Source organism: Delphinus delphis, chromosome 19, assembly GCF_949987515.2.
Source record: "Delphinus delphis chromosome 19, mDelDel1.2, whole genome shotgun sequence".
NCBI classification, from domain to species: domain Eukaryota; kingdom Metazoa; phylum Chordata; class Mammalia; order Artiodactyla; family Delphinidae; genus Delphinus; species Delphinus delphis.
Window position 1 is genome coordinate 17,359,265 of NC_082701.1, and position 62,364 is coordinate 17,421,628.

General features: G+C 40.2%; 2 protein-coding genes and 1 pseudogene across 2 annotated transcripts; 2 read left to right on the forward strand and 1 right to left on the reverse strand.

Moving 5' to 3' along the window:
- The first annotated feature begins 1,325 nt into the window (after window positions 1-1,325).
- LOC132414565 (RAD52 motif-containing protein 1-like) lies at window positions 1,326-6,944 on the forward strand. The gene is made up of 6 exons (XM_059997216.1): window positions 1,326-1,421; window positions 1,562-1,563; window positions 1,802-1,979; window positions 5,003-5,125; window positions 5,501-5,672; window positions 6,627-6,944. Exons 1-6 carry the CDS (start codon window positions 1,326-1,328, stop codon window positions 6,764-6,766), a joined length of 711 nt encoding a protein of 236 aa, XP_059853199.1. The 3' UTR covers window positions 6,767-6,944.
- Window positions 6,945-10,441: 3,497 nt separating this feature from the next.
- Window positions 10,442-46,752, forward strand: LOC132414563 (leucine-rich repeat-containing protein 37A-like). The gene is made up of 11 exons (XM_059997213.1): window positions 10,442-12,208; window positions 14,588-14,659; window positions 18,920-19,038; window positions 21,044-22,854; window positions 23,274-23,378; window positions 28,011-28,060; window positions 29,486-29,528; window positions 29,610-29,752; window positions 29,862-29,960; window positions 45,528-45,680; window positions 46,566-46,752. The coding sequence occupies exons 1-10, from the start codon at window positions 10,833-10,835 to the stop codon at window positions 45,544-45,546; spliced, it is 3,837 nt and encodes a 1,278-aa protein (XP_059853196.1). The 5' UTR covers window positions 10,442-10,832; the 3' UTR covers window positions 45,547-45,680; window positions 46,566-46,752.
- A 12,512-nt stretch (window positions 46,753-59,264) lies between these two features.
- LOC132414564 (RAD52 motif-containing protein 1-like) overlaps window positions 59,265-62,364 on the reverse strand; it is an 8,736-nt pseudogene continuing 5,636 nt past the window's right edge.

Consider the following 62,364-nt stretch of genomic DNA (forward strand, 5'->3'; position numbering starts at 1 on the left):
TGCAGCACTGGAGAGAACATAGCTGCCATTCAAAAGGGCTGCCAGAGGAAAGATGTCCATAGGGAAATATCATTTCTCAAAATATGGTCTCTGGACCTCTGCACTCAAACATCTCTGGGATGCTTCTTTAAAAGGCTGATCCTGGGACTTCCCTGATGGTCCAGTGGTAAAGAATCTGCCTTCCAGACTTCCCTGGTGGTGCAGTAGTTAAGAATCCACCTGCCAATACAGGGGACATGGGTTCGAGCCCTGGTCCGGGAAGATCCCACCTGTCGCCGAACAACTAAGCCTGTGTGCCACAACTACTGAGCCTGTGCTCTAGAGTCTGTGAGCCACAGCTAATGAGCCCTCGTGCTGCAACTACTGAAGCCCGCTTGCCTAGAGCCAGTGCTCTGCAACGGATTAAGCCAAATATATTTGAGTACCTAATAGAGTATGAGTGTGCTAAGTACTAGAAAAAGGGTGATAAATCTGTAAATATTGTTCATGAGGTGTTCATAATCAATCTGGAGAAGACTATGGGGATCTTCTCCATACACAGATAATGGATACAATGAATAAATGGATACATACAATGAATGCAATGGATAATGATATAGATAATAAATCTATAGTTATTGGTTTGAAACAGTATCAAGATCCAAGTAATTCCTGCAAACTCAACAATTTTTGAAGTAAAAGAGCTCAGAAGTAGGTAATGGGTGGGGCTAAGTGTCTGCTATATTGAGGTGGAGAAAGTCGTGGTGGGGATGCAGAAATGTGCTCAGTGATTTGGGGGTACTTTAGGAAAATGGGCTAGAAACCAACTTTTTAAGAATTTCGTACTAGACTGTCGATGGCTTTAATGTTATACCTTGATTTGCATATTTAAGACTTATGAAAGCACTCAAGTCGAAGGATTGCATCTTTGGTGGTCATTTCTCACACAGAGTCAGGAAATCTAAATTTTTAAAGTTCAGTGGATAGTTAGCGCTAACTACTTAGTACTCTAGTCTTCTCTGGGAGTTTGAAGATGAAGCCAGCTGCTGTAAAGATGTCCGCACCATTCGATCCTGTAAACTCACACTTTGGACTCTACGCTAAAAATACACTTCAATAGAAACGCTAAACTCCAAAACTTCTGGGCGCGCGGGTTGCGGAAGGGGAACTAGAGGCAGAGGCAAGCCCGGAGTGGGAGGGGCGAGGGAGAGGTCCGAGCACCGCCCCCGTCCCACTCCCACCGAGCTGGCTCCGCCCCTCAGGCTCCATTTTTTAAAAAGCGCGGGCGCGCGTGCGCAGGCGCAGTCCGCTTGCGCCTCGAGCCGCGCACGCGCGGTAACGGCAGAATGGTGGAGTTGGTACGTTTTGCGGTTCCCGTCGCGGGTGACAAAACCTTGCTGGTGTGGGAGCTGAGCTCTGGACCCACGGCCGAGGCCTTGCAAGTGAGCCGAGCCGGGGCGGAGGGAGGGGTGGGGGAAGCCGCCCCGCGCCCCAGTAACTGGGCGCCCCGGGGTACTGCTTCAGCACCTCATCTGCCTGTGGTCTCCGCTGAGAGGAATCTTAGTTCTAGAGCCGACCTGAGCAGTCAGCTCGCCCCCAGAGATTTTTGAGAGATAGTTCCCAACAGACGGCATTGCCTCCTAATGCTTCTCGAAGCTTAGGATTTCAGAGGGAAACTTGTTCATAAAATGAGAAGTGTTTGGAGTTGCCGGCTCACCACAGTTGCCTGTGGCGAAGGGCTGGGGGAATATAAGGGAATGGGCGGTTTGTTTTCCTGGGCGTGAAATTTCCTGCACTTACTTAGCATGGGACCACCCTACAGCATTCTGTGTTCAGTCTTCTCCCAGTTTGGCCTTCTGTATTCGGTCCGAGTCTTCCCAAACGCAGCAGTGGCCGGTCCTGGGTTCTATGGCATCATCAAGTTTTATTCAGCAAGGGATGCCCACAGAGCCCAAAAGGCATGTGACCAGAAGCAGCTTTTCCAGACATCTCCAGTGAAGGTGGGTCCAAATGTGGAAATCCTCGCTCTACTGGGATGAAGTGCTGAATTTAAAAGTAATAGGCCATCGGGAATTCCCTGGCGGTCCAGTGTTAGGACTCTGCACTTTCACTGCTGAGGGCCCGGGTTCAACCCCTGGTCGGGGAGCTAAGATCCCAGCGGGGGGGGGGGGGGCGGGGGGGGAAAAGCCAGCGTTTGTACAGCACTGTGGTGTACAGAATGCTCTCAGATTCACTGCTCCAGTGATCCCCCAGTTCCCCAGATCTTTCTTTCTTTTTTTTAGATGAAGAAACTCGAACTGAGGATGGTTAAGTGACGTACTTAAGGTTCATGACAGTAAAGGTGGAAACTAGAGGCCAAACCCAAACTTAACTGATGTTAAACCCGATGTGATTTTATGCTGCCCCTTAATTTAAGAAATCATCACAAGAGTCTTCCTTCTATCTACTTTTATGTGGATTTCAAATGTGTGGGGTTGACAAACGTTTTTCATTAATTAATTTATTTATTTTTGGCTGCGTTGGGTCTTGTTGCTGCGCGCTGGCTTTCTCTAGTTGGGGCGAGCGGGGATTCCTCTTCCTTGTGGTGTGTGGGCTTCTCATCGCGATGGCTTCGCGGAGCACGGGTTCTAGGCACGCAGACTTTAGTAGTTGTGGCTTACGGGCTTAGTTGCTCTGCGGCATGTGGGATCTTCCCGGACGAGGGATCGAACCCGTGTCCCCTGCATTGGCAGGCGGACTCTTAACCACCGTGCCACCAGGGATGTCCGGGCTTGAGGAACTTTTGTCAGATGTAACATAAAGGAGACTTCATCACCACTCTCAAACTGCCTATTCAGAACTCCCTTCACATTCCAGAAAATGGTTAAAATATTCTTTCATGCATTGTAGAAACCTTATTCCATATTAACATGCCATCCAATCTTACTTGCCCAGAATTAACATTTCATTATGTGCCTCCATTCAGCCACCATTCCTTTTTCAAGGACCTTTTCAATTCCTCTGAATAAGTGAATGAGGCTTAGATTTCCAGACCTTTCCCTTTATAATTGTGTGTCTTCTCTGATTGGCTTCTCGCTCTGGTTACTTCCTACTGACCTTGCTGCCTATTCTCACCCATATTTCTTTACTCACTGATTTCACCTTTATTGAATCTGAGAACTCTCCTCAGATGTGACTCCAGGTACACTACTTCCCACTTCTGTACCCTGTTTAACACCCTCTTCAATCGTGTACTCCCTGGGATTGAAATGATTTTGTGTCAGGCATTCTTTTGTTTGCACACCCTGCGACCATTTCACATAACCACTCAGATATTACAGATGGTCCTGGAAAGATTATGAAACAGTTACTTGGTGTCAGTTATGAGTAATGAGTTCTTTTCTTATATTGGACATTAAGACTATTGCATAAGCTTAGGTTCTGAGGTTTTCACAGCATAAAGCTTGGCACTGATAGAATGTTCTACAAGTCACTATAGAGTTGAGAGGAAAGGGCATTCGTATTAGATTTCCTTATTTAATGCGGAGCTTTAGTTTACTGCCCACACGCCCGAAAATGTTACTACTTTAATTATGCGTTCTTTTTAAAATTTATTTATTTATTTACTTGGTTGCACCGGGTCTTAGTTGCAGCAGGCAGGCTCCTTAGTTGTGGCTCGCAGGCTCCTTAACTGTGGTGTGCGAACTCTTAGTTGCAGCATGCATCTGAGACATAGTTCACTGACCAGGGATTGAACCAAGGCCCCCTGCATTGGGAGCATGGAGTCTTAACCACTGCACCAGCAGGGAAGTTCCAGTTATGAGTTCTTTTATTCATTGGCAGGTATACATCTTATCTTTTTTCCCATGTAGTTTTTATAAATACTGAAAAGATAATAACATCTTAAAATAAAATGAAGGAAAGGCCTAATGTATCTGAGTTTTTCTCAGTAGCACGAAGGGATATGTTTGCCAACAAGAACTGTGGTAAGGTTATCCCAGATGTCAACTGTCTCTACTACCCAGGGCCTCAGAGCCCTTCGAAGCTTCCTAATTGTCCAGGACAGCTCCATTATGACTCACCGTACAGGGCCTAGCCTCCCATGCGACACTCAACATTTAAAAATTAGTCTTCATTTCTCCTTCCCAGCAGGCAGCTTCAGTTAGAGAAAATAATTTCATTTTCTTATGTACTCATTCATTCACTCAGTCAACAGACCATCACTCCCCTATTATATGCCAAGACCTATGCTTGTTTCTGGTAACAAGGAAAGAATAATATACGGTTCCTTCAAGCACTTAAGGAGCTCGTAAACTAGTGACGGGGAAGATGCACAAACAAATCAAAGAATTAACAATGCTTTGACTTTCTTTGTATTATTTGAATTTTTATGACTGTATTTATATACTACACGCTGTTCAAAATGGAAATAGACATTTAAGAAAGAACTAGTGATGTAAAAACTCCACAGTAATATGTAAGTTATTGAGAGAGTTAAGACTGGAAATACTTGCACTCTCAAAGAAGCTTGTTAATGCAGATGAACCTCTAATTCTTTTGGTTGCTTTATTTACATTTAGAGAGGTATACGTATTCCCTCTTCTAACAGGGGTTAGTAACTTGGGGAGGGGGTGCTACAGATTAAGGTCCTAATTCAGTGGCAGGTCCATCTTATCTCCTCTTCAGGTCATATTCTCAAGCAGCAGCTACAGGATGAGACGACTGAAACAGTTCACTTCCTTTGCTTACCTCCAGCCCCATAATAGGCTTCTGCTGGGCTTCATTGGTTGCTTTCGTCATCACTTTCACCACCAGAGGTCAGGGAACCTTCCGGTTAATCAGGGGCCCTGGAAATGATGCAGAAAAGTACTGACCTAAAAATAATAAATAACATTTATTTAGGGCTCACTGTGAACTCATTGCTTAAAATGTGCTACTTAATCTGCACAGCCCCTCTATGAAATTGGTATTGATAAATCTCAGGTATATCCAAAATAAGCCTCTATGTAGGGTTGTGATATTTTTAGGTCTTTTATGTCTTTAGGTTCGTCTCGGCACCAGTCATAAGGCGGTTCAACATAATACGCCTGCCCTAAACTGCTCCAGATACCAAGAATTGGCAAATTACTACTTTGGTTTCCATGGGTGGTCAAAAAGGATCATCAAGGTAAACTCTGTAGACTTTCTTTGACTAACCAGACTCCTTTCAACATTGAACTCCTAGACTTTAGAGGGAAGAATAGAACAGGGCTATGGGGAGGAGATGTGAGAGGCTTCCACATGGAAGTATCTGAGCATTGGCCTGCCACCTAGAATTAGTGATAATCTCAATGACTTGGATGGTGGTGTCCATAATTTTCTCCAGTATTTGCATGGTGTATAAGAAAAAATAGTTGACCATATCGAATCATTCATTTGCAAGTCTCACTTGATTTTGAAGCTATAGCATACCTAAACTATTACCTGGGGTTGCTGGAGTTTAGTTTTTATTTCTAACAACAGGATATTTTGAAGTCTAGCCTTTAATTCAAAATCCTAACAGCTTCAGGATCTTTCTAACCTTGAAGAAAGGGAAAAGGAAGATCTTGTGACACCACTTCAGAAGCAAAGCCTCAAGTTCTTTTGTGCTTTAGAGGTGGTGTTGCCCTCCCACGAGTGCAGGAGTCCCGGAGTTGGCATGGCTGAGGAACCTTTGGATAAGTTGGAGGAAGCTCTGTTTTCCAATATGTGTGTGTATGGGGAGGTGAGGGAGTGGGATTTCTCTTTTTTCCTTTCTTTCTGAAACTCAACTTTTCAGATACATCATCACCTTTTCTAAGCAACTAAAGCCCTGGGCAGAATTTTTCTGCCTGACAATATAGGTTTTTATCTTAGGTAATACCTGCCAGCACCTTAACTTTAGAATTTTAGAACTGACTGCCTGCCAAGAAGCTTAGGAGGAGGGAAAATTAGTTAGTTTTTGTGTTTTTTTTGGTTAATAATTTGTTATGTGCTAAAATAGTCCTTCAAATACAGATGTCTTCTGGCCTCCAGTTATCCCAACAAAACCATTGTCTAAAGATTGAAATAAACTCTTGTGTAAATGTTCAGTCCTTTGCTCCCATAGAAGGGCCTGTGCGGAAAACGTAAATATAGATCCCTAGAAAGGGGATTCCGATTGGTGCTGAGTTTTTTCCTAGAGTCCATGGCACTTGGGCTTAGGGTTTTAAGTCAGAGGCAGGGCTGTTAGCGAACAGAGTGGAGGAGGCTCCACCCTCCACCTGAGTGGGTGATGCTTGAGGAGAGGCCAGATCATCTGCACTACCACCAATCTATCTCACTGTATGAATCCAGCCCTTCACGCACAGGAGAGCAGCGTCTGTAGCAGTGTAGCCTCAGCTTGTCCACTTGAAATCTGTGTGTCATATGCGATTTGTGCCACGTTCTTGGTTTGCATTTCCCATCGAGTATTTTAGGAACTTCCAGAATAGATCTGAGCAGTAAAAATGTGCCAAGCCAGGGTATACCTACAGCAGAGTCATTCAACCGCACCCCACTGTAGTGCCTGCCCTTGATCACTAAGATAATGATCTAAGAATCACAGATGCATTTTTAGTTTTAAACATATAAGCTAGAAATCAGTTATTCAGACAGGCATTTTAAATTCATCTTTTGGTTAGATTTAGGGTCATTATCATTCCTTATGAAAAGGAAGGTAACCCAGAAGCTTGCTATTCAGAAGGCTATGACAGATGCATTCCAGAAACTGCTGATTGTGGTTTTAGGTAAGACCTTTCTGATTGTCCTTGAAGTACTTCAATTTCAGTGAGCAAATAAACTTATTTGAAAAGTTAGTTAGATGAGGCTTCCCCGGTGGCGCTGTGGTTGAGAGTCCGCCTGCCGATGTAGGGGACGCGGGTTCGTGCCCCGGTCCGGGAAGATCCCACATGCCGTGGAGCGGCTGGGCCCATGAGCCATGGCCGCTGAGCCTGTGCGACCGGAGCCTGTGCTCCGCAATGGGAGAGGCCAGAACAGTGAGAGGCCCGCATACTGCAAAAAAAAAAAAAAAAAAAGTGAATTGGATGAAAATAATGGTTCTCTAAAACATTACCTATTCTTTCATTCACCAGATGCTTTCACAGCAGCAGTCTTAAATTTGTTCTTTGTGGCATTTATGAGAAAAACGACAGTGAATATTATTGTCCCCAGTGTTTAGATGTAGAATGACTTGCCTCAGTTCATACAGAAAGTGTTTGATCCAGTTCTCCCTCAACTGCTTGCTTATCGTACAGGATAGTGTAGTGAGTATAAGCCTTGGACACCTGTGTTTGAGTCCTAACTTTGTCTCTTAGATTTATTTGTTGTTGTTGTTGCAATTTTAGGTTTTTCTAGCCAGAGACATTTGATGGTGATTAATATCTCTAAGCTGCAATTTCTTTATCTGCCAATAGGGTTAGTAATTCAGCTTACCACCTAATGGGGGATATTGTAAGAGTAAATGAGATGATGAATGTAAAAAGCTTAGAACTATGCCTGAAACATAGTAAGCAGACAAAATATATGGACTATTATCATTGTTGTTTTCTTGTTGAAGAGTTTATTAGATTATGTTTTTGGAATCAGTTTAATTTCAGTTTTCATTTCTGATATATTGGGTGAATATGATTCTTATATAATTATCGGATACGTTTGTGTGAGCCTTAAAAGTGGTCATGCTACTAAATACTGTTGATTGTGTTCCCTATCGAGTTATACAGCGTTGAGAATGTCACAGGCTGTGCCCAAAGGAAACTTTATGATTAGTAGATTCCCGGAACAGAATTGCTCCCCTGCTTCACAGCGCTGCAGGCTTAGGGACTGAGAAATCCTAGCTAAGTTTCAGAGACCTTATTTGCTTGTAAGAGTTGACCCTGCATTGGTCTTGGCCTTTCCACCTGGGCAGTCCTTCCAATGAAGTTTGACTTTCCTGGTCATCAGGCTGAATCTCCACCAGCTGTCAACTCTGGGTAACAACCTTTAAGAACCAAACTAAATGTCTGGGTTGTTTGTCCCTAATATGCCAAGGTATTCCTTATATGTACTCAAAACTCCTTAGACCAAAAAGCCTGGTGGCTCTAGCTTGCCTTGAGGAAAGCTGTATTGTCCAAAGGGTACATGGGCCAGTTTCTGCCAGTAGAGTGTTCAAATGCTCTCTGTCTCTGTCTCCAAAGCTTTGTTCATTGTATCTGGTAGAATTTTGGTCCCAAGGAGTAGGCACTTGCCTTGCTTCTAACATGAAGTATCTATTATAGTCCAGTGGTATCTACCCCAGGTTTGAACTCACTTTGACCCCCACCTAATGCCTTCCTATTTCATTGTATTGTGATTGAACATTTTTGTTTACACAGCTTTTAATTCCTATGTCATTATTCCTTAGTTCTTATTTCTAAGATCATAAATGTTTTTGAACCAAAGTTGATACTTGTTATATATTTTTTCACAAGTAATTAAGATAAAAACGGAAGTGTCAGATGAGGGAACTTCTAGGAAAATGCTCTTATTTTCTGCTTTTAGAAATCAAAAGAATGTCTAATTATTGGGTGCTACCATTGTATACAGGAAGTTTTAGAACAAGAAACCTTGTGAATTGATCCTTGTTAGCTTTATTTCAGAAAGTGGTAAAGTAGCTGTGGCATATAGACCCTGTGAAGAGGCCACAGATGCTAGAACCGAAGAGGAGCTACAGGATTTCATTCAAGTATGTGGAGATAAAAACTCAAGGGGTACACAGCCAGTGTAGCCGTAATTCAAAGCACCCAGCAGGATTTGGAAGACTTTGGCATGTCTACTCAGCTCTGTGATCCTCAGGAAAAGGTGAAACTCTGAAACTGCTTTTGAGGCAGGGAATTTCTAGGACTTTTCCAAGTCCCGAGCCTTGTCTCTGGCCCCTTATTTGAAGTTTGGAGAGCAGGATTGAGGGCCATCAGTGTACGTCTACAGTTGTGGACACAGGAGAAGACACAGGCCTTTTAGAACTCCCCTCAAATAGAATTGCAGGGATATGGGAACAAAGTAACTACGGCCTTAAGTGTGATTATGCTACAGTGTTTAAAAACTATTCATGCCTTTCAAGTAAGGTATATTACCCAGCTCTCAGCATCTCATATATATCTTGTGTTAAATATTTTGCCAAAGAACCTTTCTGTAAACCAATTATATGGATGCCTCGAATTAGGGATTAAGTTGTCAACGTAATTTCTAAAAGAAAACATTAATGTACTGCGTATAGGATTTTCATTAAAAAGGAGCAAAAAATGTGTTTCATGTCATTGAGAGCTGAATTTGGGGCTAGATTTCTGATGATTTAACTCACCCCAATGTTGCAAAGTTTGTTCTGAAGGGAAGAAAGTAGAGAAAGAAAAGGTGGGTATGTTCTGAAAAATGTAAAAATATTGAAAGTTTTTCCTGTACAATATAATTATTTTAATTCGATTTAAATCAGTCAAGGAAACTTCAGACGTATCCATGTTTGGGCTTTAAGAAGTCTAGCTTCCTGTGAAATGTGAGAGGAAAGGATTCCGTATTGATACTAAAGATTTCGGAAACCTGATTATAACAACAGATCCATTCCTAAATGAGGCCAATCTTGGAATGAGTTCCATTTAGAAACCATTATGTGCTAGGCACTGGAAATAAGATGAAGCTCCTTCTCTCTTGGAGTTTAGGTGTTAAAGGTGTACCAGGACTAAAGGACTAAAATCAAATAGATTATGAAAAGGACTGTGAAGAAAGTAAATAGGGTGCTAGTTACAGTAGTTCAAGAAAGTTACTTAACATGCTGACTTTAACATTCGAAGTGTCTTCTCCATGTGTGCACACAGGTTTGACCTCTGAAAAGTGACACTGTAGTTTTTTCTAGATTAATGGCTCTGTTGAGACAAGGTGGGGTGTGGGAAGTTTCCCCATGCTAATGTAAAGGGCCATTCACTTGGTTTTAGACTCTCTTTCCCACCTGCCCCAAACCCCTCCTACAGAAGTTCTGGAGTCATCACTGATTCAGTGGTAACCCCTAATAACAGAGAGGTGAATGAATAATGAGATGTGAATACTGAGAGTTTGGAGGAAATGGCAAACATTTTATTTTATTGTTTTTTATTTTTTAACATCTTTATTGGAATGTATTGCTTTACAATGGTGTGTTAGATCAGTTATACATATGTTCCCCTATCTCTTCCCTCTTGCGTCTCCCTCCCTCGCACCCTTCCTATCCCACCCCTCTAGGTGGTCACAAACCACCGAGCTGCTGTGACAAAGTGAGAGAATGGCATGGACATATATACGCAACATTTTCGAATAATTGTAAGGTGTGTTCCCCTCCCGCCACCCAACTGGTGCTCATTTTGCTGGTCAGCAACTCTTCTTGTCAGCCGTGTGGCCAAAGGGAGGAAGAATGTGTCTCAGACTTCAGCTCTGAGGAGGAAGAGTTCAGATTGCCAGAACTGGCTTAGCACTTTTGAATTTCCCAGAATGCTACGTCCTGTGGTTTCCTTGGGAAGCTCTGCATCCTTCCCAACCCCTCTCCACCCCTGGGCTGCTGGAGTTTGGGGCTACTCGGGTCAGCAGCCCAAATCCCGCCTCATTGTTTGGGGCCAGGGAGGGCAGGGAGGGGTTGGGAAGAGGGCCCGGCAGGAGGTAAGTGTCGCCTTTGCAAGGGGAAGGATGGCTTGGGCCCTGGGGACTCTGGGCAAAAGGCCCACTCTGGTGGCGCGGATTGGATCTCCGCACTAACCTAATAAAGGTGGCGTAACTAAAGATGTCATAAATAACGGGTGGAACGTTAGGCGGGGGAGGGGCGCGCGGTTGCTAACCTGAGCGCTCGCGTTGGCGCTGGCATAGCGGTTCAGCTCGGACACAGGATGTGGCTCCGGCTCCTCACTGGCCTGGGTCACTGTGCCTGCGAGCCGCCGCACGTTATGTCCCGGCTACGCCTTTGGTTGCCACGGCTCTTCCTCACGTGGCTACAACTGTGGCTTCAAGTCCAGGCAGTTCAGCCTCCGGAGTGGGCCCTGGGCCCCGTCCAGGTGACCCCCAACCCCCCGCGGCTGACAGAGGCTTGGTCTTCATACGCCTCAGACCCCCCTCCCAAATTGCCCCATGCCCTCACACCCCTGGCAGAAGCCGGGGGCTTTAATTACTTGACGTCCTGGTCTCCATTCGAGATGTTGGCCCCGCCTCATCGGGAGTTGACTGAGACTGAGGCTCCATACCCGGACACGGATTCCGCGACTGTAGTTTTCTCTCTAGAGGATCCTGTGCCGACAGTTTCTCCTCCAGGTCAGGATCAAGCTCAGCTTCTGCAGCGGCCCGATGTCACTGTTAAACCTGTGGGTCTTGCACTGATCGTAACTGCAGCGTTCACTAATGAGCTTGAAACTCCTCCACCCCAACAAGAAACCTCGGCTCAGTCTACAGTGTCCTCTGAGCAGTTGGAACCTTTGTCAGTCTGGCAGGAATTTTCAGAGCAGCATCCAGTCCCCTCTGAAAATGTTGAACTTTTTCCAGTTCACCAAGGAGCCCCAATTCAACCACCATACCCCAAGGTGACATTTCCAAATCCAGAGCAAGTTCAGGCTCGCCACCCAACTTTGATTGAGGTCACGATTCAACCATTGGACCTTGGACTGACCAGAAGGCCAGAACCCACTAAGGAGGGTGAACCTTCTCCAGTCATGCAGGAGACCTTAACCCAGCCTGCAGAACCACCTCAGGAGGTTTTTGTAGCTCAGCCTCCAGTATATCACAATCCAGTAGTTCCAACACCGCATCAGGATCACACTGAGCCTCCAACATCACCCAGTATCACAGTTAAACCTTTGAACCTGGAGCTGACCACAACTCCAGAACTTACTACAGAGTCTGAACATTCTACAGCCCAGCAGCAGACTACAGCTCCCCCTCCAAAACACCCTGAGGTGACGCTTGCACAACCAAACCTGTCTCAAGTCACAGTTTCACCTGTGGACCTGGGAGTTAACGTATCTCAGCAACCAAGGCCATCTGAGACGGTTCCTTTTCCTTCGACTCAGTATTCAGTATCCACAGGTCTTCCTGGTGTAAGATATACCCCAGAAAAGAAGCAGCCAGGGCAGAATGCCACCGCAAACATCAGCATATGTGAGCTCTGTACCTGCAAAAATGAGACGCTGTCGTGTGTTGGTCTCAGCCCAAAGCAGAAGCTCCACAGAGTGCCTGAGCCAGAGCCTGACGCCTACAACGGCACCTTCACCGTCCTGTAAGAATCGCCTTTCCTCATTTGTTCTCTGCATCCTGCCTGACAATGCAGTCTTTCTTCAGGTCTTCCTGGGCCCTCCTTATCTCCCCAGTCCACATTGACTGACTTTGTGTTTCCACCTTCTGTTTGTCAATGATTCCTTATCTTCATTCTTCTTACTATTTTTCCCTCTCCTTCAGTCTTGTAATTGCCCTTATTTTTTCCTTCTCCATTTCTTACCCCATTATTTAATTTCTTAACATCTACTCTTCTCCCATCTTTACTCCATCCTCTTTAGAGCAACATGTCCCTCTCCCCATCTCATTGGTGGTAATACAGAAAAGTCGTTAAGAGTAGAGATTCCGGAGCTAGACTACCTGGGTTTGAACCCAGGTCTGTCAATTATTAGCTTTATGACTCAACTTCCTCATCTGTAAAATGGGGATTATGGTAGTCATCGTCTCATAGGATGACTCCTATGACTGCTAAATCTCCCAATGACTCCAATCTCATTGGGAGATTTAGATGAGTTAATATTGGTAAAGCTCTTCTATCAGTGCCTAGCATATATTTTAGTGTTAGCTATTATGATTATTCAGTCCCTCAGTTATATCTAGAACTCATCTTTGTCCCCTGGCTTTCTATATGTAGCACCCATTTTGTGCCCAACCCAGGGCTAAGTACTGTGGGAGCCACAGAAGTACATGTCATTGTCTCCAGAACATGACAATGACAAGTGGGAAGAAAGGGGATATGCCTTAAAAGGGACGTAATATATAATTAAGTATTAAGAGAAATACAGAAACGTGCTGTAATTCACCAGAACCTGTAATCACAGGGGTGTGGAGGTGACAGAAGGCTGCATGGATAAGCTAAATCTTTAGCTGGGACTTCAAGGTTGGCTGTGATTTGTCAGAAAAATAACAGGCAGTACAGTCTAGGCAAAGGTGTGACTGCAGGGATGATCACAATTTAATAGATTAGTCTGGCTGTAAAGAATTGGGTTAGGCAACAATGAAAGATAGGATTATAAAATATCTTGACTATTGGCAATGGGGGTTTGGAAGTTATGCTGTGAGATATGGGGAGCTACTGCAAGTATTCAAGCAAGAGAGACAAATGATTAAAGCAAGAGGCTGATTTTAGATTTCATATGTAGAGCGACCTAGAGAGGAAAGCTTGGTTCAGGGAGACCAAATAGAATGCTTTAGCAAAATCTAGGAGTAAAGTGAGAAGGGGCCGAATTAGAGTGGTTGTGATGGAAGTAGAAAGAAAATCCTGAGAGTACTACAGAGGAAAACCTGACAAGATGTAGTAATTGACTAGAGTTGGGGGATTGTAGTACAGGAAAGAAAAATCACATGTGTTGATGGGCAGAATGATGGTGGTATAATAGGTGGAAATACAGCAGTTGGGAAGCAGAGTCAGTTTGAGGGAGATGAGTTCAGTCTTAGGCATCTTTTATTGGTGAGCATAAAGCAACCAGAAGGCTCTGTTTGAGTGGAAATGTCCCTCAGGCAGATGGGCAGACAGGTATCCGTTTTGACTTATTTCTGACTCCCGTGAAAAATGTGCTTATAAACTGAATAGTTCCATTGTTGCTGAGGGAAGAGGGCAAAGCTAAAGCGAAAGATTCAGTCATCCACTGAGTTAGTGGTTCAAACTGAACCTCAGGCATTTAACAGCTTCTTTTAAACATGTCTAATTCATGGACACATTCTCACTGTTTAAAAAAAGAAATGTGACAGAAGTATATAGGATAAAATGTGAAAATTGCACCCCACCTTCCCTACCACCAATAAGGTAACTCTTGTTACTGTTTTGATGTGTGTCCTTCCTTCCGATCTCTTTCCTTTGCATTTTGTTCCCCTAATGAGGTAATAACTTTACTCCTTGTTCAGTGACTTGTGCTTTTCCCTAGGCAATATGTTTAAGAGAGATTTTTGTATTAGTCCCTCTAATGTCTAATTGCCTTGCCCGTATCCTCCTAACACCTGGAGAGAATCTGAGGGCACTGAGCCAAAGCTTGGTGTTGCCTGCCATAGGATTTCTTAATATTTATTTGCTGATATTGATAAATGTTTGCCATTTTTCTCAATGATTTGTAGGAGTCATTTTAGACACATAAGTGATTTTGGGGAAAAAGTAATTGGCATTATGTATCCAAGAATTTGGACTGATAGGAAGTCAGGTTCTGAGGGGATGCCTCATTGTTTGTGCCAGTGGCCTCACAGTATGTTTTTATTAATTGTGCACACTGGGAAGCTGGGAAGCTGTGGGAATTAAAAAGCTGGTCTTTTCTGCATTTGAATATTCCCTACATGGTGGCCATGATTCTTTTCCTTATTCTCTACATTCTTTTTCTACCTATTCAAGCATATGAACTGTGTTTCTTCACAGAAATTTCCAAGGAAACTCTATTTCTTACATTGATGAAAGTATATGGAAGGCATACCGCTGGGCTGAGAAGCTGTGAGTATACTCTCCCCAAATATGAATACAAAAAGCTAACTGCATTATAAGATCCTTCTTGGTCCAGAATTTTGAGGTCAATACCTGTGAGCAAAGGTACTTCCCCTTCCATATCCCAAAGCAACCTAATGATTGAAATTCTATGTTTATTTAAAAAATTACATTTGGCAGGACCTCTTGAAAATCAGTAAGAGACAATTTAAACTTATTTTCCATTGTACAAGTAATACATGATTATATTCTCAATATATAACAGTGAAATAACAGGTATAGTGAAAACCCTCCTTTTGCCCTAATCCCACACCCACTACTTTGAGTTTAGTATTAATCCTTCCAGACTCTTTTCCATACATTTGAGTACATACATATTTACAGATAGCAAAAGAGGTTTGTGTGTTTTTCTTATCTGTTTTTACATAATTAACATCCTGCAACTTGATTCCTTCATTTCCTGATATGTCTTAGATTTCTTTCCTTCCCAGTACATAGAGGGTTACCCCATTCCTTTAAACTCCTGCATAATATTCCATAGTATGAATGTGTTACAGTTTAATAATGCCCCTATTGAATGATGTTTAGATTATGTCCAGTTTTCTTGTTACTTGCATTGCTGCAAAGAATATCCTTGTACGTACATTTTTGTGAGCCTGGTCGTTTATTTCTATAGAATAGTTATCTAGAAATGGAATTGTTGGGGTGAACACTATTTATATATAAAATTTTATTTGCCCTCAAAAAAGTTGTGCTATAAAAAAAAAAAAATTGTTGTACCAGCTTATCCTCCAGTCACCATGCTGTGATGACATTCATTTCCCCACACCCTTCCACTACTGGAGATTCTCACTTTTTTTTTTTGCTAATCTGACAGATGAATACAAGGGGTCCCGTCTGAATTTGAATTTTTCTTATTATTTGTGAAATTAAATATCTTTATATGTTTACTGAACATTTGTATTTTATCCCTGAATTCTCTGTCCTTTGCCCATTTTTCTGTTACTATTTTTTTATTGATTTGTAGAAAAAGTCAGTTTAGATACGTAAGTTATTTTGGAAAAAAAACATTCCAAGTAATTTTCATGACAGTCTGTGGTCATATCCTTAGTTCAGCAGTTGTGGCACACAGGCTCTAGAGTGCAGGCTCAGTAGTTGTGGTGTACGGGCTAGTTGCTCTGCGGCATGTGGGATCTTCCCTGACAAGGAATCGAAGCCGTGTCCCCTGCAATGGCAGGCAGATTCTTAACCACTGAACCACCAGGGAAGTCCCAATTCCAGTATTCTTAATCTTTTGTATAGATACATATTGCAATCTGGTGACATTTTCCTTCTGCTTAAAAATACTTCTTTTAACATTTCTTATAGGGAAAGTCTACTAGTAATGAATTCTTTCAGCTTTTGTATGTCTGAGATAGTCTTTATTTTGCTTTTGTTATGACAGATGTGGGTACAAATTCTAGCTTGATAGAATTAATTCACTATTTTAAAGATGTTATTCCACTGAGTTCTCGTTTACATTGTTTCCAACAAGAATTCTGCTGTCATTGTTATCTTTGTTCCTCTGTATGTACTGTATAGGTTTTTCCTCTGGCTGCTTTTAACTTTTTTCTTTATTGCTGGTTTTGAGCAATTTGATTATTTTTTGTGCCTTGGTGTCATTTTGTCCATGTTTCTTATGCTTAACGTTCATTGATCTTCTTGACTTTGTGGGTTTATAGTGTTTACCAATGTAGAAAAATTTTGGGTATTATTTCTTCAATTTTTTGTATTTCTCCTCTCCTTCATGGACTCTAAGTACACATGTATTAGACCACTTGAAGTTGTTGCACAATTCGCTGATGCTCTATTCATTTTTGTTGTTGTTTTATTTTGTTACACGTTTTGTTTCATTTTGGATAGTTTCTATTACTGTGCCTTAACGTTCACTGACCCTTTCTTCTGCAGTGTCTAATCTGCCATTAACCTCATTCAATGTCTTTTTCATTTAGACTTTGTAATCTCTAGAAGCTCAATTTGGGTCTGTTTTACATTTTCCGTGCCTCTACTTAACATTTTCAGTGTTTAGTCTGGGTTTCTTAACAAGTGAAATATAGTTCTAATAACTTTTCTTCATGTATAATAACTTTTTTGTGTCTGTGTGTGGTACGTGGGCCGCTCACTGTTTTGGCCTTTCTCGTGGCGGACCACAGAGTCCGGATGCGCAGGCTCAAGAGAGCCCCATGTATAACACCTTTTTAAATGTTCTTTTCTACCAATTCTAACATCTGTATAGGCTATGGGTTAGTTTTGATTGGTTGCCTTTTCTCCTCAGTATGAGTCATATTTTCCTACTTCTTTGCACGCTTGGCAATTTTTCATATGATAACAGATGTTGTGAGTTTAGTTTATTGTGTGCGATATATATTTATATTCCTGTAAAATGCTTGGGCTTTGTTTTGTCTGAAATTAAGTTACTCAGCACAATTTTATTCTTTTAAGTCTAGCTGTTAAGATTCGTTGGGTAGCAGTTCACGTAGCCTTTAGTCTGGAGCTCATTATTTGCAACTACTGAGACAAGTCCTTTCTGAGTATCATGAGGTTTTCCAGTCTGACTTGTAGGAACAGGTACTATTCCTACAACCCTGTGTGATAACCAGTTATTCTTATTATTAATGCTTTCATGTGGTTCTTTTCCTGGCATCAAGTAATTCCTCACACAAATGTACTGACCAATACTGTGTTGAATTCTCAAGAGATCCCTCTGCATATCCCCAGAGTTCGTTGTCTGTGCACTTCTTTTCTCTCTGATACTCTGCTTTGTGAACTCTAGTTACCTTGGTTTTCCCAGACCCTCAGCTCCATTTCCTCAGTCAGGGAGTACACCAGTCTCGGCCTGGACTTCTCTTCCCTGTACCATGACCTGGAAACTCTCAGAGAAGTAAGTTAGGGCTATTATAGGTATCACTTCATTTATTTTCCATCTCCTGGGGATCACTGAACTGTATTGCCTGAGGTCCAGTTTCTTGAAAACTGTTGTTTCATATGTTCTGCCTGATGCTTTCATTGTTTCAGGTGGGAGGTTAAATTGGTCCTTGTTACTTCATCTTGGCCAGTAGCCAATAATGTTTTTTAAGTCTGTTTTATTTTTATACAGGATCCAATTAAAGATTAGGCATTGCATGTCATGTCTTTGTTTCCTTTAATCTAGAATATTTCCCTGCTATTCTTTTTTTTTTTTTTTTGGTCTTTTATGACATTGGCATTTTTGAAGAGTCTAAGCCAGTTGTCTTGTAAACTGCCCCACAATCTGGATTTGTCTGTTTCCTCATTTGATTCAAAGTAAATATTTTGGGGAAGAATACTATATAGGTGATGTATTCTTCATACTTCATCACTTCAGGTGGCCCAGTGCTAAGTTTGATCCCTTGATTAAGGTGGTTTCTTCCATATCTCTCCATTGTGAAGTTATTTTTCCCCTTGGTAATTGATAAATAATATGAGGTCCCATACTTTGGGATCAGTGGAGATCCTACTTTCAAACAACTCTTCACCCAACTGTGCATCAATGATAATCCTTGTCTGAATCGATTATTACATTGATACTTGCAAAATGACACTTTCCTAATCTATCATTCCTTTTGCATTTATTAGTTGACATGATTCTATAGAGAAGAGCTCCCCACTTTTCATTTTGAGTATCATTATGAACTCATGTGCTTTTTTCTAAATTAACTATGTTATACCTTATTATAATGATCATGTTATTCTTTGGAATGTTCCATTTGTCTAGATTTGGCCAATGTGATATCTGTTATTGTTTAAGCACACGATGCTTTTTTATTACTAGAATAATTTCTAATATCTTATACTGACAAATAGGAACTGAGAAAGGGACTCCAGAAAGTACGGCCTTATTCAGACTCTTCTTAGAAGTCTGCCTTCTTCCTGTGTACTCTCAACCCAAAGTGAGGCTTTGAGGTTGGTACGAGATACTTCTGAATTAAATTACAGATCAATGTCCCCCAATTCTAATCCCTATTCCCTTTTTTCTAGGCATACCATACCTACTGCCATCCTAATCCTTCTGTTGGGCACCTCTCTCCTCCACTATATTTATTTACAACAGTCAAGAGCAGCAACTGGCCAACCGGCCCCTATCCTGTTCTCCAGCCCATGAGCCCCAAGAACTCCTTTTTGCACTGGTCTGTGGGGGCCTTGGACTCCCCCTTCTACCTACTCAAGTAACTCTTTTATCACAACTTTAATGACCAGTGTTTCCATTTATAGGATCTTACCTAGCCGTATGGGCTGCTGCCTCTGCCAATTTAAAAATACTATTGAGGTTGCCTGTAAGACAGTCAAGCTGCGTTGTGACAGTGAATGCCTGACAGACGTGACACCTTGTGGTGAGTCTCAATTGCGGGATAATACATTTTTAATTTAATTTTTTAATGTTTATTTTTAATCAAGGATGATAGATTTTAAAATTAATGATGTAATTGCATTATTTTAATTCATTCATTCAGAGTTCCAGATCCCTAAGTTTCTAAGAACTACCCCCTTGCTAAAAATCAGATTCTTGGTTACATTATTAAGCTAGTAATAGCTCAGGAACATTGTTAGCTTAGTAATGTACCTGATCCGCATACATAAAGGAACAAGAGAAAGGAATGGAAGGGGGAAGGGAATTCATATTAATGACCACATATCCTATGCTGTGCTCTCTGCAAATGAGAACTTATTCATATAGCGCATCACATTTTGTAAACTGATTTTATATACATTAAGTCTCAGGTACTCTTTGTGTCATAGGAGAGGTGTAAATATATTTTTGTTTATTTTGTGTGTTTCTGCAATTTTTTAAACAGTACAAGTGATGCTATTTGGAGCCTGAGATTTTCTGGTTCCATAACCAGAAGCTGCTACCTAGCCCTTCTAATGGACGGGAGAGCTAGTTTATTCTTAGACTGTCTAGCTCTGAGCTTGCTCTGAATCTCAAGCTTTTCTATCCACAAAACACTCAGGGGGTTTCAACTATTTTTCTATATATTAGATTTATTGGTACTAAGTTGATGACTTCCAAAATGTACTTTCATGCCCAGGTAGCTTGAATACAAGTCTCTTTCAGTGATCTAGAGCACATCATACAAATAACACTTTGCACCTTATATAAAGGCAAAATTGCTGATTTTTCAACACGGTTTTTATTTTTTCTGGCTGTGCCACACAGCTTGTGGGATCTTAGTTCCCCAAACCAGGGATTGAACCCGGCCACAGCAGGGAAAGTGCCGGGTCCTAACCACCAGACCACCAGGGAACTCCCCCAGACAACTTTACTAATTATATTACTCCCTTCTCCCCCAGATGTGGGCAGAAAAGGCATTTTTACTCTCCTTTTACAGGTGAGAAAAAACAAGATCAGAGGTGTTAAGTGCTATGACCCTAGTGCCCCGATCTCCTGTCCCCAGTTTGGGGCTCTCTGCAAGCCCATGCTCCTCCTTTCTCATGACCCTCCCCTCCTCCTCTGACCCTCACCAAAACTACTTTTAATCCTTTTGGAAGAGAAGCCCACCTGCACAATGGTACACATTGCCTTCACACAGTCAGAAGCTTTGGACGGTTCCCCAAGTAAAGCTGGAAATATTAGAAGTAAAATGAAATGAAAGCAAAGTAGCCATCTGACAGAAGTTGCTTGTTCCCTTCTGCAGTTGAAGACCTCAAGTATTATTCCATTGATTTGTTGAACATTCCACATTGGCATATAATCTGGCAAATCTCTGAATTTATACCCCAGATCCCTGCCCAAACTTTACCAAAGAGACAGGGTGTACATAGTGGTTTTTTCTGTATAGATCCTTGTGTTATGGGTGCTGGGATATATGGAAGCAGGGACTGAGCAAAGGACTCGGTGGGCGGGTGGAGAAGGACATGTCCAGATGACGACCTGTTAGCGGCGGTTGTTGTCGTGGTCATCTGTGATAGCACCAAGAACACAAGCACACTGAAGAGGTGGAGAGAGGAAGCCTCACACTCCTGCCTCTGAGGCAGGACAGAATGGGGTATATGAATGTGAGGAGTCACAGTAGATCTGCAGAGAGTCCAGCTGAGTAGGGGAATATTTGTCTTCCAGCCTTGCCTTTTCTTGAGTACTGGCCCCTGGGAACCAGTGGAGTAATCCTGAACATAGTTACTATATTTCACGCTACAGAATTTTCTGAGTAGATAGCCACTTTTTCAAGAGATATCTTTTTCACATTTTGTTGTTGCCAGTCATAGGCTTAAGTGTGGGTTTCTTTTACTCCTCAGTGGCACTCAAACTTTGACTGATTCCTAATTTATTTGGCTGTGGACTGACAAAAAGCTGTCCCATCAGTGTTCAATGATCAAAAACAGTCCCTTCTTTTTTGACAGATGAAGAAACATCTATAGGGAATGCAGAAGGATCGTTGATGAAGGTGTTACAAGCCCGGAAAAAGAACACCACCACTGAGCTGACTATTGAGTCCGAGAGGGCGTCGTCAGATAAAAGTGCTGTCAGCTTGTCAGGCTTCATGAATGAGCAGCTGGACTTTAAGAATAAAAGTGATATTATCAGTACACTAAATGACATACTGCCTTATACCTCAGAGGGAAATCTCGGAGATGTGGAAGCAACATTATTACCATTCATTCAGCTTCTGTTTTCGAATACAAAAGATGGAGATATGCCGCAGGGCCTTTTGAAAGGCAATACAAGGAGCCCTTTTGTTACACCTGTACCCAACACTTCAACTAATAAAAACAAATTGAGGAAACTCCATTTTGCGGAAGATTTGTTAGCTGCAGAAACTCAAGAAAAAATTGATGAGGTTAAAAAGGAAGAAAAACCTGCCACGCGTACGCGTTCCAACATTTCAAGTGCCACGTTTAAAAGCTACATCTTTCAAAAGAAATTGCAAACTGCCCAACCACAGAAAGACAGCCTCGCAAACACTGAGAGTACAGAGGAAAGGCTGCTGAGAGTGAACAGGGTCCTCAAGGGCCCAAGGGGCATACAGAAAATGCACCTCAAAGCAGTGGGAGATGAGAGCGTCAGGGGGAAACAGAATGCCCAGCCATCTGAGGTGAACACTGCTGAAGAAAGAAGGCTCAGGAGGCCATCCCCAAGAAAGCTGAAACAGCTTCTCATGGTTCAGAGTCCCAGGAAGCTGGTGGGAAAGTCCTCCAATGCAGAGTCTTCATTCATAAAGGAACACAAGGCAGCAGGCTCCTCTTCCTGGAAACAGTACTTCAAGGGCAGGCCTTCTGCCTCCATCCCTCCAAAATCCCCATCTGAGGTTAAAAGCACATCAAAAGACTTATCCAACACTCTTCATGTTTTAGAGGATGCGAAGGCTAGAACTAGAAACATTAAGGACTTCGAACTAATCTCACATTCTGGAAAAAAATACATCTTCCATAAAATTAGGTCTCATCGGGTCCACAGAAAACCCAAAGGCAAAAGGAGTGGAAAGTTCAGAAAGAAAAGTTCACTCACTAGAATGATGCTTGCAAGCCCTCCGTTCTCTGTACTGAGGAGTCTCATAAATTCCCCTCCACGAGAGGCTGTTTCATCTTCAGGAGAAGTGACTTCTCAGGAAAAGCCTTTTCCAGAATTATTTTCTCTTTCAGACCCTTCTACAGAAAACACTACTTCAGAAAACAATACTGCACAAAATGTTTCTGAAGAAATTATTTCTACAGGAAACTCTACTCTGCCAGGAGGAACCGGCCCTGGAAACACTACCCATAGGAACGTGTCCACTGCACATTCTACTGTTGCAGCAGACAACAGTATGCCAACTGTTCAACACACCAATGCAACACGATGGGAGTACCACAACACGGGCACTGAATTATCCTCCAAGCCCACAGGTTTCGCTTTCCCAGGGCTCACATCCCCGGGTGATCAAGTTGAAACTCAGCTAAACCAGCAGCTACGGTCCCTCATCCCCAACAATGACGTGCGAAGGCTCATTTCTCATGTTATCCAGACTTTAAAAATGAACTGCTTGGAGACCCACGTGCAGCCGGCCTGTGCCAACCTCATCTCTAGAACAGGCCTCCTGATGAAGCTTCTCAGCAAGCAGCAAGAAGTAAATGTGTCCGAAGCGGAGGGGGATACGGACCAGTGGAAAGCTGACAACTACATCAGTGAGAGCACAGAAGCCCAGAGTGAGCAGAAAGGGCAGGAGTCAAGTGAGGTGAGGGTAACCCCTGACACATGGGAGCTGGACTTTTACTCAGTTTAGGACACGCCATTAACGTGCCCAAGCAGGAATGCCACGGGTTCCTAGTCTCTATCTTATCTTCAGCCATGAAACGGGCTAAGACAGTGATCTCCCACTTTGCTCATTTAAACAGTGTGCCACTCTTCCTAAGGAAGACGAGAAAATGCATAACACAAGATAAATAAGGTGTAGATAAATAAATTGTAGAAGAAAATGCTAATGATAAGATTAACATTACAATTGGCTTGTTCTTATAGAAGCTACTCGCCTGAAAGGATTGGGTTTTATGGTAGTTTAAGAATAGTTAGCTAGCGTTTAGAATAGGTTTAAGAATAGTAAGTTTTCATCCCTTTATCTCCTTGTTTTTAAAAAGTTGTTATTTGTTTTTTTAGCTCACAAAAGAAGAACCAGCATATGGCTATAAGAACAGACTCATCTTGGCAATATCCATATCTGCAGTAGTGACGATTTGGGTTACAATTCTCTGTCTCGTTCAGGTAAGGACAATACTTAATTCAGATTCAGAACCCACAAACTGAGAATCAAATCCACCTTTCCACCTACTACTACTTGATTCTTCTCTTTAGTCATAAGGACTGACATACACTTTGTTCTTTTACTGAAAAGTATATTCCTAGGATGTTTTTTTGTATTTTTGTTTTGTTTTTGTTTTTTTTCAGGGGGGCTGCGTTGGGGCTTCATTGCAGTTCATGGGCTTCTCACTGAGGTGGCTTCTCTTGTTGTGGAGTACGGGCTCTTGGCGTGTAGGCTCAGGAGTTGCGGCGCAGGGACTTAGTTGCTCCGTAGCATGTGGGACCTTCCGAGACCAAGGATCGAACCCGTGTCCCCTGCACTGACAGGCGGATTCTTAATCACTGCGCCACCAGGGAAGTCCCCACAGGATTTTTAAAGGAACTCCACTCCCAGGAAATCTCTATGGAATTGGATCCATGATAACAAGCCATTGGACTATTTTGACAAGTTAAGTTTATAGGAAGGCCAGAGTTGACATGATAGTAAAATTCCTTCAACTCAGAAAACGATGCTGATTTGATGTACTCAGCAGTCACTCTCATTCTACTTTTGATTTCTTTCCTTGTTGGCTGAAATGATGAGAGATATACGATCTCCAAAGTCATGGAGCTATCAGTCACCCTGGGAGAGGTAAAAGGACATGCCTAAACGATAAAAGTGGGATCTTTGCAATTCCTTAGGTTTACTTAGCATCTTTCTTCTCCGGTGTATTAGGAACTGTGTAGATAGGTTCCATTAAACCACTGCAAGTAAAATCCTGCAGCAGGCTACCCTAAAGTATGTCATATTTATAGTAGCCTATTCCTGGAGGTAGCCTGTTTACCTTTTGTTCGGTTACACAATGGTTTATTACTTTTCCCCACAGGCAGTTGCTAACATTAAAAGAGTGGTTTTAATAAGCTGACAATCTTGATTCTACCCTTCGAATCCAACCTACTTTATTTACCTTTTCTCTTGTAATGGCCTCCCTCCATTCCAGCCAAAGCGGCTCCTCACTATACGCTCGTTACACCATACCCATTCCTACTTTGGTCTGTGCCTTTGCCCATCTAAAATTCCTTTATTTTGCTTTGCCTGTGGAAGTCCTATGAATCCCTGAAAAGCCAACTCAAGTTCAGATATCTGTCTTCGTAAAGCCTTCCCTGAATACTGCAGCCCTCCTGATCCTAGTCCTGTGAGGTTTGTCACCATTTCTTAGGGGCCATAGCAAAGCGGTCCCTCCCCTCAGAACTCACAAAAGTGGTAAGCAGTTTTTCAAAAGGCAGCCCCCCAAGAGAGAAACACCAAAGTTAGCACATCATGGAGCTGAGCAGAGGTCCGTAAGGACCAATGGCTTGCCGCCCTATCAGACTTGAATACAACCTGACATGATGTACTAACTTCTAACGAGAAATGTGTCTATCTGCAGGAGAGTTGGGCAGTAGTGAAAGCATAGAAAAGGTGAGGAGAGACAAACATGGGCAGTGCCCATCCTCACATTGCCCGAGAGTAGAGATGGCACCTTAGGCAGCATAACTGACGAGTCAGGCCCCCTAGCCAGGCTGTGCCTGTTGAGGAGATGGACGGATCCAGCTACCTCAGGCCTTCCCATTAAATTCTCGATTCAGCTGATTCCTTTTCTAATTCTGTTCTCACCACGTAGCCTTCGATCGTGTGATTGTGCTTTAGAGTGCCACGGAGGCCTGTCCCACAGAAGGCAATTCTCTCATTGTGCAGACACGGATGCCCTGTGTGTAGAAGAGATGTATTTCTCATTGTCAAGTAATAATTTGGCATTCTGATTTTTGATCAATCCTGTGATATTGATAAAGTGCGACCGCCACAACAGGAAGACGTGAGTTCTCTCTTGGTGAGGAAGAGTATGATTTCAGGAGGCTGGGGACTGGCATGGGGTCAGCTTGCTAGTCATTGGCCATTGCCCAGACTGTACCCTCTGTATCTCCAGGTGGCATATGGCCTCTTGCCTTTTTAGAATTTCTGGAAAGTCCCCTTTTTATTGTTTTTAACTTCTAGGTAGTTTAACCTTACATTTGTTTTGTTTTGTTTTGTTTTGGCCTGCGGGATCTTCGTTCCCCAAGTAGGAATTGAACCTGTACCCTCGGCAGTGAAAGCGAGGAGTCCTAACCGTTATTTCCTCTCCCCACTTATGTGATAAGTTTTTTGAGGACAGGGGCCATGCAGTGTTCTTCCTATGGTAGACAATAATGGGGTTCAACGGAACAGAGATGAGGCATCATGTCAATTCCACAGTGAGGAATAATGTAGCCGAATATTTATTTGAAGTAGCATAGAGTCCAGCAGTAGACCCATGTGTTCTTAACTTTTGAAACGTCACGTTTCAATATTCCAATCAGTGGAAGAAAATGAATAAATGGTGATAGAATAGCTGCCTAACTCCTTGGGGGTAAATAATAGCAGATCCCCATTTTTCATCTTAAATAAACGTATTTCCATAAATGTGAAGAAAGACCACATAAAGGTATTAGAGGAAAATAAAAGCAATATTTTTATAATCTTATGGTGGGAAAGAGCCTTCAGAGCCTGATGCCACAAGCAGAGCCTTTGATACATTCCACCATCTTGTCTGTGACACCAGCTTAGCACTGATTCATGCCAAGCGTAAGATGAAGAGTTTTCCATATATTGTCTGATTTAATGCCCACAGTCCTGTGAGGATGATATTACTATCCCTCCTTCATAGATGAAGGAGATCAGTGTGAGGGCCCAGTGGCCAAACCAAAAGCAGAAGCCAGTTTCACCTGACTGCAAAGCTTGTGCTCCCTACTCCACTCTTTTGTCTTGTCTCCTTAGAGACAAAAAACACTGTAAAGATCTGAAACACTGAAATTTAATGAAAGCCAGTATTTCTTTACTATGAAGAAGAGTTGTTTGTTTGGAGGTGGCGGGATTTGGCCATGCTGTGCAGCTTGCGGGATCTTAGTTCCCTGACCAGGGATTGAACCTCGGGCCACAGCAGTGAAAGAGCCAAGCCCTAACCACTGGACCACCAGGGAACTCCCAAGAGTTTCATGAGTCAACAAGAAGAAGACAAACAGTCCAGGGGAAAGTGGGGCAAGGGCTGTGAAGAGTAGGAGGTGTGTTGATAGTCTGCCACCGTATCTGCCTGTCCTCTCCTCATGGCTCAGGTGGGGTGGGTTTTGTTAGCCAGGCCTTTGTCACCTCTTGACGTAAAAATCATCTCTAGGGCTTCCCTTGTGGCGCACTGGTTGAGAGTCCGCCTGCCGATGCAGGGGACACGGGTTCGTGCCCCGAGGATCCCACATGCCGAGGAGCGGCTGGGCCTGTGAGCCATGGCCCCTGAGCCTGGGTGTCCGGAGCCTGTGGTCTGCAACGGGAGAGGCCACAACAGTGAGAGGCGCGCGTACCGAAAAAAAAAAAATCATCTCTAATATTTTCTTCAAGTACTCTTACAATCTGTCTAGAATTTGTTGTATTTGTTTTTTAGTGTGGTTGAGGTAGGGGATGTAACTTCTTCCCCCTACATGAAGATCTAATTCTCTTCAAATCTTTCACTGAATGGTTTATTCTTTCTTCCCTGGTCTAATATACTCTCTTCATCTGGACTGTATTCTGTGATCCAGTTATCTTGTCCTGTACCAGTACCAGTATCACACTGCTTAATTCTAGTTGCTCTGTAACATATTTTATATCTGGTAGGGCAAGGTCCTACTCTTTGACCTTCTTTTGCATACATTTCATAACTATTCTTACATATATTCTCTCCCAAATGTCAGCTGGCCAGGTTTCATTTAAAAATTATTTTGGCTATAAGTGGATTGCATTGAATTTGTAGTTTCATTTGAGGAGAACTGACCTCTTTACAGCATTCTAGGAGGATGGTATCTCATGCCATGTAAGTACTTCTTCTTCATGTCCTTCTGAAAAGTTTTAATATTTTCATCACATAGGTCTTACAAATTTGTGGTTAAGTTTATTCCTAAGTACTTTATGCATTTTTATGGATATAGTAAATGGGATGTTTCCTCTGTTGTTTCGTTAGTTATTTGTGTTATATGGGAAAGCTATTGAGGCTTATATGTTGATCTCTTGATTTTGTATGGAGCTATCTTACTCATGTTACTTCCAATAAAATTTCTGTTGATTCTTTTGGTCTTTTTAGGTCCCTCGTTTCATATGCAAATACGTTTGTTTCTTGCTTTCCAATACTTCGTTTCCAATACTTGGTTTTTCTTATCGTACTGATTAAGACCTCCTCCACAATGATCAATAGTAGCAGTAATTATTGGGCATCCTACTCTTGTTCTTGACTTTAAAACAAAGCTTAGGTTTCTGCCAGATACTTTTATTTTCTTTTCCTACTTCTAAGAGTTTTTATTAGGAATTATCTGTTGAACGTTATCTAAAACAGTCAATAAAATATATCGCCGGCTGCATGCAAGACCCTAAGTTAGGTACTGTGGAAGAGTCAAAGGAATTTTAAACAGGGTAGAATTCCTTTCCTTAAAAAAGTTATCATTCTCACTGGGTAGATAAGATTTAAAGTAAAAAGGAATGAATAAGGATTTGGAAATAGTTGTAATGGATAATCATGATCATGTTTTCTTTCAAAACAGATTTATTCTCATAGAATTGCAAATGAGGAGGATAAAAAAAGAAGCAGAAGGTAAATATTGGTCTTTGAAAGCAGAATTTTACAACTAGAGGAAAACATAGAACTCATCTATTTCAATTTCCTCACCAAAGGCAGGAAGAATGTTTAATTACCCTAATGGTTTAACCTAATTTAGAAATCAGCAGAATTAGCTCCCCAGCCCAAGCTGAGTTAGAACAGGACTGGCACAGATTCATCTGCTTTCACTAGTCCTTTAAGGAAAGAGGGTGGACGGGGAGGGGTTTTGGTTGTACCTGTTCCTGCTGGCCTGACGCCTGGTTCCTAGGCATCAGGCCAGGCCAGAGGCCTTCTAGGAGGCTCTGGGGTTGGGAGGGCCACATGGTTGGGGATTTAGGGGCTGGCCTCACTCAAAGCTGACGAAAGGTAGAACATATGAGCCCCTTCTGTAAAGTAGCAAGAAAACTTCCCTTCTCATCCTACTGTTTTTCAGGCCCCTACTCTCTATTCCCTTTATCCAAACCTCATAGAATTTTAACCGGGAGAAACTTTAGACTGTAGTTTGTCTCATCCTTTTAGAATAAGGAACTGGAGAAAAAGAAAGGGAAAATATCTTGCCCCATGGTCATACTGCTAGTGATTATGAAAAAGAAGATGGTCCCTGTCCACTGATGACTTCTCTACTGATCACACTGTGCTTGGCCTGTGAGCTAGGTTTTTTTGTTTGTTTGTTTGTTTTGTGAGCTAGGTTTTCTGTCACAATTCAGTAGACACATACTATATGGACAAAAGTAGTTTCTGAAACAAACTTACTGTGCACTCAGATTTTTTTTTCTATTCTATTTGTATTCAGAAAGAGTATTTTGTGTTTCCCTGCTGGTCATGGCCTTTAAACTGATTTCACAATTCACTGACACCTCAGTGCTACCCTGCAGTATGAAAGTCAGAGAGCTATAGATAACTTTGCTTGTTGGGTTCACGTGTTTACTTGGTGTGATTCAACCTATAGGATAGAGCAGCCAGGAAAATAAAAGCACCTTCTCCCCACACCCACACCCCCAGCAAATGCTGCATGTGCGACTAAGCGCGAAGCGGACTGGTGTGAAGCGCATCTAGAGAGTAACGTGTTTCTGCCCAGCGCCGTTGTGCAGTGTTTTCACTGCACGAGGGCACTTGGCCAAGGGCCAGGAAAGGTGAACGGGGCTGAAAATCCTGCCTATACTCCATGCTAAGCCACATGCAGTGGTCTCCCCGGAGACACTGGGGGTCCACTTTGGACAGACACAGAGAACTTCTGGAAGGCCAGCATGCATGGAATGAATTTCAAGATCCCGGGTCTGTGGTGATTTTTGCTCATTGTGATTATGGACTGAGGTACCCGTTTAGTCCTAATAAGACCAGAGATAACACATTGTGAGAGAGGTGAAAAATGACGTGTAACACTAACTGTGTGTGTTTTCCTCCGAGGGGCTTTTTTAGATTTCTGCGGCGTAAGAGAAGCTCAGGGGAAAGTGAGAGTCAGGTAAATTTGAGGAGGGTAAAGTACTGTGGCCAGAGAAAGCAGGGGAGATGCAGAATTAATACTTCCCTTTCTGTGTTCTAGGAGGGCGATTTCGGGAGAAGGCGGCCACTTTGGCTTAAGGATACCTATAGGCCCCTCAACGCCACATGCATGGAAAACATGGCACAAAAGCTACACGACAGGGAGTCTTCTGATGAGGATGAGATATTCTATAAGGATGCAGGGTAAATGATAGGGGACAATTTAAAATTCTCATCTAAAATGAGGAAATAATGAAAATTATAATTGTTCTTTTCAAAATTAAAAGCCTTGGCATTACTCTTCTCACCCCAGGGAAGTCATCAAAGCCCCAGCAGAGAAGCTTCTGGCTGCCTATTGGATTGATGAAGAGGCGGGTGAGGAAAGTGAGAACGCACACGAGACTGCCACAGAGTGAGCCCTGTTCTGACTCAAGCCACCTGCAAATGTTATTTTCTTCTTAAAATGGCTTCTCATATTGGCTTCTCAGCATAGCCTGTAAAAATACTTATTTTTCTGATATTAAAATGTATAAATTCATAACCAAATTTAACCATGTGGTAAAGGAATTAAAATGTAAGTAGTTGAATATTTATATACCAATAACAAGGGCCTGCAAGAAGAAGCAGGGCTGAAACTAGAATCCCTCATGTAGCCAGTACTTCCACAAGAGGAAATGTGGGCAAAGGAGGATGAGTAGAAGGATGAAGAGGGGCTTCCCTCCCTTGTTTGCCCAGTATCATCCGTCCCTGGTAACTGGAAAACATACCATCCTCAAGGGGCATAGGTCATTAAATCAAATGTGTACCCTGTCTTGGTAGGGGGTTCTCCACCACTTCAAACTGGGGGAAAATTCCCATTGGGTGGTTTTTTTTTCTTTAAAAAAAAATCCCTACCCTTGGATAACTAGCAGGGAGGTGCCAGAAAAGCAGGGTAAAGAAGAACGTGCGAGAGTAGCCATTGCGCAAGACGGCCCTCCTCAGGCCCTGGCCTCTCCTGACCCCACTGTGGGTCAGCTGTGTGCCGCTCGGCTCCCTGCAGCTCAGCCCAGCAGCAAACCTAGCCACCTCCTGCCCCAGCCTGCACAGGCCACGAGCTGCATGATTCCAAGTGATTCTATAATGACAGTGCCACCTGCGGAAGGTGCAAACGCTCTTCCACTCCTGCAAAGAAAGTCATTAATCACATTTATTAAGTCAGTGAGAGTTAAATACATTAATGAGTAAAAGAAATTCTGAATGAACAAGACTTGATAATCTACCAAAAGGACCACAGATACTGCTGGTGGTTTAGTAATATGAGGTGAAGAACGGTGCAAGCCATGGGGTGATAGTTCACGGTCCCCCAGAGGATCAGTGGGCCTGGAAGACAGCCCAGCAGGTTCTGCCGGTTGGGTGGGGTTCCAATCAAAGTGAACCTATAGGCCTCTCAACGCCACACGCAAGGAAAACATGGCACAAAAGCTACACGACAGGGAGTCTTCTGATGAGGATGAGATTCTATAATGATGCAGGGTAAATGATAGGGGACAATTTAAAATTCTCATCTAAATGAGGAAATAATGGAAACTATAATTGTTCCTTTCAAAAGTAAAAGCCTTGCAATTAGTCTTCTTACCCCAGGGAAGTCATCAAAGCCCCAGCAGAGAAGCTTCTGGCTGCATATTGGATTGATGCAGAGGTGGGTGAGGAAAGTGAGACAGCACACGAGACTGCCAGAGTGAGCCCTGTTCTGCCTCAAGCCACCTGCAAATGTTATTTTCTAATATTGGCTTCTCAGCATTGCTTGTAAAATACTTATTTTTCTCATATTAAAATATATAAATTCATAACCAAGTCTAACCATGTGGTAAGGAATTAAAATGTAAATAGTTGAATATTTATATACCAATAACAAGGGCCTGCAAGAAGAAGCAGGGCTGAAACTAGAATCCCTCATGTAGCCAGTACTTCCACAAGAGGAAATGTGGGCAAAGGAGGATGAGTAGAAGGATGAAGAGAGGCTTCCCTCCCTTGTTTCCCCAGTATCATCCGTCCCTGGGAACTGGAAAACATACCATTCTCAAGGGGCATAGATCATTAAATCAAATAACAATTTATTCTGGTGCCCTCTCTCTCCTGGTTCATCAAGTACCAGTTATTTACAACATGCTCGACCTCCTGCCCATAGAGGATCATCTACTTCTGGCCCCTCACGTACGGTCATTGGGGTTGCGAGAATACTTGGATCACTGGGCCTCCCTCCACTGTGGAGCCAAGGCCTGACTTTTCTCCCAAGTTCTCAAACTCAGGTACAAATGTGTACCCTGTCTTGGTAGGGGGTTCTCCACCATTTCAAGCTGGTGGAAAATTCCCATTGGGTTGTTTTTTTTCTTTAAAAAAAGATCCCAATCCTTGGATAACTAGCAGGGAGGTGCCAGAAAGACAGGGTAAAGAAGAACGTGTGAGAGCAGCCATTGCGCAAGACGGCCCTCCTCAGGCCCTGGCCTCTCCTGACCCCGCTGCGGGTCAGCTGTGTGCCGCTCGGCTCCCTGCAGCTCAGCCCAGCACCAAACCTAGCCACCTCCTGCCTCAGCCAGCACAGGACCCGGGCTGCATGATTCCAAGTGATTCACTATGTGAATAAGTTCTCATTTGCAGAGAGCACAGCATAGGAAAAGTGGCCATTAATGTTAATTCCCTTCCCCCTTCCATTCCTTAATCTTGTTCCATTATGTATGCAGATCAGTTATATTAGCTTAATAATGTAACCAAGAATCTGATTTTTAGCAAGGGGGTAGCTCTTAGAATCTTAGGGAGCTGGAACTCTGAATGAATGAATTAAAACAATGCAATTACACCACTAATTTTAAAATTTATCATCATTGATTAAAAGTAAACATTAAAAAATTAAATTAACAATTTATTATCCCGCAATTGAGACTCACCACAAGGTGTCACGTCTGTCAGGCATTCACTGTCACAACGCAGCTTGACTGTCTTACAGGCAACCTCAATACTATCTTTAAATTGGCAGAGGCAGCAGCCCATACGCCTAGGTAAGATCCTATAAATGGAAACACTGGTCATTAAAGTTGTGATAAAAGAGTTACTTGAGTAGGTAGAAGGGGGAGTCCAAGGCCCCCACAGACCAGTGCAAAAAGGAGTTCTTGGGGCTCATGGGCTGGAGAACAGGATAGGGGCCGGTTGGCCAGTTGCTGCTCTTGACTGTTGTAAATAAATATAGAGGAGGAGAGAGGTGCCCAACAGAAGGATTAGGATGGCAGTAGGTATGGTATGCCTAGAAAAAAGGGAATAGGGATTAGAATTGGGGGACATTGATCTGTAATTTAATTCAGAAGTATCTCGTACCAACTCCAAAGCCTCACTTTGGGTTGAGAGTACACAGGAAGAAGGCAGACTTCTAAGAAGAGTCTGAATAAGACCTCACCTTCTGGAGTCCCTTTCTCAGTTCCTATATGTCAGTAGTAATATATTAGAAATTATTCTGGTAATAAAAAAGCATCATGTGGTTAAACAATAATAGAGATCGCATTGGCCAAATCTGGACAAATGGAACATTCCAAAGAATAACATGATCATTATAAGGTATAACATAGTTAATTTAGAAAAAAGCACATGAGTTCATAATGATACTCAAAATGAAAAGTGGCGGAGCTCTTCTTTATAGAATAATGTCAGCTAATAAATGCAAAAGGAATGATAGATCAGGAAAGTGTCATTTTACAACTATCAATGTAATAATCGATTCAGACAAGGATTATCATTGATGCACAGTTGGGTGAAGAGTTGTTTGAAAGTAGGATCTCCACTGATCCCAAAGTATGGGACCTCATATTATTTATCAATTACCAAGGGGAAAAATAACTTCACAATGGAGAGATATGGAAGAAACCACCTTAATCAAGGGATCAAACTTAGCACTGGGCCACCTGAAGTGATGAAGTATGAAGAATACATCACCTATATAGTATTCTTCCCCAAAATATTTACTTTGAATCAAATGAGGAAACAGACAAATCCAGATTGTGGGACAATTTACAAGACAACTGACTTAGACTCTTCAAAAATGCCAATGTCATAAAAGACCAAAAAAAAAAAATAGTAGGGAAATATTCTAGATTAAAGGAAACAAAGATATGGCATGCAATGACTAATCTTTAATTGGACCCTGTATGAAAATAAAACAGATTTAAAGAATGTTATTGGCTACTGGCCAAGATGAAGTAACAAGGACCAATTTAACCTCCCACCTGAAACAATGAAAGCATCAGGCAGAACATATGAAACAACAGTTTTCAAGAAACTGCACTTCAGGCAATACAGTTCAGTGATCCCCAGGAGATGGAAAATGAATGAAGTGATACCTATAATAGCCCTAACTTACTTCTCTGAGAGAGTTTCCAGGTCATGGTATGGGGAAGAGATGTCCAGGCTGAGACTGGTGGACTCCCTGACTGAGGAAATGGAGCTGAGAGTCTGGGAAAACCAAGGTAACTAGAGTTCACAAAGCAGAGTATCAGAGAGAAAAGAAGTGCACAGACAACGAACTCTGGGGATATGCAGAGGGATCTCTTGAGAATTCAACACAGTATTGGTCAGTACATTTGTGTGAGGAATTACTTGATGCCAGGAAAAGAACCACAAGAAAGGATTAATAAGAAGAATAACTGGATATCACACAGGGTTGTAGGAATAGTACCTGTTCCTACAAGTCAGACTGGAAAACCTCATGATACTCAGAAAGGACTTGTCTCAGTAGTTGCAAATAATGAGCTCCAGACTAAAGGCTACGTGGACTCCTACCCAACGAATCTTAACAGCTAGACTTAAAAGAATAAAATTGTTCTGAGTAACTTAATTTCACACAAAACAAAGCCCAAGCATTTTACAGGAATATAAATATATATAGCACACAATAAACTAAACTCACAACATCTGTTATCATATGAAAAATTGCCAAACATGCAAAGAATTAAGAAAATATGACCCATACTGAGGAGAAAAGGCAACCAATCAAAACTAACCCATAATCTATGCAGATGTTAGAATTGGCAGAAAAGAATATTTAAAAAGTTATTATACACGAAGAAAAGTTATTATAACTATTTCATATGTTAAAAAACCCGGACTAGGGCTTCCCTGGTGGCGCAGGGGTTGAGAGTCCGCCTGCCGATGCACGGGACACGGGTTCGTGCCCCAGTCCGGGAAGATCCCACATGCCGCGGAGCGGTTTGGCCCGTGCAACATGGCCACTGAGCCTGCGCGTCCAGAACCTGTGCTCCGCAATGGGAGAGGCCACAACAGTGAGAGGCCCATGTACTGCAAAAAAAAAAAAAAAAAAAAAAAAACCCAGACTAAATACTGAAAATCTTAGTACAGGCATGGAAAATGCAAAACAGACCCAAACTGAGCTTCTAGAGATTAAAAACAATGTCTAAATGAAAAAGACATTGAACGAGGTTAATGGCAGAAGAGACAGCGCAGAAGACAGGGTCAGTGAACATTAAACCATAGTAATAGAAACTATCCAAGATTAAACAAAAAGAGTAACAAAACAAAACAACAACAAAAATGAAAGAGCATCAGTGAGTTGTGCAACAACTTCAAGTGGCCTATTCCATGTGTACTTAGAGTCCATGAAGGAGAGGAGAAATACATTGAAGAAATAATTGCCAAAATGTTTCCAAACTGGTAAACACTGTAAACCCACAAAGTCAAGAAGATCAATGAACTTTAAGCATAAGAAACATGGACAAAACTACACCAAGGCACAAAAAGTAATCAAATTGCTCAAAACCAGCAATAAAGGGAAAAATTTTAAAGCAGCCAGAGGAAAAAACTATACACTACATACAGAGGAACAAAGATAACAATGACAGCAGAATTCTTGTTGGAAACAATGTAAACGAGAACTCAGTGGAATAACATCTTTAAAGTAGTGAATTGAATTCTATCAACCTAGAATTCTATACCCAGATCTGTCAAAACAAAAGCAAAATAAAGACTATCTCAGACATACAAAAGCTGAAAGAATTCATTACTAATAGACTTTCCCTATAAGAAATGTTAAAAGAAGTATTTTTAAGTAGAAGGAAAATGACACCAGATTGGAATAATGATCTACAAAAAAGATTAAAAATACTGGAATTGGGAGTTCCCTGGTGGTTCATTGGTTAAAAATCTGCTTGTCAATGCAGGTGACACGGGTTCGATCCCTGGTCCAGGAAGATCCCACATGCCGTGGAGCAACTAAGCCCGTATGCCACAACTACTGAGCCTGCACTCTAGAGCCTGTGTGCCACAACTACTGAAGCCCATGCACCTAGAGCCTGTGCTCTGCAACAACAGAAGCCATCCAATGAGTAGCCGGTGCACCACAACAAAGAGTAGCCTCTGCTAGCCACAACTGGAGAAACCCCAGGCAAAGCAGCAAAGACACAACGCAGCAAAAAAATACATTAAAAAAAATACTTAAGTGCTTCCCTGGTGGCAGAGTGGTTGAGAATCTGCCTGCTAATGAAGGGGACACAGGTTCGAGCCCTGGTCTGGGAGGATCCCACATGCCACGGAGCAACTAGGCCCGTGAGCCACAACTACTGAGTCTGCACTCTAGAGCCCGTGAGCCACAACTACTGAGACCATGTGCCGCAACTAGTGAAACCTGTGACCATAGAGCCCGTGCTCTGCAACAAGAGAAGCCACCGCAATGAGAAGCCTGCATACTGCAATGAAGAGTAGTCCCGGCTAGCCACAACTAGAGAAAGCCTGTGTGCAACAATGAAGACCCAATGCGGCCAAAAATAAATAAACAAATTAAGAAAAGAAAAAAAGGGAAAAATCACATAGTCATTGCAATAGATGGAGGAAAAGAATGAGAGAATCTAACATCCATTCCTGATTAAAGAAAAACACAGCCCTCAGTAGACTAGGAATGGAAGGAGACTTCCTCAACTTGATAAATGACTTCTACAAAATACCTAACATCATATTTAATGGTGAAGGACAAAGTACTTTCTCTCCAGGATCAGGACAAAGGCAAGGATGTCTGTTCTCATTACTTCTATTTGACATTGCACTGAAGGTTCTAGCCAGTGCAATAGGGCAACAAAAAGAAAAGAGATATTCAGAATGCAAAGGAAGAAGTAAATCTATCTTTATTTACAGATAACATGATTATGTAGAAAACCTGATAGAATCTACAAAAATGCTACTGGAACTAATAAATGAGTTTATCAAGTTTGCAGGATACGAGATCAACATACAAAAAGATTAATTGATCTCAACAAACAATCAGAGATCAAAGTTTTAAAACACTACTTATAATAGGATCAAACAGATAAAATACTTAGAATAAATCTGACAAAAGATGTAAAAGACTTACACACTGAAAACTGTAAAATATTGCTGGGAGAAATTAAGGAAGATCTAAATAAATGGAGAGATAAAAAGTATTCATGGATCAGAAGATTCAGTATTGTTGAGACATCAATTCTCCCCAAATCGATTTATAGATCAAAATCCCAGTAGGCTTTTCTATAGAAATTGACAAGCTAATTCTAAAATTCATATGGAAATAAAATTTAGAATAACTATAACAACTTTGAAAAAGAACAGAGTTGGAGAATTAACAGTAACTGATTTCAAGGCTTATGAAGCTACACTTTCAAGACACTGTGATAGTAGTGTAAGGACAGAGAAAAAGATCAAAGGAACAGAATAGAAAGTTCAGAAGGAGAGAGATGTGGACAACTGACTTTCAGGTTCAAAGGCATTTAAGTGGAGAAACGATAGTCTTTGCAACAAATGATGCTGGAGCAATTGAATATCCAGCTGCAAAAAAAAAAAACAGAAAGAAGTTCCATCCAAACCATATACAGAAATGAACTCAAATTGGTTCAAAGATCTAAATGTAAAACATAAAACTATAAAACTTCTAGAAGAAAGCAGGTGAAAAATTTTATGACCGTGAGTTCGGCAAGATTTCTTAGATACAACACCAAAAGCATAATCCATAAAAGAAAAATATAGATAAATTAGACACCATCAAAATTAAGAATTTCTGCCCTGCATAAGACACTCCTGAGAGAATGAAAAGATGAGTCACAGAATGGGAGAAAATACTTAGCAATCTCTTATACTTAGATAAGAGATTCAAAGATATATGGATGGAAAATAAGCATATGAAAAGATGTTTGACATGATTAATCATTAGGGATGCTACAGTGAGATACAACTACACACCTATTAAACTATCTAAAATTAAAAATACAAAGCATAGCAAGTGTTGGCCGCAACGTGAAGAAGATGCAACTCTCATATACTGCTGGTAGAGATGAAAATGATCAAACCACTATGGAAAATAGGTATTTTTAAAAAACTTAAACATACACTTACCAATGATCCAGCCATTCTACTTGCAGGTATTTACCCAAGAGAAATGGAAGTACACATCCACACAAAGACTTGTACACAACTATTATACTGTGTACAACTATTATATTGCAACTTTATCTGTAATAGACAAAGACTGAACCAACTCAAATGTCCATCATTGGTGAGTAGATAAATTGTGGTACATCCATGTAATGGAATACTATTCAGCAATAAACAGAAATGAATTACTGATATATTGAACAATATGGATGAAGATTAAAATAATCATGCTGAGTTAGAAGCCAGTTAGAAAAAAGTATACCCTGTATGATTCCATTTACATAAAATTCTAGAAAATGCAGACAGAAAGCAGATCAATGGTTGCATGGCAACTGGGAAGGGCGAGGAAAGATGGGAAGGAAGAATTACAAAGAGACATTAAGAAACTTTCTGAGGTGATGGACATTTTGATTTTGGTGATGTCTTCATGGTGCGTATGTATGTGTGTGGGTGAACAAAGATTACTGTATGTCAATTAGACCTCAAAAAGCTGTTAAAAGAAACGATATTATATAAGAGAGACAATTGAGGAAATTTGAATAGCAACTATTTATTAGGTAATATTATTGTGTAGGAATTCAATTTCTTAAATACTGTGTGTTAATAGTATTATAGTTACATAGGGAAATAATTTTTAATATCCAGAGAGGAGGGCATCTAGCTGACAAGACAGGGATTGCAATTGTGGCAGATGCTTTGGGGAGCTGAGGAAGATGAGGCTACAGCAGTGACCAATGTGTGATGGCATGGTGAAGACGGTCATTTGTCAGCTGACCTGACAAAGACGGTTGGAACAGACTGCTAAATGCAGGGCACTTTCCGCATACTAATCTCATGCAATCCCCTCAACTAGCCTTGGCATAACAGAAGGTTTCTATTAGCTTCCCATATTGGCGGGGGGATGGCACAGTTTAAGGTGCAGTGAGTTGTGTAATAAACTGTCACAATAGGGTCCTACAGAAATAGTTTTTGAAACTGCAAAAAAATGAAACTTGAACCTTCTCTCACAACATATATGAAAAGTAACTCAAAATGAATCATAGACCTAAATGTAACTATACAACTTCTGGAAGAAAACAGAGGAGAAAATCTTTGTGATTTTGGGTTAAACAATGGGGTCTCAGACAAAGACTTCTTAGGTAAGACACAAAAAAGCACAAACCATCTAAGAAAAATTGCTAAGGGATTCCCTTGTGGTTAAGACTCCGAGTTCCCAATGCAGGGGGCCCGGGTTCGATCCCTGGTCAGGGAAGTAGATCCCACATGCATGCCACAACTAAGAGTTCGCATGCCACAACCAAGAAGCCCATGAGCCGCCACGAAGACCCACACAACAAAATAAATAAATAAATATGAAAAAAAAGAAAAATTGCTAAATTAGAGTTCATCAAAAATTTAAAACTTCTGGTCCTCAGAGACACTTTAATACAATGAAGAAAAGTCACAATCTGTGAGAAGATATTTACTAAACACATATCTGAGAGAAAGGACTTTTTCCACTGCTTTTTATATAAAGCACTCTTAAAACACAATATCAGTATCCAATGAAAAATGGATTTGAACAGACACTTCATTTAAAAAGATATTTGCACATGAATAGACACTCAACATCATCAGCTATTACAGAAATGCAAAATGTGGCAAAAACCACGAGGTGCAACTACACACCTACTAGAAAGGCTAAAATATTCTTAAAAACAAATATAAGGATCAGGTGAAGATGTGGAGCAACCGCAATCTCATAGACTGCCCGTGGGGAAGCAAACTGGCACAGGCACTTTAGAAAACAGTTGAGCAGTTTCTTAAAAAGTTAAATATGCACTTAGCATATGATGAAGCTACCCCAAAGAAATGAAAACATATGCTCGCACAAAACATATGTTCAGACACTCATGTGACTGTTTTCAGGGGCTTTGTTCATAACGGCAAAAAACGAGAAAAAACTCAAATGTTCATCAAACGATGAATGCGTAAACAAATTGTATATCCAGTCAACTAGAATACTGCTCAGCAATAAAAAGGAATGAACTACTGACAGGGGCAACAAAACAGATGAATCTCCAAAGAGACTGGCTCAGTGAAAGAAGCCAAAAACAAAGGCTACATACCACATGATTTCATTTATAAGGTATTCTGGAAAAGGCAACATTATACGGATAAAAATCAGATTGGTGGTTGCCAGGGACTGGTAGAGAGAGGAGGATGGATTGACTACAGAGGGACACGAGGGGTCTTTTGGGAGTGCAGAAGTTTTCTTTACTTCAGATGTGGTGGTGGCTACAGAACTATACGTTTGTCAAAACACATCACACTGTATATTTAAAAATAGTGCATTTGGTTAAATGAAAATTATAAATAAATAAACCTGACTTAAGAAAATAATAAAACAAACCTAAAAAAAAATGGAGTGAAAATAAATGCAAGAAAAATCAACTTACAGTTTTTCCAATTCAAGGGTCATCATGAGGATGCTTTCAACTGTTGTAAGTGACACTTGTGTTGTTCCCATGTCTCTGAAGGAGAAGCCCAAACATGCGTGATAGAAAACCCAAAGACAAAAGTTCTAAACTTAAAAAGATACTTAACATGTGATTACTTCAATGCTGGCTTCTTACTTGCCATAGATGATAATTCCAAAGAGCTCTTATTGAAGAAATTTAAATTTGCATCATCAAATTAATGACCTTGGTGCTGAACAGTACAATCATTTTTTATTATCCTTACTTCTCATTTTCATTTGCATCTACCTCTTTTGATCACTCTTTTTTAAAAAAAAATAATGTATCCCTTATTCCTTTTTTCTTTCTGGGATAAATAATATTCCTACATGCATCTACATGTTCCATATCTATATGTGTTCTTCAACACTGTTCTCATTCTCTGCTGGCTGTCTTACCCAAATATATTCTTTCTTAATCCGTTTCTTTGCCAAAAACACTTACTTTCAATAACCCAGTTAAAATCTAAATTATTACTTTTTAGCCAAAGTACTCAATCTTTGACGAAAGTAAAAAGGAGAAATTATCTCATGAGCCATGAAACTGTTGCAATACTTACAAATATTTTAATGCTGGCAATTTAAAAAGATGAGACTCTTCAACTGTTGTCAAAGGATTACGATTGAGAATTCTGAAAAATGGAATGGAATTAAAATTATCTGCATTTTCAATTACTTCTATGAAAGCTTATATTCATTTTTTTTTTTCGTATGGAACTGGAAGGTTAAAAAAAAAGTCATTTTCTGCCTTTACGTATAAATCACCCTTAGTTTCTGTAAAACACTCTTTCATTGGGAACTACCCAGGTCTCTAGATGATAAAGTGGAGAACAGAAACAAACAAACAAAAAAAAAAAGAAGAAAAAAAGTGGCTAGCAAAGAAAAAATATGCCAAATGACTCTTCAGGTTAAAAACCCTCGAAGTGACTATGCTGGTAGGAAGCCCTTGCTCTGTAAAACAGTACTATTTCTAGTGTCCTCCATAATTCAAGGTGTTTGTCTTTCATCTCTACCAATTTTTTAAAATTTCATGATTTACACTACCCAGCTAAAGACAAAAATAGGGCTAATTCCTTGGTTCTGGAGCCAAAGAAGAGATAAATCCAAGAGGAACTGGTGAAAGCCATACTCCCATCACATAGTCCCATGTGTATTCTTGTACCATAGCCTTTGTTACTGTGTATGTAATCACCTGTTTACTTGTCAGTCTCCTAGAATGTCAGCAACTTGAGAGCAGGGACCACACTTTATTGTCATTATTATACCTGTGCCTGACATAGTGCCTAATATTTACTAGGTATTTAATAAATGTTTGCTGAATAAATAAAAAACATTTTATATATATATCTATAAAATAAACAAATAAATTTTGGGGAACAAAATTTTATTCCAAAATGCTGGAATAGATTTTCTTCTTAGTTATTTCTTTCTTTTCATTAGTTCTTTAAAACAAATAAGGGGGAAAAAAAAACCCAAAAGAAACAGGAAGAGAGAAAAGAATATATGACTTTAGGTTAACTGTACTCAAGAATTATTGGCGTATTTTTGCAGAATATTGAAAGATAATTATCAAAACTAATATCTTTTGGGTTGTCAGGCATCTGTGATCAGCATTTAACATTTAATCCTCACAGTAACCTTATGTGATAGATATATTACCCCATTGTACAAATGAGGAAATTGAGGCACAGAGAAGTTCTATAACTTGTCCTAAGTCATCAAGCTAGCAGGAAGCAGAGCTGGAATTCGAACTCAGTTCTGACTCTAAAGCCTGTGTTTAACCTGAATGAAAAAAAAAGGGTGGGGGGGTTAAAACATCTGTTACTTTAACCTTAATTTTGAGAGCACTAAATATAGAAATAACTTTTCAAACTTTATCTACCCATCTGGGAAAGCCTCTATAAGAATTATATTTTCTCTTTTATTTATTTCTCTTTTAATTTATTTTTTCCTTAATCATCTCCCATGATAAATATTTAATTAGCCTATGGTCATTGAGACTTTAGAGATTTTTAAAAAATATTGCAGGAAAATCAGTAAAAATGATGGAGGAAGGACATCTGAAAATTCATCCCTCCATAGAAGCAACAATAACAATAATAACAACAACAAAACTGGCAAAAATGGTCAGAATCAACTTTTTCTGAACTCTGGAAATTTAACCAACAGGCTTGAAGCAAATTGGGGAGCAATTTATTCAAGGAAAACAAATTAACTTCTGTAAGAACAATGAGATCTGTGTTGCTTTAACCTGTCCTTGAACTTTGCTCTCCATGCCAGTGGTAGCCTTGCAAAACAGCCCACATCCCTGGTACCAGAAGGAGCAGCATGGACTGGGAGGGCCTTCAAAGCCTCAACCCCAAAGAACTGTCATTGTTTTACATGTCTGGTGGTCCCCTGGGATACCTCACTTGAAAGGCTTGCCTTTGACCTGACTCAGAGCTGTCTAGTGAGAAAAGACTCTCCTCAGGTGGCATTTCTGGAAAACATTTTCAAGCAAATATTTTAACATGGCGGCTGCATGAGGCAATGGGTAACAGTTGGGTGCAAAAAACAGCCCAACCGAAAAGCTTAAAAAGAAAAGCTGAGGAATAAGATGTCCACAGAGACTTTGAAATGTTCCAATGTATTCCTGGGAAACTGGAAGACCACAAGACATATTCCTGGGAATCTAGGAAGATAACTGTTAGCATTAATAAATGAGTTCAGCAAGGTTGTAGGATATAAGATCAATATTATTTCTACACACCAGCAATGAGTAATCCAAAAATGAAATTAAGAAAACAATTCCACGTGTAACAGCATCAAAACAAATAAAATACTTATGGAAAAATTTAACCAAGTAAGTGCAAGATTCACAGTGAAAAGTACAAAACTGTTGAAAGAAATTGAAGAAGATCTAAATATAAAGACATGCTGGATTCATGGACTGGAAGATAATCTTATTAAAATTTCACTACTTCCCAAATCGACCTATGGTTCCATTGCAATTCCTATCAAAATCCCAGCTGACTTCTTTCCAGAAATTGCCAAGCTAATTCTAAAATTCATATAGCAATTTAAGGAAACAGAATAAACCAAAACAGTGTTGGTAAAGTACAAAGTGGGAGGACTCAACACATCCTGGTTTCAAAACTCAGTTCAAAGCTACTGCAATCACAGTGTGGTACTGGAATAAGAACAGACATGTAAACTAATGGAACAGAATAAACCCTCATGTATATGGTCTCTTGATTTTCAACAAGCATGCCAAAACAATTCCATGTGGAAAGAACAGTCTTTTCAAATGATGCTGGGACAACTGTACATCCACACACAAAATAATGAAGCTGGACTCCTACACTTCACACCGTATATGAAAATTAACTCCAAATGGATCAAATATCCAAATGTAAGAGCTAAGGCTGTAAAACTCCTAGAAGAAAACACAGGAATAAATCTTTATGACCTTGCATTAGACAACAGTTGTTAGATATGACACCAGAAGCAGAAACAACCAAAGGAAAAATAGATGAGTTGGACTCCATAAAAATTAAAAACGTTGTGCTTCCAAGGACACTATCAAGAAAGTGAGAAAACATATAGCATGGGAGAAAATACTACAGGTGGGAAGAATAAGATGCAGTTGGGAGAAGAAAAGTATAGTAGTTGCTAGGTGTGACAATCTCAAAATTTTGAACTATTACAAATAAAACAGCCACCCTGAATCACCCCAAAGGGCAGACCCAAGTTATTTTTGTTTTTAGCGTTTATGCCTTTGTAAATCTGAGAAGCAGCCAGGATTCTAGTACATAGCAAATAGTGATGACAGCACCCTGACGTGTGTAAGCTTTGGTGTGTACATAGCTATCTAAAGGAAACAATGCTAGCTGAATGGGGGAGCATTAGGGCGGCTCTGTGACCGCAGCTCAATTTGCCTTCATAGTGTGGCCTCACCTCCCTCATTGATATTCTCAACAATGGGGTAAATAATTCAATAGGGATAAGGCTTTGATTTTCCTCTTATTCTCTCTTAGGGCTTATGTTCTTGGTACAATATTGATGTACCACAGACAAGCCAGCATGTGAATGTGCTCTGACTGGTTAAGTTACATCGACTTTCCACATTGTAGAGTTCTTCAGTTCCTAAAATCATGGAGCTTGTATTGTTAGAACCAATGAAGTGACTAAAAGAATTTTTAAAAATAAGCCATCAGTCTGCACCTGCGTAGGGGAGTGAACGAGAAACACGTTAAAGCCAGAAAAAAAAAGTATACTTAACATTTAGGATTATCAACCACTGCTGGTTTTCCATAATATATTTCATTCCTGATTTTATCTGAAAGAGATATGATTACTACCACCATTCAAAGAGTGGTACTTTATTAATTAATAAGCTCTTGGCTCATCTTTGAGGTAGATTTCAGATTTAAAATAGACTACCACACTGCTAACTACTTCACCTTATGCTTGTCAATAACATCGAGGCGTCATTCAAGAAACCCACTGTCTTATAATTACCTGAAACCCAGTGATGAATCAAGGTTTTGTGGGGCCTGAACCTCATCTACTTTGGGAAATCATATCTAATAAAAACATGCAAAGTTATGAATACAAAAATCGCCAGGACCCCTCTCAAGACCTTGCAAGGGAGCTATGCAAGTGAGGAGCCCTGAAACCTAAGCTTCATTGAATTCATGATAAATCCACCTCAGCTGGGGCCCTTTTCCAAACTTATTTAATGCAGGCAACTTATAAACACCCCAGTAATATGTCATTATAGGTAGTAAAATGACTTAACTCGAGGGTGGCATCTTCCCTTGGTGGCTTCCCTTTGGAAAGAGATGCAATAAAGTTTATATCTCATCATGGCAAATGTTTCCTGAAGCAAATTAGCTTTGTCTATTAGAAAGACTTAGCCCAAAGCAAAGACTTACTATATGTAGCAAGTTTAAGTGAGTTTAAGACATTGTATTGATGCTACTAAAACCTCCTGGTGAAGGGATGTCATGAGCCTGCTCTCCCTTGTGCTGGCAAAAGAAAAACTGACCCTGGTGCTCTCTCCCCAAGACAGGCATCAGCAAACTAACAAGGGAAAGGAAGGAGGCCGCTAAAGATAGGCATCTGCAGGAATTGCTAATCCAGCTCCAGACACAGCCTCAACAACTTCATTAACCAAAGTGTGTGAACTGTGTGAAACTGGATTTCTGAACCACAAGACAGGTAAGAGAGTCTTTTCCAAAGCCAGGTGTAGAAGAGCTCTTTACCTTGAGTCTAAAATCGCCTTCGGGCCACTGAACGTACCCACTATCATTTCCTTGTGTCATGAGAAATCACAGAATTTTTGAGCTGAAGGGGTGTAAAACCCACACTTCTTATTGAAGAGTAGTCAGCAAAGAAAGTATATTGAATTAGGCTACAGCAATGTATTTTCTTTATGTTTTTCACACTACAGCTGAACACAAACGTCTTTTTCCATACCGCAAAGGTTCCTACTGGCCACAGATAATTCACTTCAGAGATATATGCTTTTTGAAAAATAATGTTCTGGGTGGCTGGGGAGAGCCCTGTGGTCGGTGTTCAGGAATTCTTTCTGCTTTGCCATTTAAAAGAGCTAATAATGGTTGGGGCAGCACCCACACCTTATGCTCCTGAAGAATTCAGTGCTAAACTTAGTTCTTTGCAGCTCTGTGTTGCATACATTTTAAGCAGTTAGGAACTTTGCACATGAGCAGGAATCAAAGTTAAATTCAAAAGCGGAACTTCATGGACCACTCGCATAGTGGAGAGGCATCAGTGGGATTCCATGACAGTGTTTATCTGAGCGTTTTTGCTTGGTGCCTTTTATTGCCGTGACAAAGATCAGAACTATGGAAAGCAGAGCGTTTCATATATATGAGTTAAACAAGTCTCTTGGCCTCTTTGTACCTTAGTTTCCTCATTTGTAAAAGAAATAAATGGCTCTCAAGACATACTTTCCAGAATTCATACTGGGCTTACTTACACCCAGCTAACCAATAACTGAATGATGTTTTTACACACAGTTTTTTACATGCATTCATTTTCTGTTTCACTTACGACTTGTGTAAAAACTGTATTCCATGCCAGGCCTGAAACGTTCCAAAGCTCAGTTCTGTGAGTAAATTGCAACCAAGATTTCTACAAAACAAGACACAAGCAAAAGAAGAAGAAAAATATATATTCTTTCAGAACAGTTATCGTTTGGCAATAATTCTAATTTATATATGATGAAACATAACATCACTAACTCCCTCCATACACTAAAGAAATCTCACTGGGGAAGATATTATGATTTATACTTTCATGATTTTATGTGGTGCATTAAATACAAAATAGTAAATGCTCATTAAATACTTGTGTTAAGTGATCTTTATTTCTCTAGAAAGGCAGCACTATTGACATTTTGGGCTGGATAATTCTTTGCTGTGGGAGGCTCTCCTGTACTGTTGGGTGTTTAGTAGCATCTGTGGCCTCTGTCCACTAGATGCCAGGAGCATATACAGTTCTGACAAGCAAAAATGTCTCCAGACACTATCAAATGTCACCTGTGTGCAAAATCACCCTGGTTGAGAACCACTGCTCTACAATGATTCACTCTGATCCGTTTAATAATTCTCACACTAATCTTTGCCAGAGACTAAAAGGATTTGCTACTAAATTTTAGTCGGAATTTTAATCATATTTCAAAATGAGTAACAAATTAATTTTATAAAAAATTAAGCTTTATAAAAATTCCAAATATAATGAAATTATATTTGTAACTTACATAAACTGCAAAAAAGGTAGTGGTTCAAATGTACGTCTTTCGATAGACTATATTTTATTGCAGGATAAATCTCTACGAAAAGGAAAAGGAAAATATTGCCTCAATTAGCTTTTAGATATCTAATTAGTAGGAATAACTAGTAGAGGTTAGCATGATAATAATAAATAAGAAGTTTTGGTCTAAACTCCAAACCTTAGGAATTATTATTTGAACCTTCCAGAGCCCCTAACCCTGCCTTCACCTCTCTTAAGAGTCTCACCTTCAGGATCTTCATAAATTAAATATACAACTATAGATCTTGATAGATTTTGGAGGTAATCTTTCCTGAGAGCAGAAGCATTGATTAGATTCCACCTTTTGTGGTCTTACCAAATTCTAGATTATGAGCTCAAAGTTTTTATCTCTATATATCATTATAATTTCTAATATTCAAAAGAATATTCTTATATTTACACACTTCCCAGTATAGTTCTGTTTTTCTAGGCCAATTCATTACCAGAAGAAATAAAAGACCCTTTCACACAACTTGAAAGGAAGTTACTCCTCTCATTATATGTAACTTTAATTCAGTATTACACTTTCTATCATATTGACTTTTATTCGAAAATACCTACTCTTGACTATAGCTGACTGTCTTATTTCCATTGATCCCAGGTTAGTCTCTCGTTTCACCTGGATTGGTATAACTGTCTTCTGACTGGTGTTTCCATCTCTACCCTCTGCCTTTCTAAGCCATGCTCCACGCAGTCACCAGATTAAATCTCCGCAAGTGCTTCTGAAATACCAGCATCACTTGTGAACTTATTGAAGATACAAATACTCAGCCCTACTGGGGACCTCTTGAATCAGTAACTATGGGGGTGGAGCTTGTGTTTTCACAAGCCCTCCCAGTGGTTGGTTCCGTTGCAGACTAAAGCTTGTCCTAAAGCCCTGCTGTGGTAACATGGTAGCTTGGCATGTTATCCTTGGCTTGGCCTCCAAAGCCCTAGATGATCTGGCTCTCATCTCCTACTCTTCCCACTTGTACTCTACAGGTACTCAGAGTATTTTTCCTGTGTTCTGCCTTTCTCCCACTTGCCTTTTGCAAGCTTATTCTTCCCAGGATGTCTGTCATTGATACCCAATGGCCCTTCGAGGTCCCATTTAAACAGCATTGCTCTGGTAACATCTTCCCTGATCCAATTTGAAGTCTTTTTTCCCTCTTTTGTGCTCCAATACCAACTTATAGCTCTCATTGCCCATATTCATTTATTTCTTTAAATATAGCTATTTTTGCAACCCATTTCCTCTGAGTATAAACTCCTTCAAAGTATGGACTAGATACTGCTTATGTGCATCATCTATCATGTTTAAAGCCTACGTGTGGACATAAAGCAAACTCAAATATTTATAAAATCAACAAATAGCTGGGGAGTGGATAGAAGGAGGAAATGACTGTTTTAAAAGAAATGTGATTTTATTACTTCATGGTGCCTCCACAGCACTTTGTCAGTATGGTTTGAGTTATATGTTTATTTTCCCTGTGAGATCATGAGCTGATAAAAGGAAACCTGTCTTACCCGTCGGCGTGTTTACAACACCAGGCATAGTGCTTGTTAGCATACTCTTTTTTCGCTTTTTTATTGATTGGCATTTTTTTTAAGAATCAGAATACTTATGCTAACATGAAATAATCAGATTATAAAGTATTTCATAGTAGAAGTAATGAAGGGCCTAGTCCACTGAGCACTTATCTTATTGGTTTTTCTCCAAACTGTGTTGGTAAGGTTTGCAGCCCAGAAGGCATGGAAGGGACTAATATAAAGGTGTTGGCCCCTTAAGGCTTGGAAGGTTTGATAATTAAAACAACTATTTTTAGGGTCATGTGAGTCTCTTTATACCCACTTCCCTTAAGCCTTTTATGTTTGCAAGAAGAACCTATTTGCTAAAGAGGATCATTAATTGGCTTAATAAGGATTAATGACATACACAGCTTTGGATGCCATGGACAAAGGACAAAAACTGAGCTTTTATAGTGAAAAACACTGTTATCTCCTTATCCCTAAATAAAAAGAAATACTAGGCAAGCAGTTCCTCTTTGATAAAGAAGCTGGAGAGGGAATTCCCTGGTTGTCCAGGGGTTAGGACTCGGTGCTTCGACTGCTGGGGACCTGGGTTCAATCCCTGGTCAGGGAACTAAGATCCCAGAAGTCCTGTGGTGTGGCCCCAAAACCAAAACAAACAAACAAAAGAACCAGAAAAAAAAAGGCTGTAGAGATTTTTGTTAGGGGCATTTCTGATATGCTGATTTAGTGTAAACATTTCTAAATATACCACTTAACCATCATCTTAAACATTCTTAATATTGGTATCACAATTCCTGCATTGAAATCCTTAACAACAGTTTGTTCTTTTGGTAACTTAATGTGTTCTTGACAATACTGATTTTTTTTAAGATTTTTTTTTTATGTGCACCGTTTTTGAAGTCTTTATTGAATTTGTTACAATACTGCTTCTTTTTTTTTATGTTTTGGTTTTTTATCCATGAGGCATGTGGGATCTTAGCTCCCAGACCAGGGATCGAACCCACACACCCTGCGTTGGAAGGCAAAGTCTTAACCACTAGACCACCAGGGAAGTCCCTTGACAATACTGTTTACATAATTCATCTGCTTAAATATTTAATATTTAAATGTGAATTTAATTTAGATTAAATTATCAAAGTTATGAGTTAATGGCATTCATATTAATTTAAGTGTTCTATACTTTTTTGTCCTGTAGGTTACAATTTGAGGTTAACATTAATTCCTCTCATTTCACTCAACCAACATTTTCAACCTTTTCTGTAAAGGCCAGATAAGTCAAAATTTAGGCTTTGCAGGCCACATACAGTGTGTGTCACTTATTTTTCTTCGTTTCTTTTCTTCTCATTTACAGCCCGTTAAAAATCACTTTTAACTTATGGGCTGTATAAAAACGGACTGTGGGTCAGATTTGATCCATAGGTCATAAACAAAATATAAATACAGATGGAAAGTATATGAACACTTATATAACAATGTTCATATGGGAGTCTATAATTGCTCAGACCTCATTACCACTTTTCCTCTACAACTAAAGGGTATTTTTCTGTCTATACCTTGTCTATATATTAAAAAATTAAAAATGAATAGGAGATATTTAGTACTAGTGATGGGCTGGGGCCCTACACAGACTTACAGAGCTGTAGAAGTTTATTGCTAGAAGAAATTGAAGAGATTATCTAACTTGAACCCCTTACTTACTTTATAGATAATCTACTTTATAGATAAGAACTCATAAATAAATATGATTAACTTACAAATATCGGAGGGATAGCAAGCCTTCAAATGAGTCCTTATGTAATTCAGTCAAATAATTTTCACTGAGATTTCTGAAAAATGAAAAGGTTATTTCTGGATCAAAATGCAAAATAACTACAACTATATACTACATAGGACTAAGTCCTATATGTGGAGGAAAGCTGGGTAATGGTGCCTCCTAAACAACCGAATTCTTATTTAATTTAGGGATGGTGATTTCTGCTCTGTTTTCATTTACACCTTCTTTACACGTCCTCTTTTGTGTCCATCTCTCTCCATCACGCATGTGCGCACACGTGCGCACGCGCGCACACACACACACACACACACACACACACCCCACCCACTCTTCCCACCGAATCATATAGTTAATGTCTACTCTCTAGATCACGAAGTCTCTGTTAGAACCCAGCTCTGGGTGGCACCAACGTTGCAGAGCTGCCCTTCCCTCCTCTCTTGCCCCAAACCTTATTGGGAAGCCCCACCCAGAACTGTATCAGGGCAAATGAAGCCATCTGATTTTTTCCCCCATTAAAATTGTTTGGAAAACTAAAATGTGCATAAAATATACCTAACTGTTAATAATTCAATTGAACAACTGTTCAACTGTTTAATAATTACAAAACAGATCCCCACGTAACACGATTCATGTCAAGAAAGAATCCTGCCAGCATCCCAGAAGCCCCCCGTGTGCCCTTTTCCAATCACAACCCTCTCTCTGACTTCCTAGAGGGAACCACTATCCTGACTTTAAGAATAATTTCCTTGCTTTTTAAATGTAGTTTTGCCTTTTCTCTATCAGCCATAAACAACACAGTTTCGTCTTGCTTGTTCTTGAACTTTATATAAGTGGAATCATATTATATGTATTATTTTCCACCTGCTTCTTTCATTCAACATTATTTTGTAAAATTATTTTATTTTTGCCTGTAGTATGTAGTGTTGCATGTCCAACTACATGAGGCTTCTGAGTATTTGAAAGTGGCTAATGTGACTAAGGAGTTGAATTTTTAATTTAATTACTTTCAATTATTTCAAAATTAAAAAAACTGATACTCAATGTAATTATTGGAAAATGTTTATGTTAGCAACAATTTGCATATGTGATACTACTTTTTCGAGTGTAAATTTTATGAAATCTAAATACCGATCAAGTATTTGTAATAAAATTTAGCAACCAAATTGTGATTTCAAAGAGTTAGTATGGGAAAAAAATGTAGATTCTCTCATTAATTTTTATATTGATTACATGTAGATATGATAATACTCTGGATATTTTAAAATACTTAGTATGAAAAAAACGTAGAATATCTTATTAATAATGCATATAATGATTACATGTTAAAATCATAGTATTTTGGATATAAGGGTTAAGTAAAAGATATTAACATTTATTTCATCTGTTTCATTTTACTTTTATTTTTAAGTGGCTACCAGAAAATTTAAGATTACTTATGTGGCTTGCATTATGTTTCTGATGAAGTATATGACTTCTAAGTATGATTATACCAGACATTATTCATTCAACTGTTGGTGTAGACTGAGATTTTTCTAGTTTTTATTTATTAAGAGCAATACTGCTTTGAACATTCTTGTATTTGTATCCTGATACATATTTGACTGAGTTTCTCTCGGATGTAATAGGGATACAAAATTGTTTCCTAAGAAGTTGTGCTATTTCAAGTTGGCAGATTGAAACATGTCAAGTCTCCACCCCTTCAACTTCCAACAAAATCCCTAAGAATGATAGAAAAGATATAACTTAAAATTCACAAGCTTAGCTCAATGTGTGGGAGCAGCTGCACAAATGCTCCCCTACCAGAAACGGCCCGGAGCTACCTACAGGGTGATCCGTTGGAATACTGTGGTAGGAGCAGCCTACAGCACACATCAACCCCACATCTTCCCTCCTTGATCCAGGCAGAAAAAGTGTCTTCCTCTAGGCAGGAGCAATTGGTGTTACCAAGGGGGCAAGGTCCCAGAACCCTGGAAGAAAGGTATGCACTCCCTGACTAGCCACTAGAAGGCACCTTCCACCTCGGCCTTATTCTCAGGGGAACCCACTGGGAGTAATAAGCCCCAACAGCTCATTTCACTTCTCCCCTAAAGCTGGGAAACAAACGCAGTAGAATCTCAACTACAAAGATGAATTACACTCAGGAATGACAAAACAATGTGACAAAGCCAACTCCATTAAGGACAGAAAACAAAAACAAACAAAAGAGCTTATAGCCAATGAATGAGAGTTAACAAAGCACAAGAGGACCATAGGACAGCACAATTATTACCCTCAGACAGATGTAAGCAGATAGTGCATCCATTAATCAACTCAAGAATATACGAATGGGCTTCCCTGGTGGCGCAGTGGTTGAGAGTCCGCCTGCCGATGCAGCGGACACGGGTTCGTGCCCCGGTCTGGGAAGATCCCACATGCCGCGGAGCGGCTGGGCCCGTAAGCCATGGCCGCTGTGCCTCCGCGTTCGGAGCCTGTGCTCCGCAACGAGAGAGGTCACAACAGTGAGAAGCCCGCATACCGGAAAAAAAAAAAATATGTATATATACAAATGAAAAGTGTTAGCAATAATAAAAAAAAAAACTCAGTATATGAGCAGCAGAAATGAAAGTTAAAGAATAAATCAGGAAACTGAGAGATCCGGCCAATGACTGCTCCAGAATGCAGAATGAAGGGAGCAGGAACGATTCACTGTCAGGCCTGACCCCTGGGTCTGCCCGAGGATGTTAAGCCCTTTGCTTCCGCTGGTCTCACACTAAAGACTAGGAACATGCTGCGGGGAGGAGGGGGTGGTGTTTTGCACCAGTTTCTTATATCTGATAAGCAGGAAGGCACATAGCCTGTATCCCAAGAGTGGAGTGAAGGAGTGGTAGAGAGAGCCAGTATAGAAGGAACTCTATAAGATGTCAAAGGTAGGTTTCTCTTGCCTGGAAGAATCCCCTTCCTTGCAGGTAATATTAACAGTGGTACATCCTTCAGGAGCCTTGGGGATCTGAGCACAGGCTATGTTGCCTTGTGAAACTATTTCCACTGAATTCTGCATTTAAAACGTTCTGCTTTTCACTCACAGTGTCTCTTGGTCATATTTATATTAATTCCATCTCATAGCTTAATTCCAGCTCATAAGTTAATTCTTTACTCATAGCTTATGAGAATTAAAATATTACTACCTGGAAACTCTGCAACTCAGTTATTAAGGTGGTTCATATTATACAGAATATAGTCACACACATTTTTAAAAGATCACTAAAACAAAAACACAAAAGATTTCAATTCCCACAAAGAACTCTTGGAGCCCTGAGCATGATTCAAAGACCCTGACCTCAATTTGAAATTCACCATTTTAGGAGGAATCGCAGTGATTGTCAGAATACATGTTAGGGGGAATGGTCAACAGATGGTGCTAAGATTGATTGTTTTCTCACCTCCAAGTAGTGGTTTCATATTTCCATGGAAATGATCCAAAAAGAGGAAAACCAAATCAATTTGTCCAACGACATGTACGGTAACACTTTTCATACCATCAAAGGTAGGAAAAAACTCTACCTCCCCATATCACGTAACAAAACTGTATGTTTTGTTATATATATCGTATATATCATAAATGATATACATATATATATCATAAATGATATACAAATGTCACAGGAAATGATGGTATATGAAAAAAAGCTACACAAAAGTGGAACTCATATATACTAATTATAACTTTGAAAGTTGACAAGGATTCAGTAAGTACAGCAAAGAGATGGGGCCGATCCTCAACTCTTTATGACACTGTCTTCTCTGATTGGCTGATGCCCATCTCAGACTGGTTAGAGTTTGAATATCATGGTCGAACAGCGGGTAACCAAACAGTGTGTATTTCAAATTAATGGGGCTTCTTTCTGTGAAGTTGTTTGGATGACAGGAGAGTAGAAATTTTAAAAATAACAACACTAAATTCAGCCTAGAAGTAAAGTTTAGACTGAGAATGAGTCAGTCACCAGAAAATTACCCAAAAAGGAGCTTCCAATAAGCAATAACTGAAATAAAATACATTAATTTGTAGAACTTCAAATATTCATTTTGACTGCAGAAGAAATTTTAAAACTATGGGGAATCAGAGTTATAGCCAGATCTAAAACTTTCTCACACCATGAAAATATCAAAACTAGGCATGAAGTAACATTTAAGAAAGACCAGGGTTCAGGTCTAAGGCAATCTTCTGAACTTCACATTCATTCTTGATTCTGTAATACTGACAATTACCCTTCTCTCCACCTCTGAAACTTCTAGGAAATTGAGAGGGCTCAGGGTTGGTTGGTTTGATTGATTTAACTATATATATAATGCAAACAATAGGCCTTTCTGGAACTGATTTACTCTCCTTCCCCTGCTTTCTTTCTCTCCAAAGTACTTAGCAATGCTTGAAATTATATCTATCTATTTATTACACTTATATACTTATTTCTATTTATTTGTAAACCCCCTGAGAACTGGGATACTTGGGCTGTTTCATTCTTGGGCCTGAAACCCTAGCATGTAAAACAGTTCGTGGCATATAGTACATACTCGAAAAATATTTATTGAGTGAATTCAGAAAGTGACAAATTATCAACTATCAGATACTTTTATTTAAAATAAATTATCCATTTATCGTCACTCAGGAGGATAAGTATAGGAAAAGAAATGTCTTTTTTCTCCCCTACATTTGTGACTCAATCTTTTGAGACAAGAATCCTTTGAGAATTTCATAAAAGCAATGGTTCTTTTCCCTAAAAATCTGCACTTTCTTGAACACACGCAAAAGTGTGCACACAATTTCGACTTGTGGATCTTCCTTTTAGGGCAGAGGTCTGTGAATAGAGAGGACTGAATCCAGAGTGCCAAACTTGGATGGGAAATAAAATTATACCTCAGTTTTCACAAATCTCTAACTAAAACCAGCACTTCCTTCCATTATGAATGTAGGCAACAAACCACAGTAGATCAGCAGTATAGTTAATTCGGTCCCCAATAGAAATCACAGGTCACTCCATATCACGTATATGCTGCAGATGCCTTGAAATATCATTTATTCTCATCACTACCCTGGAGTTATAACATTTATTAGACCTACCACTATATCTTCTTATTTAATGTGTTAAGAGAAGCATATTTATTACTATTTCACTAATTTTAAAAATATTCTGAAAACTATTTCAATATAGTTGGTTTCCTTTGTTTTTCTATATATTTTGACTTACTATACATTTTAAAACATTATCCCAAGGACATAAGCTTCTGCAGCTTGCCAAAGAGTTATACACGGGGAAGCAGGAGGGAGGTTAAGAAATTCTGCTTTGGGGAACCACTGACCTCAAGTTAGGAACCTCTGCTTATAAGGTATAAACCTCAAGCTGACTTAGAAATCTTCAAACCTTACCAGACTCATGTTATAGTATACCGCCTCCCAAACACATGCTTTTCAAAAATTAATTTTTAATTTCAATTTATTTTTAAAAAATATGTAATATATATTCACATCTCAAAATTCCAAAAATATGTAGCACACAATTCAAACTTTTTCTCTTACCTCTGTCCCTCAGTCTACCACCCCCCTCCACTCCCAGAGGAAATTATCTATTTCTTGTGCCAAATGACTTTCATTTTTCTTACAAGATTGGGAAATAAAATCTCCAAGTTAGATACTATCACAGAAAATATAAACTACATATAGTATTTAGGAAATATGTAAATTAAAAAAATTACCTGGTTCTAGCATTTTTTTCCATACCAATAAGATATCAGACTAAGGGGGCATCTCTTTAAGGTGGTCATAATACCTATTTTTAGATTGACTGTTATGTCTTTTATTATTAATCCAGAAGTCATTTATGACTTGTCTATTCAAGCTGAACTAAGGATATGACCACAGACTGCCATGAAAACTTACTGTGAATGTTTTTTTCCAAAATCATTTATATATCTAAACTGACTTTTTCTACAAATCAATAAAAAATATAGTAACAGAAAAATGGGCAAAGGACAAACAATTCAGAGATAAAATATAAATGTTCAGTAAACATATAAAGATATTTAAGTTTACAAGTAATAAGAAAAATTCAAATTCAGATGGGACCCCTTTTATTCACCCATCAGATTAGCAAAAAAAAAAAAAAAGGGAGAATATCAGTGGTGGAAGGGTGTGGGGAAATGAATGTCATCACAGCATGATGACTGGAGGATAAGCTGGCACAACTTTTTTGAGGGCAATTAAAATTTTATATCTAAATAGTCTTCACCCCAACAATCCCATTTCTAGATAACTATTCTATAGAAATAAATGACCAGGCTCACAAAAATGCACGTACAAGGATATTCATTGCAGCAATGCAAGTAACAAGAAAACTGGTCATAATCTAAACATACTTCAATAGGGGCATTAGTAGACTGTGATACATTCATACTACGGACACTATGCAGGAGTTTAAAGGAATGGGGTAACCCTCTATGTACTGGGAAGGAAAGAAATCTAAGACATATCAGGAAATGAAGGAATCAAGTTGCAGGATGTTACTTATGTAACAAAAGATAAGAAAAACACACAAACCTATTTTGCTATCTGTAAATATGTATGTACTCAAACGTATGGAAAAGAGTCTGGAAGGATTAATACTAAACTCAAAGTAGTGGGTGTGGGACTAGGGCACAAGAAGGGTTTTCACTATCCCTGTTATTTCATTGTTATATATTGAGAATATAATCATGTATTACTTGTATAATGGAAAATAAGTTTAAGTTGTCTCTTACTGATTTTCAAGAGGTCCTGCCAAATTTAATTTTTTAAATAAACATAGAATTTCAATCATTAGGTTGCTTTGGGATATGGAAGGGGAAGTACCTTTGCTCACAGGTATTGACCTCAAAATTCTGGACCAAGAAGGATCTTACAATGCAGTTAGCTTTTTGTATTCATATTTGGGGAGAGTATACTCACAGCTTCTCAGCCCAGCAGTATGCCTTCCATATACTTTCATCAAGGTAAGAAATAGAGTTTCCTTGGAAATTTCTGTGAAGAAACACAGTTCATATGCTTGAATAGGTAGAAAAAGAATGTAGAGAATAAGGAAAAGAATCATGGCCACCATGTAGGGAATATTCAAATGCAGAAAAGACCAGCTTTTTAATTCCCACAGCTTCCCAGCTTCCCAGTGTGCACAATTAATAAAAACATACTGTGAGGCCACTGGCACAAACAATGAGGCATCCCCTCAGAACCTGAACTTCCTATCTGTCCAAATTCTTGGATACATAATGCCAATTACTTTTTTCCAAAATCACTTATGTGTCTAAAATGACTCCTACAAATCAATGAGAAAAATGGCAAACATTTATCAATATCAGCAAATAAATATTAAGAAATCCTATGGCAGGCAACACCAAAGCTTTGGCTCAGTGCCCTCAGAACCTCTCCAGGTGTTAGAAGGATACAGGCAAGGCAATTAGAAATTAGAGGGACTATTACGAAAATATCTCTTAAACATATTGCCTAGGGAAAAGCACAAGTCACTGAACAAGGAGTAAAGTTATTACCTCATTAGGGGAACAAAATGCAAAGGAAAGAGATCGGAAGGAAGGACACACATCAAAACAGTAACAGGAGTTACCTTATTGGTGGTAGGGAAGGTGGGGTGCAATTTTCACATTTTATCCTATATACTTCTGTCACATTTCTTTTTTTAAACAGTGAGAATGTATCCATGAATTAGACATGTTTAAAAGAAGCTGTTAAATGCCTGAGGTTCGGTTTGAACCACTAACTCAGTGGATGACTGAATCTTTCGCTTTAGCTTTGTCCTCTTCCCTCAGCAACAATGGAACTATTCAGTTTATATGCACATTTTTCACGGGAGTCAGAAATAAGTCAAAACGGATACCTGTCTGCCCATCTGCCTGAGGGACATTTCCACTCAAACAGAGCCTTCTGGTTGCTTTATGCTCACCAATAAAAGATGCCTAAGGCTGAACTCATCTCCCTCAAACTGACTCTGCTTCCCAACTGCTGTATTTCCACATGTTATACCATCATCATTCTGCCCAAGCCTCTGTCAGCCGCGGGGGGTTGGGGGTCACCTGGACGGGGCCCAGGGCCCACTCCGGAGGCTGAACTGCCTAGATTAGAAGCCACAGTCGTTGCCATGTGAGGAGGAGCCGTGGGGCGCAGCCGTGACACAGAGGCGCAGCCACGACATGACATGCGGCGGCTCAAGACGCAGCGGCCCAGGCCAGGGAGGAGCCGGAGCCACAACCTCCTTCAGAGCCGAACCGAACCGTTATGCCAGCGCCGCGACGCGAGGGCTCACCGTTAACAACCGCGCGTCCCTCCCCCGCCTAACGGCCCACCCGTTATTTACGACACCTGCAGTTACGCCACCTTTTCTAGGCTCGTGAGGAGATCCAATCCCCGCCACCAGAGTGGGCCTTTTCCCAGAGTCCCCAGGGCGCAAGCCATCCTTCCCCTTGCAAAGGCGACAGTTACCTCCTGCCGGGCCCTCTTCCCAACCCCTCCCTGCCCTCCCTGGGCCCAAACAATGAGGCGGGATTTAGGCTGCAGACCCGAATGGCCCCAAACTCCAGCAGCCCAGGGGCCGAGGGGGATTGGAAAGGATGCAGAGCTTCCCGAGGAAACCACAGGACGTGGCATTCTGGGAAATTCAAAAGTGCTAATCCAATTCTGGCAATCTGAACTCTTCCTCCTCAGAGCTGAAGTCTGAGAGACATTCTTCCTCCCTTTGGCCACACGGCTGAGAACAAAAGTAGCTGATTTTCAAAATGAGCACCAGTTCCGGTGTCGGGAGGCGAACACTCCTTACAATTATTCTACAATGTTGCCATTTCCTCCAAACTCTCAGTATTCACGTCTCATTATTCATTCACCTCTCTGTTATTAGGGGTTACCACTGAATCAGTGATGACTCCAGAACTTCTGTAGGAGGGGTTTGGGGCAGGTGAGCAATTCATTCTGGGAAAGAGAGTCTAAAACCAAGTGAATGGTCCTTTACATTAGCATGGGGAAACTTCCCACACCCCACCTTGTCTCAACAGAGCCATTAATCTAGAAAAAACTACAGTGTCACTTTTCAGAGGTCAACCCTGTGTGCACACATGGAGAAGACACTTCGAATGTTAAAGTCAGCATGTTAAGTAATTTTCTTGAACTACTGTAACTAGCACCCTATTTACTTTCTTCACGGTCCTTTTCATAATCTATTTGATTTTAGTCCTTTTTAATTGTCTGGTACACCTTTAACACCTAAACTCCAAGAGAGAAGGAGCTTCGTCTTCTTTCCAGTGCCTAGCACATAATGGTTTCTAAATGGAACTGATTCCAAGATTGGCCTCATTTAGGAATGGATCTGTTGTTATAATCAGGTTTCCGAAATCTTTAGTATCAATACGGAATCCTTTCCTCTCACATTTCACAGGAAGCTAGACTTCTTAAAGCCCAAACATGGATACGTCTGAAGTTTCCTTGACTGATTTAAATTGAATTAAAATAATTATTTTGTACAGGAAAAACTTTCAAAATTTTTACATTTTTCAGAACATAACCACCTTTTCTTTCTCTACTTTCTTCCCTTCAAAACAAACTTTGCAACATTGGGGTGAGTTAAATCATCAGAAATCTAGCCCGAAAATAAGCTCTCAATGACATGAAACACATTTTTTGCTCCTTTTTAATAAAAATCCTATACGCAGTACATTAATGTTTTCTTTTAGAAATTACGTTGACAACTTAATCCCTAATTCGAGGCATCCATATAATTGGTTTACAAAAAGGTTCTTTGGCAAAATATTTAACACAAGATATATATGAGATGCTGTAAGGTAAGGTAATATACCTTGATAAGGTAATATACCTTATCAAGTAAGGTAATATACCTTACTTGAAAGGCATGAATAGTTTTAAAACACTGTAGCATAATCACACTTAAGGCCATAGTTACTTTGTTCCCAAATCCCTGCAATTCTATTTGAGGGGAGTTCTAAAAGGCCTGTGTCTTCTCCTGTGTCCACAACTGTAGACGTACACTGATGGCCCTCAATCCTGCTCTCCAAACTTCAAATAAGGGGCCAGAGACAAGGCTCGGGACTTGGAAAAGTCCTAGAAATTCCCTGCCTCAAAAGCAGTTTCAGAGTTTCACCTTTTCCTGAGGATCACAGAGCTGAGTAGACATGCCAAAGTCTTCCAAATCCTGCTGGGTGTTTTGAATTACGGCTACACTGGCTGTGTACCCCTTGAGTTTTTATCTCCACATACTTGAATGAAATCCTGTAGCTCCTCTTCGGTTCTAGCATCTGTGGCCTCTTTGCAGGGTCTATATGCCACAGCTACTTTATCACTTTCTGACATAAAGCTAACAAGGATCAATTCACAAGGTTTCTTGTTCTAAAACTTCCTGTATACAATGGTAGCACCCAATAATTAGACATTCTTTTGATTTCTAAAAGCAGAAAATAAGAGCATTTTCCTAGAAGTTCCCTCATCTGACACTTCTGTTTTTATCATAATTACTTGTGAAAAAATATATAACAAGTATTAACTTTGGTTCAAAAACCTTTATGATCTTACAAATAAGAACTAAGGAATAATGACATAGGAATTAAAAGCTGTAGAAACAAAAATGTTCAATCACAATACAACGAAATAGGAAGGCATTAGTGGGGGTCAAAGTGAGTTCAAACCTGGGATAGATACCACTGGACTATAATAGATACTTCATGTTAGAAGCAAGGCAAGTGCCTACTCCTTGGGACCAAAATTCTACCAGATACAGTGAACAAAGCTTTGGAGACAGAGACAGAGAGCATTTGAACACTCTACTGGCGGAAACTGGCCCATGTACCCTTTGGACAATACAGCTTTCCTCAAGGCAAGCTAGAGCCACCAGGCTTTTTGGTCTAAGGAGTTTTGAGTACATATAAGGAATACCTTGGCAAATTAGGGACAAACAACCCAGACATTTAGTTTGGTTCTTAAAGGTTGTTACCCAGAGTTGACAGCTGGTGGAGATTCAGCCTGATGACCAGGGAAGTCAAACTTCACTGGAAGGACTGCCCAGGCGGAAAGGCCAAGACCAATCCAGGTCAACTCTTACAAGCAAATAAGCTCTCTGACAACTTAGCTAGGATTTCTCAGTCTCTAAGCCTGCAGCGCTGTGAAGCAGGGGAGCAATTCTGTTCCGGGAATCTACTAATCATAACGTTTCCTTCGGGCATAGCCTGCGACATTCTCACCGTTGTATAACTCGATAGGGAACACAATCAACGCTATTCAATACCATGACCACTTTCAAGGCTCACAAAAACGTAGCCGATTATTATATAAGAATCATATTCACCCAGTATATCAGAAATGAAAACTGAAATTAAACTGATTCCAAAAACATAATCTAATAAACTTTTCAACAAGAAAACAACGATAATCATAATAGTCCATATATTTTGTCTGCTTACTATGTTTCAGGCATAGTTCTAAGCTTTTTACATTCATCATCTCATTTACTCTTACAATATCCCCCATTAGGTGGTAAGCTGAATTACTAACCCTATTTGCAGATAAAGAAATTGCACCTTAGAGATATTAAATACCTTCAAATGTCTCTGGCTAGAAAAACCTAAAATTGCAACAACAACAACAACAACAAAATCTAAGAGACAAAGTTAGGACTCAAACACAGGTGTCCAAGGCTTATAATCACTACACTATTCTGTACAATAGCAAGCAATTGAGGAAGAACTGGATCAAACACTTTTTGTATG

Excerpts from the sequence above, each read along its gene's own strand:
- LOC132414563 (XM_059997213.1), top strand. The coding sequence starts at position 10,833 with ATGTGGCTCCGGCTCCTCACTGGCCTGGGTCACTGTGCCTGCGAGCCG. Across the intron at positions 14,660-18,919 it reads TACCGCTGGGCTGAGAAGCT|GATCTTACCTAGCCGTATGG; the intron begins GTGAGTATACTC and ends TTCCATTTATAG. Across the intron at positions 29,753-29,861 it reads ATATTCTATAAGGATGCAGG|GGAAGTCATCAAAGCCCCAG; the intron begins GTAAATGATAGG and ends TTCTCACCCCAG.
- LOC132414565 (XM_059997216.1), top strand. The coding sequence starts at position 1,326 with ATGGTGGAGTTGGTACGTTTTGCGGTTCCCGTCGCGGGTGACAAAACC. Across the intron at positions 1,980-5,002 it reads TCCAGACATCTCCAGTGAAG|GTTCGTCTCGGCACCAGTCA; the intron begins GTGGGTCCAAAT and ends TTATGTCTTTAG. Across the intron at positions 5,126-5,500 it reads GGTCAAAAAGGATCATCAAG|CTTCAGGATCTTTCTAACCT; the intron begins GTAAACTCTGTA and ends AAATCCTAACAG.